Raw genomic sequence first — 72,089 nt, 5'->3', positions numbered from 1 at the left:
GTCGACCTCCTCTATCCACTTCACACAAGCAGAAACGGCTCCAGTGGGCCAAACATTACATGAAGACTGATTTCAAAACTGTTTTGTTCACGGATGAGTGCCGTGCAGCGCTCGATGGCCCAGATGGATGGAGTGGAGGATGGCTGGTTGATGGACACCCCACGCAAACATGGCTACAGTGCAAACAAGGAGGAGGTGGAGTAATGTTTTGGGCTGGAATCATGGGGAGAGAGATTGTCGGCCCCTTTAGGATCCCTGAAGGCGCTAAAGATGAACTCCATAATGTATGTGGATTTTCTCAAACAGCACTTCCTGCCATGGTTCAAGAAGAAGAACCGTGTATTTCACAGCAAGATCATTTTTCTGCATGATAATGCACCATCTCATGCTGCACATAAAACATCTGCATCTCTGGCTGATATGGGCATAAAAGGGGACAAACTTATGGTGTGACCCCCATGCTCCCCTGACCTCTACCCCATTCAGAACCTTTGGAGCATCATTAAAAGGAGTGTCTATGATGGCGGGAGGCAGTTCACATCTAAGCAACAGCTCTGGGAGGGTATTCTGTCCTCATGCAAAACAATTGAAGCAGAAACCATCCAAAACCTGACAAATTCAATGGACGAGAGAGTTCAGAAGCTCCTTTCGAACAAGGGGTCCTATGTGAAAATGTAACATCACCTACAATAAAGTTTTGAGTTGAAAACTGTTTGATTTCAGTTTCTAACAACCTGCTAATGCTTATAATTTCAAAAATGACCATTTTTTTGGTCTTTATTAAAATGAAAAGGTTGATCGAAAAGTTTGGGGGATCTAAGAGTGTGGCAACCCAGTAGTCATGATTACTTCGAATTCTGACAATATGAGGGTCATGCTGCAGGTAGTGCAGCAAGAAGGCACTTATGTGTCTTGCGCATCTCGGAGCCCCAAAATTATTTTCCGGGCTAGATGCAGCTAAAAATTATTATTCATTTTAAATCTGGTGGAGCTTAGTATAGATGGCCTAATAGGATCAGTGCTGCACACTGCTACAAAGCCCAAATTATTTTCCAGTCAAGATACAGATAAACATGATTAGTAATTTGAAAGCTTAAAACGGTTGGTAGGGTGATTTTAACCAATCATCAAGCTTTTACTCTCCCCAGGATGACACAGGGGTAGAAAAGTCGTTTCGGATCCATGATTTGTTCATCTTTATGAACGTGAGTCTGTCTACATTATCAGTGGAGAGCCGCGTGCGCTTATCTGTCAGCACACCACCAGCAGCGCTGAACACACGTTCAGACAGAACGCTGGCTGCGGGGCATGACAAGATCTCCAAGGCGTAAGTGGCTAGCTCCGGCCATTTATCCAGATTGGAAGCCCAAAAAGAGCAAGGGTCCAGTGACACAGTCGTGGCTTCAATGTTTACTTGGAGATACTCCTGTACCATCGTCTCTAGGCGTTGACTATGTGTCAGACTTCTTGTCTCCTGTGGCCTTGCAAAGGATGGGCTAAAAAAGTGGTGAAATGATTCCGCAAAATTGATGTTACCAGCAGATACTGTGGTTCTGTTACGGTTTGAGTGCTGAACACTTGACGGTCCCACGGTTGGCAAGTTGGAACTGTGAGATTCACTACGTGCACCACTGGTATTTTGTGGAAAAGCACATGTAAGATTATGCAACAGTCTCTGCTGATACTCCTGCATGCGTGCATCCCTTTCTATGGCAGGAATAATTTCTGCAAATTTACTTTTGTACCGGGGATCTAACAGTGTGGCAACCCAGTAGTCAGGATTATTTCTAATTCTCACAATTCGAGGGTCATGTTGCAGGTAGTGCAGCAAGAAGGCACTCATGTGTGTTGAGCATCCAGGAGCACCAAGTCCCTGTTGTGTTGGTAGCGAGGTAACAATCATGCTTCCTTCCTCTGTCCTCTCCCCCCAACCTCGCACAACAGAAATGTGATCAAGGTCTCCCTCATCTGATGAGTCTTCCATCAGTTCGTCCTCCACTTCTTCCTGGGCTCCTGCACCTTCCTCACTAGTTTGGCTGCTACCATGCGCCCTGGTAAAACCATCTCCCCCACCCTCACATGCCTGCCGCCTTGGTGCTGCCGACCGTCTGGACCTTGCAGATGTTAGCCCTTCCGCATACAACTCCTCCTCCTCTACTTCCTCCACCTCCTCTTGTGCCACCACCTGACTCCGAATTCTGTTTAACATGTGCTCCAGCATGTAAATCACCGGAATAGTCATGCTGATAATGGCATCGTCAGCACTAAACATCTTCGTCGCCATTTCAAAACTGTGCAGAAGGGTGCATAGGTCCCTGATCTGAGACCACTCCTCCAGCGTGATTTGCCCCACCTCTGAATCTCGTTAGCCCAGGCTATACGTCAGAACGTATTGCACCAGGGCTTGTCGGTGCTGCCACAGTCGCTGCAACATGTGCAGAGTTGAATTCCACCGGGTAGGCACATCGCATTTTAGCCGGTGAAGTGGCAGGCCCAACGACTTCTGTAGAGATGTAAGTCGCTGAGCTGCGGGATGCGAACGGCGGAAGTGAGCACACAGCGACCGTGCCCTCTGCAGAAGGCCATCTAGTCTGGGATAGTGGGCTAAAAATTGCTGGACAACCAGGTTCAACACGTGAGCCATACAAGGCACGTGTGTGACATTGCCCCGGCGAAGGGCCGCACCCAGGTTTGCAGCATTGTCGCACACGGCCTTCCCTGGTTTCAGGTCCAGTGGAGACAACCATTCATGAAATTGGTTCTCCAGAGCTGACCACAACTCCTCAGCTGTGTGACTCACATTTCCCAGACATTTCAAAGTAAAAACCGCCTGATGACGTTGAGCCCTACTGCCAGCATAGTAAGGAGGTGTGCAGGATCCCTTCTGCGCAGTTAGAAAGCTTGTGGCATGACCAGACAGGCTTTGGGTGCAGGTGGAAGACCGAGAGGAGGTTGAGGAGGCAGAAGCAGTGGAGGAACTTTGACATAAAGAGGATTGACGCACAACTCGTGGGGACGGCAAGACTTGGACAGCAGCCCCTTGTCCTGCTGTCACCATAGTTACCCAGTGCCCAGTCAGCGACATGTAACGCCCCTGTCCATGCCTACTCGTCCAAGTGTCTGTGGTGAAATGCACCCTGTCACACACAGAGTTTCTCAAAGAAGCGGTGATGTTGTGTGCGACATGCTGGTGGAGCGCAGGCACACCTTTCTTTGAGAAGTAGTGCCGACTGGGCATCTGGTACTGGGGCACTGCGACGGACATAAGGTCTCGAAAATCCTCTGTGTCCACCAGGCGGAAAGGCAGCATTTCTGTAGCCAAGAGCTTGCAGATGGTGAAATTCAACCTCTTAGCTTTCTCATGGCTAGGAGGAAATGGTCTTTTACTTGTCCACATCTGAGGGACCGAGGGCTGGCTATTGTGCTTAGACGGGGTTGATAAGGGTGTCCCCGGCAAACTGCCGGTCTGTGAGGAAGATGCAGGCGGACATGTTAGGTTGCCTTGATCCAAAGGTGGTGCTATCGATGTCGGACAGCGCTCAACACCAGCTGGTGTTACCACCTCCAAAGAAAATGATGACCTGCCAATCACGCTGGCTGTTGCGGGTAAAGAGGTGGCAGGTCTGCGCCCCAAAACAGGTGTGACTGCTGTCCCCCCAGTCACAGAGGATGAAGAGGCCGCGGATGCACAAGATATGGCAGACGGTGGTTGGCCCGGCCGGCTAGGCCGCATTGTAGCACACTGAGCTTCCCACTGCAACTTATGCTTCATGTCCATGTGCCGGTTCATGCATGAAGTACTCAAACTATGTATTTTTTGGCCTCTACTTAGCTTTTGCTGACAAATGTTACAGATAACACGAGTTGGGTCATCTTTATCGATCTGAAAAAATGCCCAGGCTATGCAAGGCTTAGCACCCATGCGACCTGAAGAGCCACCACGACTTGTGGTGAGAGGCAGAGTTGTGTTTGAGGATGCAGTTGTTGACGTGCTTCCAGTACTACGTCTCTGTCCAGGAAGGCGCAACCTGACCTCGTCGTCACTAGCATCTTCCTCCACCTCCTCTGCTGACCTCATCTCTTGGCTGACTGTGGGTTGACAGTAAGTGGGATCTCCAACCTCATCATCATCACCCTGTGCGTTATCACACCCGTCGTCCTCAGAGCCAACCTGTTCCTGCCCTGACAAAAAACTAAAGTTGTCGCTCCAATCAGGTATTTGAGTCTTATCATCGTCTTCCTCATTGTCTCCACCAACAGGAGTTACAGTTTGGGAATGAGGGTCTACATTATGGTCAGAACCTTCTGCGTCTGGTCCTGGATCCGACTCATAAAGATTCTGGGCATCAGTGCAGATCATTTCCTCGTCTGGATTCACAGAAGCGCTGGAGTCGACCTCTGATTCCCAGGCTATAGTATGAGTAAACAGCTCTGCAGACTCAACCATCTGTTCTACCTCATACTCAGACGGGCAGCTGGAGATTTGGGAGCTGTGAGGAAGCAAGTGCGATTTGGGTGACACCTTTGAGGACTGGAGTATTTGTGATGTTGAAGTTGATGTGGAGGAGAGCCCACTTAAAGGAGCACTTGATATCCGTTGAAGCACCTGCTGTTTTTGTGCCTCATCTGGAATTTGTAGCGATTGGCGTGGCCGTAAGAAAGGGATCTTATCACATTGTCCGCTAAAAGAAGTAGACATTTTAGTTTGGCTGGAAGATGGTCTTTCTTCTGCAGATGTTACTGTTGCTTTAACACCTACCCCACGGACACAACCTTTTTTCCCCTTCCCAAACACGCCTATTCCCCTTTCCACCAGCAGCAGGCCTTTTTCCACTCATTTTGGTGGTTAACTAATTCACAACTCTGGAGTTGTTTGCACAAAAAAACAATGGATGGCAACCGAGCAGAGCTGAGTGGCCAAACTGTGGTATTAGGCCAAAACTATTGGCTGGGTTAGATGCAGAAAAAAATTATATTCAATTTGCAACCTGATGGAGGTCAGTATAGATGGACTAATACAACAAGTCCCACACACAGCTAGAAGCCCAATATTTTTTCAGAGGTAGATGCAGAAAAAAATATATTCAGTTTGCAACCTGATGGAGGTCAGTATAGATGGACTAATACAACAAGTCCCACACACAGCTAGAAGCCCAAATATTTTTTCAGAGGTACTGTAGATGCAGAAAAAAATTATTTTGAATTTGCAACCTGATGGAGGTCAGTATAGATGGACTAATAGAGAAAGTCCGACACACTACTAGAAGGCCAAATATTTTTTCAGAGCTAGATGCAGAAAAAAATTATATTCAGTTTGCAACCTGATGGAGGTCTGTATAGATGGATTAATAGAACAAGACCCACACACAGCTAGAAGCCCAATATTTTTTCAGAGGTAGATGCAGAAAAGAATAGAATAGAATTAATAGAACAAGACCCACACACAGCTAGAAGCCCAATATTTTTTCAGAGGTAGATGCAGAAAAGACCACTGCATCTACTGACCTCAACGTTGCACATTTACTTGTGCTTCTTCATAAGTGCTTGAATGACACATCTTAAACCCTCAATCTGCTTTGAAAGTTGTGCCTTAGAGACCTTGCTGATGTAGTATAACTTCCTTGTGTATTCTTGCTCAGTCTTGCCATGGTGTATGACCAGACACCTGACTGTATTATTACAAAATCCCTGACTTTGCGCAGGTGTACCTGGAATAATTGATGCTGTTTTAAAGTGAAAAGTTGGTCACACCAAATATTGATTGGATCTAGATTTTTCGTTTGTTCATTCACTTGTATTTTGTTAATTGATTAAATAAATCATTAACATTTCTATTTTTGAAGCGTTCTTACTTTACAGCATTTTTTCTACACCTTTCTAAAAATTATTTTTATGTGATTGTGTCTTTTATTTGCTCATTAATAATCTGATATATCTTTTGGTATTTTGTGTATAGTTGTTTTTTTGCTGTTGGGGTAAATTGTAGGATATTGATTTCAGAGTGGTTTCCTGATCCTTTGATTGTAGGAATGAGTGGTATATATGTGCTAATAAATTAGGATAAAACATAGGAAATTTAGGAAAAAACTGAACATCTCAGCAGTAATAACATGCTGATTGTGATGTCATGAAGATGACTTGAATTTCCACCAATCAGAGATCAGCATGTTTCAGGTCACCCAGATAGAACAGTCCATGAAACATGAGTCACGGCCACTGTGAGGTCATAATGCTGATTAGAATTTCCACCAGTCAGAAAACAGAACCGCCCAGAAGAACCACCCAGGAGGTATGAGTCATCGCCACTGTGAGGTCATAATGCTGACCAATCACAGAGCAGCCACACCCAAATTTTCCACCAATCAGAGAGCAGCCACGCCCAGATTTTCCACCAATCAGAGATCAGCAGTGGGTATAAATAGCCGCTGCCGCCTGCCCGGCTTAGCCTTGCACTGGTTGGGTCTCTCTTTTTTTCTCTCTCTTGGTATCTCCCGGTTTCTCTCCCTCCCCTCTCTCTTCTCTCTCTCTCTGACCCAACGGCCCTCTTAAGGGCTACTCCAAATGGGTAAAAGATAGAACCAATATTTGTGTTGTTTGTCCGTTTTATGAGCCTGTGATTAACCCCTTCCCACTCTTTGCCATATATATATATTATATACATAGTATGTGCAGGTGGGCCTTAAATGGAATTTCCAGGACAAACATATTGATGGCCTATCCCCTGGTTAGCTCATTAATATCAGATTTGTGGGGTTCCGGCACATGGCACCTCCACTACTCAGTTGTTTGAAACTCTGGCAGAGGTCAGATGTAAACATTGTTGAGGAGCTGAACATCACAGCTCTGGTCACTGTGTAGTGGCTGCTACCTGGTGCTGCAGATCAGCTCCTATTACATGAATATTAGCTGACTTGCAGGACCTACAGTTCAGTGAATGGAGCAGTGATGTTCAGATCTTCAAACTATTTACATCTGAGCGTTGCAAACAACTGATGGGTAGAGTCAGTGCCGCGTGTCGGAGCCCACCGATCTGATATTGATAACCCATCCCCAGGATGGCAGATCGATAGCCACCATACCAGGATGGGGGATATTATGCAACAATGGGTACATTATACCAGAATGGGGACATTATGTCAGAATTAGGTCATTATGCCAGAATGTGAGACACTGTAACCGAATGGAGTGCATTGTACCAGGATGGGGGACATTAAACCAGGGCGAGGGACATTAAACCAGTATGATGGTCATTAAACCAGTATGATGGTCATTATACCAGGATGGGGACATTATACCAGAATGGGGACACTATACTAGTATGGCGACATTTTACCAAGATGAAGGACACTATATCAGAATGGGGACAATATATCAGAATGGGGACAATATACCAGGAAGGGGGGCATTAAATCAGAATGGGGACATTATATCAGAATGGGGAAATTATACCAGAATTTGGGACATTATACCAGAATAATGGACACTATACCAGAATGGGGTACACCATACCCGGATGGGTGACACTATATCAGAATTGGGACATTATATCACAATGATGATGTTATACCAGGATGGTGGAAATTATATCACAATGATGATATTATACCGGTATGGTGGATATTATAGCAGCATGGGGGACATTATGCCAGAACTGGAGATACTATAGCAGGATGTGGGGCATTATACCAGCTTTGGGGACATTATAGCAGAATTGGGAGCATTACACCAGCATGGGGGATATTATACCAGTTTAGAGACATTATACCATAATGGGGACATTATATCAGAATGGGGACACTATACCAGGATGGGGACATTAAACCAGAATGAAGGAAATTATGCCAGAATTGGGACATTACCAGACAGGGGCACAGGTGGGGGAAAATGTTATAGCATAAGGCCCTGTATGTGGGAGATTATTACAAGAAGGAGCCAGGATGGGGGACATTCCTACATAGGGAGAGAACACATATACTGTATCTTTTTAGGATCCAGAACGCTACAAGGGCCCATACATCTGACCAACATGCAGGTGGGGGCCTATCAGACTCTAGTTACTCCACTGGGTGGGACCAGATCATTTCCAGGACTCCTTGTTCTTTACATTGAAGATAATTCTTAATGACATTGGCTGTACGTTTGGGGTTGTTGTTCTGCTGAAGAAAACATTTGGATCCAATCAGACACCTCCCTGATTATATTGCATGATGGATAAGTATCTGCCTCTATATCTCAGCATTGAGGGAACCAATAATTCTAACCCAATTCCCACTTCCATTTGCTGAAATGCAGCCCCAAACTTACAGGACCCTCCACCGTGCTTATGGATCACTATTGCCCACAGACACTCATTATTGTACTGCTCTCCAGCCCTTTAGTGAACAAAATCTCTTCTGTAATAACAAAATTTTTCATATTTGGACTCAACCGTCCAGAGCACATCCTGCCAATTTTCTACACCCTGGTTCCTCTGTTTTAATGCATAGTTGAGTCACTTGGCCTTGTTTTGATGTGTAAGATATGGCTTTTTCACCACAATTCTGCTATGAAGAGAACTTCTGGCCAGTCTTCTCTGAACAGTAGATGAGTGAAGCTGAGTCCCACTGGTTGCTGCCAGTTCTGAGCTCATGGCACTGCTGGACATCTTCCGCTTTTGAAGGAAAGTAACCGTAATGTGTCATACATCTGCTGCACTAAGTTTCCTTGGCCGATCACTGCATCTACTGACCTCAACGTTGCACATTTTCTTGTGCTTCTTCATAAGTGCTTGAATGACACATCTTGAACCCTCAATCTGCATTGACATTTGTGCCTTAGAGACCTTGCTGATGTAGTATAACTTCCTTGTGTATTCTTGCTCAGTCTTGCCATGGTGTATGACCAGACACCTGACTGTATTATTACAAAATCCCTGACTTTGCGCAGGTGTACCTGGAATAATTGATGATGTTTTAAAGTGAAAAGTTGGTCACACCAAATATTGATTGGATCTAGATTTTTTGTTTGTTCATTCACTTGTATTTTGTTAATTGATTAAATAAATCATTAACATTTCTATTTTTGAAGCGTTCTTACTTTACACCATTTTTTTACACCTTTCTAGAAATTATTTTTACGTGATTGTGTCTTTTATTTGCTCATTAATAATCTGATATATATTTTGGTATTTTGTGTATAGTTGTTTTTTTGCTGTTGGGGTAAATTGTAGGATATTGATTTCAGAGTGGTTTCCTGATCCTTTGATTGTTGGAATGAGTGGTATATATGTGCTAATAAATTAGGACAAAACATAGGAAATTTAGGAAAAAACTGAACATCTCAGCAGTAATAACATGCTGATTGTGATGTCATGAAGATGACTTGAATTTCCACCAATCAGAGATCAGCATGTTTCAGGTCACCCAGATAGAACAGTCCATGAAACATGAGTCACGGCCACTGTGAGGTCATAATGCTGATTAGAATTTCCACCAGCCAGAAAACAGAACCACCCAGAAGAACCACCCAGGAGGTATGAGTCATCGCCACTGTGAGGTCATAATGCTGACCAATCACAGAGCAGCCACACTCAGATTTTCCACCAATCAGAGAGCAGCCACACCCAGATTTTCCACCAATCAGAGATCAGCAGTGGGTATAAATAGCCGCTGCCGCCTGCCCGGCTTAGCCTTGCACTGGTTGGGTCTCTCTTTTTTTCTCTCTCTTGGTATCTCCCGGTATCTCTCCCTCCCCTCTCTCTTCTCTCTCACTCTTTGACCCAACGGCCCTCTAAAGGGCTACCCCAAATGCGTAAAAGATAGAACCAATATTTGTGTTGTTTGTCCGTTTTATGAGCCTGTGATTAACCCCTTCCCACTCTTTGCCATATATATATTATATGCATAGTATGAGCAGGTGGGCCTTAAAGGGAATTTAAAGGACAAACATATTGATGGCCTATCCCCTGGTTAGCTCATTAATATCAGATTTGTGGGGGTCCGGCACGTGGCACCTCCACTACTCAGTTGTTTGAAACTCTGGCAGAGGTCAGATGTAAACATTGTTGAGGAGCTGAACATCACAGCTCTGGTCACTGTGTAGTGTCTGCTACCTGGTGCTGCAGATCAGCTCCTATTACATGAATATTAGCTGACTTGCAGGACCCACAGTACAGTGAATGGAGCAGTGATGTTCAGATCTTCAAACTATTTACATCTGAGCGTCGCAAACAAGTGATGGGTAGAGCCAGTGCCGCGTGTCGGAGCCCACCGTTCTGATATTGATAACCCATCCCCAGGATGGCAGCTCAGTAGATACCATACCAGGATGGGGGACATTATGCCAGAATGGATACATTATACCAGAATGGGGACATTATATCAGAATTAGGTCATTATGCCAGAATGTGAGACACTGTAACAGAATGGAGTACATTGTACCAGGATGGGGGACATTAAACCAGGGCGAGGGACATTAAACAGTATAATGGTCATTAAACCAGGATGGGGGGCATTATACCAGGATGGGGACATTATACCAGAATGGGGACACTATACTAGTATGGGGACATTTTACCAAGATGAAGGACACTATATCAGAATGGGGACAATATATCAGAATGGGGACAATATACCAGGAAGGGGGACATTAAATCAGAATTGGGACATTATATCAGAATGGGGAAATTATACCAGAATTGGGGACATTATACTAGAATAAGGGACACTATACCAGAATGGGGTACACCATACCCGGATGGGTGACACTATATCAGAATGGGAACATTATATCACAATGATGATGTTATACCAGGATGGGGGACATTATATCACAATGATGATATTATACCAGTATAAGGGATATTATAGCAGCATGGGGGACATTATGCCAGAACTGGAGATACTATACCAGGATGTGGGGCATTATATCAGCTTTGGTGACATTATAGCAGAATTGGGAGCATTACACCATCATGGGGGTATATTATACCAGATTAGAGATATTATACCAAAAGGGGGACATTATATCAGAATGGGGACACTATTCCAGGATGGGGACATTAAACCAGAATGAAGGAAATGATGCCAGAATGGGGACATTACCAGACAGGGGCACAGGTGGGGGAAAATGTTATAGCATAAGGCCCAGCATGTGGGAGATTATTACAAGAAAGAGCCAGGATGGGAGACATTGCTACATAGGGAGAGAACACATATACTGTATCTTTATAGGATCCAGAACGCTACAAGGGCAAATACATCTGACCAACATGCAGGTGGGGGCCTATCAGACTCTAGTTACTCCACTGGGTGGGACCATATCATTTCCAGGACTCCTTGTTCTTTACATTGAAGATAATTCTTAATGACATTGGCTGTACATTTGGGGTTGTTGTTCTGCTGAAGAAAACATTTGGATCCAATCAGACACCTCCATGATGATATTGCATGATGGATAAGTATCTGCCTCTATATCTCAGCATTGAGGGAACCAATAATTCTAACCCAATTCCCACTTCCATTTGCTGAAATGCAGCCCCAAACTTACAGGACCCTCCACCGTGCTTATGCATCACTATTGCCCACAGACACTCATTATTGTACTGCTCTCTAGCCCTTCAGTGAACAAAATCTCTTCTGTATTAACAACATTTTTCATATTTTGACTCAACCGTCCAGAGCACATCCTGCCAATTTTCTACACCCTGGTTCCTCTGTTTTAATGCATAGTTGAGTCACTTGGCCTTGTTTTGATGTGGAAGATATGGCTTTTTCGCCACAATTCTGCTATGAAGACCACTTCTGGCCAGTCTTCTCTGAACAGTAGATGAGTGAAGCTGAGTCCCACTGGTTGCTGCCAGTTCTGAGCTGATGGCACTGCTGGACATCTTCCGCTTTTGAAGGAAAGTAACCATAATGTGTCATACATCTGCTGCACTAAGTTTCCTTGGCCGACCACTGCATCTACTGACCCCAACGTTGCACATTTTCTTGCTTCTTCATAAGTGCTTGAATGACACATCTTGAACCCTCAATCTGCTTTGAAATTTGTGCCTTAGAGACCTTGCTGATGTAGTATAACTTCCTTGTGTATTCGCGCTCAGTCTTGCCATGGTGTATGACCGGACACCTGACTGTATTATTACAAAATCCCTGACCTTGCGCAGGTGTACCTGGAATAATTGATGCTGTTTTAAAGTGAAAAGTTGGTCACACCAAATATTAATTGGATCTAGATTTTTCGTTTGTTCATTCACTTTGTATCACTTTGTATTTTGTTAATTGATTAAATAAATCATTAACATTTCTATTTTTGAAGCGTTCTTACTTTACAGCATTTTTTCTACACCTTTCTAAAAATTATTTTTATGTGATTGTGTCTTTTATTTGCTCATTAATAGTGTTGAGCGATACCTTCCGATATCAAGAAATATCGTATCGGATTGGATCGGACCGATATCCAAAAAGTATCGGATATCGCTGATTCCGATACCGGAAACCAATGCAAGTCAATGGGACACAAATATCGGAATGAAAATAAACCCTTTCTTTCCTTGCAGGTTAATTCTACATGAAGTAAAACAACTAAGAATAATGTTGAATGTATAACGCGAAAAGCCGGCAATTCATCAGCGCATACACCGGTACCCGACAATTTACAACAGAAAAAATAGAGCTTCACACATAGATTAGATAGATAGAAACATGTCAGTGAAATATATATGAAGTACTGTGACAGTGTTGCTTACTGTACTTGTCATTTAGTGTAAAGGATTTATTAAAAAAAATAATAGTGTTTTCATGCACTGTCTCTTTAAAAAAGCCGGCCGGCAATTCAGCAGCGGTACCCGACAATTTAGAATAGAAGGAATAGAGAATCACACATAGATTAGATAAATAGAAACATGTCAGTCACATATATATGAAGTACAGTGACAGTGTTGATTACTGTACTTGTCATTTAGTGTTAAAATAAAGGATTTATTTAAAAAAAAATTGGCGTGGGGTTCCCCGTAATTTTAGGCTCTAGCGGAGGTTAAGCAGACGGCTGGGGCAGATGTTTAAAGCCTGGGAAGGGGGTAATACCCACGGAGCTTCCCAGGCTACTAATATCAGCCCCCAGCTGAATACCTAGCCTTTACTAGCTATTAAAATGGGGGGCCCCCCAAAAAAATGACGTGGGGTCCCCCCTAATTTAATAGCTAGCAAAGGCTAGGCAGACAGCTGGGGGCTGATATTAATAGCCCAGGAAGGGTGCCATGAATATTGGCCCCCTCCCAGGCTAGAAACACCAGCCGTCAGTCACCCCAGAAATGGCGCATCCATAGGATGTGCCAATTCTGGCATTTAGCCTCGCTCTTCCCACTGCCCTGTAGCGGTAGCAGTGGGGTAATAGGGTTGGGGTTGATGTCAGCTTATAATGCCAGCTGACATCAAACCCAGGTTAGTAATGGAGAGGCGTCTATAAGACACCCCCATTACTAACCCCATAGTCAAAGTTAAAAAAAAAAAACACAAACACCCAGAATAAAGTCCTTTAATTGAAATAAACACACAATTCTTTATTGTTCTAAATTAAACTCTACTTACCATCACGCCCATTCCAGCTGAAGCCAACGATCTCCTGCAATAAAAGAAAAATAATAAAGCAACATCATCCTTACCTTTCCATGGTTCCCATGACAGCTTCAGCTCTGCTACATCGAGATGACAGGCTGGACCGCAGCAGAACGCTGCCATCCAGCCTGTCATCCCGCGGACACTGAGAAGTGCAGGCTTGCTTGCGCTCCTCAGTGTCTCGCTGTGACGGCATAAAGATGAGCCGAGGTCATGTCCAATGAACTCGGCTCACCTCATGCACGTCACTGACAGCGTGGGAAAATTCTCCTGCACTCAGCACTTAGAATTCTCCCACGCTGTCAGTGATGTGCATGAGGTGAGCCGAGTTCATTGGACATGACCTCGGCTCATCTTTATGCCGTCACAGCGAGACACTGAGGAGCGCAAGCAAGCCTGCACTTCTCAGTGTCCGCGGGATGACAGGCTGGATGGCAGCGTTCTGCTGCGGTCCAGCCTGTCATCTCGATGTAGCAGAGCTGAAGCTGTCGTGGGAACCATGGAAAGGTAAGGATGAGGCTGCTTTATTTTTCTTTTATTGCAGGAGATCGTTGGCTTCAGCTGGAATGGGCGTGATGGTAAGTATGGTTTAATTTAGAACAATAAAGAATTGTGTGTTTATTTCAATTAAAGGACTTTTTTCTGGGTGTTGTGTTTTTTTTAAATACTTTACTAGAAATTCATGGTGGTCATGTCTAATATTGGCGTGACCCCATGAATTTCGGGCTTAGGGCCAGCTGATAATGCCAAGCTGGCCCTAACCCCTTTATTACCCAGTGAGCCACCGCACCAGGGCCCTGGATGAGTTGGGTACAGCGCCAGAAGATGGCACTTCTATGAACGCGCCATTTTGCGGGGTGGCTGCGGACTGCAATTTGCAGCGGGGGTGGCCCAGAAAGCTTGGGCCTCCCAGCGCTGTGGATTCCAGCCCCCAGCTGCCTAGTTGTACCTGGCTGGATACAAAAACAGGGCGAAGCCCCACGTCAATTTTTTTTAAATTATTTCATGAAATAATTTAAAAAAAAGGGCTTCCCTATATTGTTGTGTCCAGCCAGGTACAAATAGGCAGCTGGTGGTTGGGGGCAGCCCGTTCCTGCCTGCTGTACCTGGCTGGACACAAATATAGTGCGAAGCCCCACGTCAATTTTTTTTTAATTATTTCATGAAATAATTTAAAAAAAAGGGCTTCCCTATATTGTTGTGTTCGGCCAGGTACAAATAGGCAGCTGGGAGTTGGGGGCAGCCCGTCCCTGGTTGCTGTACCTGGCTGGCATACAAAAATACGGCAAAGCCCACGTCAGAATTTTTGGGAAAAATTAATTAAAAAATAAATATTAATTTAGGGACTGCATCTTTATTAACCCCTCAAGTGTCATTTAGTGTTAAAATAAAGGATTTATTAAAAATAAAATTGGCGTGGGATCCCCCATAATTTTAGTCTCTAGCGGAGGTTAAGCAGACGGCTGGGGCAGATGTTTGAAGCTTGGGAAGGGGGTAATACCCACGGAGCTTCCCAGGCTACTAATATCAGCCCCCAGCTGAATACCTAGCCTTTACTAGGTATTAAAATGGGAGACCCCCCCAAAAAATGATGTGGGGTCCCCCCTATTTTAATAGCTAGCAAAGGCTAGGCAGACAGCTGGGGGCTGATATTAATAGCCCAGGAAGGGTGCCATGAATATTGGCCCCCTCCCAGGCTAGAAACACCAGCCGTCAGCCGCCCCAGAAATGGCGCATCCATAGGATGCGCCAACTCTGGCACTTAGCCTCGCTCTTCCACGCTGCCCTGGTGCGGTGGCAGGGGGTAATAGTGGTGGGGTTCATGTCAGCGCCAGCTGCCACGAAGCCCAGGTTAGTAATGATGGGCGTCTATAAGACACCCCCATTACTAACCTACAAAGTGTTAAAAATAAAAAACACACACTACACCCAGAAAAAAAATAATTTATTTGAAATAAAACACACCATTTTATTTAATTCTTAGTTTACTAAAAAAAAAAATAGTTACCTGTCCACGTTCCTGCGCTGATCTCCCATGCACAGCTGTCACATCTGGAGATGGTAAGCTCACGCTGCCGGGAACACGTCCGCTCCCGGCAGCGGGAGCCACTGACTGAGGTCACCGGAGTGCATTCAGTCAGCGCAGCTCCGGTGACCTCCTTTACGGCACTGCTGTATCGTGGGAATTTCTCACGGTACAGCGGGGCCATAAAGCAGCTAACCGGAGCAGTGCTGCCTGAACTTCGGCGAACCCGCTTATGCAATGACGGGGCTGCTTTACGGCCCTGTCATTCTAGCGGCGGCGGCGGTTCAGAGCGGTCACATTCTATGTGGCTGCTATAAACTGGAGATCTTCGTGGGACACTCGTGGACTACTACGGAGGGGTAAGGATAAGGTTGTGGCTTATTATTTTAAATTTTATTACAGGAGATCGATGGCTTCGGGGAATTAGGTGTCTAGGTGAGTATAGGTGTAGGTTTTTATTTTTTACTTTATTTTAGGTGGCGATTGGCGGGGACAGGTAATGTATGAACTAATTTATTTTAGGCAACCACTGGCCACCAATGAAATGTATTTAAAATTTATTGGGGACTAAAAACAAAAAAAAGATAAAACATGTATAGGGCCAAAATAACATATGGGGTAGTTTAAATAGCAGGATCAGGCTGATGGGAACTACTGCTCCCATCAAGCTGATCCTGCTGGCACAAGTGGACGGGGGACAGACATAGGCCGATGGGAGTAGTAGTGTCACATCGGCCTATGTTTGCCTGCACGCACACACCCACAGACATCGCACAGACACCGCGCACACCCGCACATATCGCACAGACACCCCGCACACACCCGGAGACATCGCACACACACCACGCACACCCGCACACATCGCACAGACACCCCGCACACCCGCAGACATCGCACAGACACCGCGCACACACCTGCACAGACACCCCGCACACACCGCACACACACCGCACACACATCACGCACACCCGCACACATCGCACAGACACCCACACACACCAATCATGACCGGTCTGGGAGGTGAGGCTGACCTGTGCGACCGTGGGAAAGTTCATGTGAGTTCATGCAATGCAGTCAAGCATGAATTGTCATGAACCCTCTGAGGGCAGCGGCTACTTCAAATGAACAGCTGATCAGCATCACCTGATACCTCAGCTGTTCATTTGAAATAACTGGCGGGAAAGCGCAGCACAGAACGGGAAAGCCGGCGGTGAAGTCTTTTCACTGCCGGCTTCCCCGCCCGGGTCCTTCGCTCCCCGCTCCTTGGTGCTGCGCTCCCCGCCCGGTCCTAACTTACGATCGGGATGGGAGGTGGCGAGGGGAGCGGAGGATCGGGGTGGGAGGCTGCGGGGAAGCGAGTGTGGGGCTGTGTGATTGTTTAAAAGCCGGCGGCTTTTTACCGCCCGCCGGCTTTTAAACAATCAGGAGAATTCTCTCACGCTAGGATGGCATTCTGATGACAGGCTGGATCGCAGCTGAGCGCTGCCATCCAGCTTGTCATCCTTCAGAGACACTGCAGAGCGCAGGCATTATGGGAACTTCCGATTCCGGTATTCGATATTCTAAAAGTATCGGAATTAAGTATCAGAATTCCGATACCGCGAATATCGGCCGATACCCGATATTTCAGTATCGGAATGCTCAACACTAGTCATTAATAATCTGATATATCTTTTGGTATTTTGTGTATAGTTGTTATTTTGCTGTTGGGGTAAATTGTAGGATATTGATTTCAGAGTGGTTTCCTGATCCTTTGATTGTAGGAATGAGTGGTATATATGTGCTAATAAATTAGGACAAAACGTAGGAAATTTAGGAAAAAACTGAACATCTCAGCAGTAATAACATGCTGATTGTGATGTCATGAAGATGACTTGAATTTCCACCAATCAGAGATCAGCATGTTTCAGGTCACCCAGATAGAACAGTCCATGAAACATGAGTCACGGCCACTGTGAGGTCATAATGCTGATTAGAATTTCCACCAGTCAGAAAACAGAACCGCCCAGAAGAACCACCCAGGAGGTATGAGTCATCGCCACTGTGAGGTCATAATGCTGAGCAATCACAGAGCAGCCACACCCAGATTTTCCACCAATCAGAGATCAGCAGTGGGTATAAATAGCCGCTACCACCTGCCCGGCTTAGCCTTGCACTGGTTGGGTCTCTCTTTTTTTCTCTCTCTTGGTATCTCCCGGTATCTCTCCCTCCCCTCTCTCTTCTTTCTCTCTCTCTCTTTGACCCAACGGCCCTCTTAAGGGCTACCCCAAATGTGTAAAGATAGAACCAATATTTGTGTTGTTTGTCCGTTTTATGAGCCTGTGATTAACCCCTTCCCACTCTTTGCCATATATATATTATATACATAGTATGTGCAGGTGGGCCTTAAAGGGAATTTCCAGGACAAACTTATTGATGGCCTATCCCCTGGTTAGCTCATTAATATCAGATTTGTGGGGGTCCGGCACGTGGCACCTCAACTACTCAGTTGTTTGAAACTCTGGCAGAGGTCAGATGTAAACATTGTTGTGGAGCTGAACATCACAGCTCTGGTCACTGTGTAGTGGCCGCTCCCTGGTGCTGCAGATCAGCTCCTATTACATGAATATTAGCTGACTTGCAGGACCCACAGTACAGTGAATGGAGCAGTGATGTTCAGATCTTCAAACTATTTACATCTGAGCGTTGCAAACAACTGATGGGTAGAGCCAGTGCCGCGTGTCGGAGCCCACCAATCTGATATTGATAACCCACCCCCAGGATAAATCATCATTATTATACTACTGGAAACTCCATTAATGGATTGTCTGGGATTAATAACTCGAGCCCCTTCTTTAAGAAAAAACAGTCCCTAACTGGTCACAGGATGAATGTGGGATTTCAGGTCACCCATTTACTGCAATGTAGCTGGCAATGCCACGCAGCGGATCTAAGCAAGTCCCGGGGCCACAACAATATACAGCCAGTGCCCGAGTATAGGATGGAAGATTAAAAAAAAATCTTCAAAAATGTATTTAGTGTGAGGCATACATCAAAAATACATGCAATGCTTTTCCTGACAACTCTGAGTTTTATAATGTGGAAAAAAACATTTAAAAAAACACTGTGTGAACATAACCCTAACTGCATTGTGACTGTGTATATACATATATAAGCTGCCCCTCCCCCACCATGTGAGCATTCTCAGCGTGTACTGACCAATTCTGTCCACCAGGTGGCAACAGCAGGAAATTACAGCGATGAGACAAGCACTGCATGACATGATATATGTATACTGTATATGTGTGTATATGTATACTGTATATGTGTGTATATGTATGTATACTGTATATGTGTGTATATGTATGTATACTGTATATGTGTGTATATATATGTATACTGTATATGTGTGTGTGTATATGTATACTGTATATGTGTGTATATATATGTATACTGTATATGTATGTATATATATATATGTATACTGTATATGTGTGTATATATATATGTATACTGTATATGTGTGTATATATGTATACTGTATATGTGTGTATATATGTATACTGTATGTGTGTGTATATATATGTATACTGTATATGTGTGTATATGTATACTGTATATGGGTGTATATATGTATACTGTATGTGTATATATATGTATACTGTATGTGTGTATATATATATGTATACTGTATATGGGTGTGTATATGTATACTGTATATGTGTATATATATATATGTATACTGTATATGTGTGTGTATATATGTATACTGTATATGTGTGTATATATGTATACTGTATGTGTGTATATATGTATACTGTATATATGTGTATATATATGTATACTGTATATGGGTGTGTATATATATATATATATATATGTATACTGTATGTGTGTATATATATATGTATACTGTATATGTGTGTGTATATATATGTATACTGTATTTGTGTATATATATGTATACTGTATATGTGTGTATATATGTATACTGTATATGTGTGTGTATATGTATACTGTATATGTGTGTGTATATATATGTATACTGTATGTGTGTATATGTATACTGTATATATGTGTATATATATGTATACTGTATGTGTGTGTATATATATGTATACTGTATATGGGTGTGTATATATATGTATACTGTATATGTGTGTATATATGTATACTGTATATGTGTGTGTATATGTATACTGTATATGTGTGTATATATATGTATACTGTATATGTGTGTGTATATATATGTATACTGTATATGTGTATATATATATGTATACTGTATATGTGTGTGTATATATATGTATACTGTATATGTGTGTATATATGTATACTGTATATGTGTGTGTATATGTATACTGTATATGTGTGTATATATATGTATACTGTTTATGGGTGTATATATGTTTACTGTATATGTGTATATATGTATACTGTATATGTGTATATATGTATACTGTATATGTGTGTATATATGTATACTGTATGTGTGTATATATGTATACTGTATATGTGTGTATATGTATACTGTATATGTGTGTGTATATGTATACTGTATATGTGTGTATATATGTATACTGTATGTGTGTATATATGTATACTGTATATGTGTATATGTGTATACTGTATATGTGTGTGTATATGTATACTGTATATGGGTGTATATATGTATACTGTATATGTGTGTGTATATATGTATACTGTATGTGTGTATATATATATGTATACTGTATATGTGTGTATATATGTATACTGTATATGTGTGTGTATATGTACACTGTATATGTGTGTGTATATTTATACTGTATATATGTGTATATATATGTATACTGTATATGTGTGTGTATATGTATACTGTATATGGGTGTATATATGTATACTGTATATGTGTGTGTATATATGTATACTGTATGTGTGTATATATATATGTATACTGTATATGTGTGTATATATGTATACTGTATATGTGTGTGTATATGTACACTGTATATGTGTGTGTATATTTATACTGTATATGGGTGTATATATGTATACTGTATGTGTGTATATATATGTATACTGTATATGTGTATATATGTATACTGTATATGTGTGTATATATGTATACTGTATGTGTGTGTGTATATATGTATACTGTATGTGTGTATATATGTATACTGTATATGTGTATATGTGTATACTGTATATGTGTGTATATATGTATACTGTATGTGTGTGTGTATATATGTATACTGTATGTGTGTATATATGTATACTGTATATGTGTATATATGTATACTGTATATGTGTGTGTATATATGTATACTGTATATGTGTGTATATGTATACTGTATATGTGTGTATATATATGTATACTGTATATGTGTGTATATATATGTATACTGTATATGTGTGTGTATATATATGTATACTGTATATGGGTGTATATGTATACTGTATATGGGTGTATATATGTATACTGTATATGTGTGTGTATATATGTATACTGTATGTGTGTATATATGTATACTGTATATGGGTGTATATATGTATACTGTATATATGTATACTGTATGTGTGTATATATGTATACTGTATATGTGTATATGTGTATACTGTATATGTGTGTGTATATATATGTATACTGTATATGGGTGTGTGTATATATGTATACTGTATATGTGTGTATATATGTACACTGTATATGGGTATATATGTATACTGTATATGTGTGTGTATATGTATACTGTATATGTGTATATATGTATACTGTATATGTGTGTATATATGTACACTGTATATGGGTATATATGTATACTGTATATGTGTGTTTATATATGTATACTGTATGTGTGTATATATATGTATACTGTATATGTGTGTATATATGTATACTGTATATGTGTGTATATATGTATACTGTATGTGTGTATATATATGTATACTGTATATGGGTGTATATGTATACTGTATATGGGTGTATATATGTATACTGTATATGTGTGTGTATATATGTATACTGTATGTGTGTATATATGTATACTGTATATGTGTGTATATATGTATACTGTATATGTGTGTGTATATATGTATACTGTATATGCGTGTATATATATGTATACTGTATATATGTATACTGTATGTGTGTATATATGTATACTGTATATGTGTATATGTGTATACTGTATATGTGTGTGTATATATATGTATACTGTATATGGGTGTGTGTATATATGTATACTGTATATGTGTGTATATATGTACACTGTATATGGGTATATATGTATACTGTATATGTGTGTGTATATGTATACTGTATATGTGTGTATATATGTACACTGTATATGGGTATATATGTATACTGTATATGTGTGTGTATATGTATACTGTATATGTGTATATATGTATACTGTATATGTGTGTATATATGTATACTGTATATGTGTGTATATATGTATACTGTATGTGTGTGTATATGTATACTGTATATGTGTGTGTATATATATGTATACTGTATATGTGTGTATATATGTATACTGTATATGTGTGTATATGTGTATACTGTATATGTGTGTGTATATATGTATACTGTATATGGGTGTATATATGTATACTGTATATGTGTGTGTATATGTATACTGTATATGTGTATATATGTATACTGTATGTGTGTGTATATGTATACTGTATATGTGTGTATATGTATACTGTATGTGTATATATGTATACTGTATATGGGTGTGTATATATATGTTTACTGTATGTGTGTATATATATGTATACTGTATATGTGTGTGTATATGTGTACACTGTATATAGGTGTATATATGTATACTGTATATGTGTATATATGTATACTGTATATGTGTGTGTATATATATATATGTATACTGTATATGTGTGTATATATGTACACTGTATATGGGTGTATATATATATATATATATATGTATACTGTATGTGTATATATATACTGTATATGTGTGTATATGTATACTGTATATGTGTGTGTATATATGTATACTGTATATGGGTGTATATATATGTATACTGTATATGTGTGTATATGTGTACACTGTATATGGGTATATATATGTATACTGTATGTGTATATATGTATACTGTATATGTGTATATATATGTGTACTGTATATGGGTGTATATGTATACTGTATATGGGTGTATATGTGTACACTGTATATGGGTATATATATGTATACTGTATGTGTATATATGTATACTGTATATGTGTATATATATGTGTACTGTATATGGGTGTATATGTATACTGTATATGGGTGTATATGTGTACACTGTATATGGGTATATATATGTATACTGTATGTGTATATATGTATACTGTATATGTCTATATATATGTGTACTGTATATGGGTGTATATGTATACTGTATATGGGTGTATATATGTACACTGTATATGGGTATATATATGTATACTGTATATGTGTGTATATGTGTATACTGTATATGTGTGTATATGTGTATACTGTATATGTGTGTATATATGTATACTGTATATGTGTGTGTATATATGTATACTGTATATGTGTGTGTATATATATGTATACTGTATATGTGTGTGTATATATATGTATACTGTATATGTGTGTGTATATATATATGTATACTGTATATGTGTGTGTATATATATGTATACTGTATATGTGTGTGTATATATGTATACTGTATATGTGTGTGTATATATATATGTATACTGTATATGTGTGTGTATATATATGTATACTGTATATGTGTGTGTATATATATATGTATACTGTATGTGTGTATATATATGTATACTGTATATGTGTGTGTATATATATATGTATACTGTATGTGTGTATATATATGTATACTGTATATGTGTGTGTGTGTATATATATGTATACTGTATATGTGTGTGTGTGTATATATATGTATACTGTATATGTGTGTGTGTATATATATATGTATACTGTATATGTGTGTGTGTGTATATATATGTATACTGTATATGTGTGTGTGTGTATATATATGTATACTGTATATGTGTGTGTATATATATGTATACTGTATATGTGTGTGTATATATATATGTATACTGTATATGTGTGTGTATATATATGTATACTGTATATGTGTGTGTATATATGTATACTGTATATGTGTGTGTATATATATATGTATACTGTATATGTGTGTGTATATATATGTATACTGTTTATGGGTCATAGTCATAGTCATAGTTAGTAAAGCCGAATAAAGACTTGCGTCCATCAAGTTCGACCTGTTAGTTCTGTAATTGCTAAAGTTGATCCAGAGGAGGGCAAAAACCCCAAATGATTTGGCCAATCTTCACCTGAGGAAAAATTCCCTCCCGACTCTGAAACCAGCAGTCAGAATAAATCCCTGTATCAACTTACTATTTTATTCTATTTTTAAGTATATGCTGAAATCTGCCTGGTATCTAGAAATGCATCCAGTCCCCGCTTGAACTGGTGTAGTGAATCCGACATTACCGTCTCCTCACTCAGTGAATTCCATATTCTCACTGCTCTTACCGTAAAGAACCCCTTCCTATGCTGGTGCTGAAACCTTTTCTCTTCCAGTCTTAGTGAGTGCCCTCTTGTTACCGTAATATCCCTGCTTTTGAACAAATCCCGGGCAAGATCTCTATACTGTCCCCTAACATATTTGTACACATTTATTATGTCCCCCCTCAACCTTCTCTTTTCCAGGCTGAATAGTTCTAGTTTTGACAACCTCTCTGGGTATTGCAGTCCCTCCATTCCCTTTATTAATTTTGTTGCCCTCCTTTGTACCTTTTCAAGCTCATTTATATCCTTTCTATATATTGGGGCCCATAACTGAGCACAGTATTCCAAGTGTGGTCTGACCAGTGCTTTGTACAGTGGAAGAACAATGTTCTCATCCTTTGCAGCTATACCTCTTCTGATACATCCCATTACCCTGTTTGCCCTTACAGCAGCGGCCTGACTTTGGGCACTCCAATTTAGTTTGCTATCAATCAAGATGCCCAAGTCCTTCTCCATCTCTGAATTCCCCAATGATTTCCCATTCAGTGAGTACTGGTGACTTCCATTTTTCCTTCCCATATGTATGACCTTACATTTCTCCTCGTTAAACCTCATTTGCCATTTAATGCTCTACCTACCCAGCTTATCCAAATCCCTCTGTAGGTCTGCACTGTCCTCTTTTGTATTAATTGTTTTACATAACTTTGTGTCATCTGCAAATATTGATATTTTACTATTTATCCCGTTGACTATGTCGTTAATAAAGATATTAAATAACATTGGGCCTAGTACAGACCCCTGTGGTACCCCACTAGTGACGCTTACCCACTCTGAGTATATTCCATTTATAACCACCCTCTGCCTTCTATCCTTTAGCCAGTTAGCTACCCACTTGCAGACATTTTCCCCCAGCCCCATCATTCTCATTTTGTATACCAACCTATTATGTGGCACGCTATCGAACGCTTTTGAGAAGTCGAGATACACGACATCCACTGGTTCCCCCTGATCTACTCGAGAGCTAACCTCCTCGTAGAAGTCAATCAGGTTTGTTTGGCAGGAGCGATTCCTCATGAATCCATGTTGGTTCGGGATTAAAAGATTATTAGCATCAAGATGCTCCGTAATTGCCTCTTTAATGAAGCTTTCAAAAATTTTGCCCACAACGGACGTCAGACTCACCGGCCGATAGTTTCCGGCGTCACTTTTCGCTCCCTTTTTGAATATTGGCACTACATTCGCCTGTCGCCAATCAAGTGGCACAGACCCAGTCTCAACAGAGTCCTTAAATATAAGATATAACGGTCTGTCTATCACATTACTTAGTTCCCTTAGTACCCGTGGGTGTATGCCATCAGGTCCTGGTGATTTGTTTATTTTAATGTGTATACAGTATACAGTATATGTATACTGTATATGTATATATATGTATACTGTATATGTGTATATATGTATACTGTATATGTGTGTATATGTATACTGTATGTGTGTATATATATGTATACTGTATATGTGTGTGTGTATATGTATACTGTATATGGGTGTATATATGTATACTGTATATGTGTGTGTGTATATATATACTGTATATGTGTATATATGTATACTGTATATGTGTATATATGTATACTGTATATGTGTGTGTATATATATATGTTTACTGTATATGTGTGTGTATATATATGTATACTGTATATGTGTGTATATATGTATACTGTATGTGTGTGTATATATATGTATACTGTATATGTGTGTGTATATATATACTGTATATGTGTATATATGTATACTGTATATGTGTATATATGTATACTGTATATGTGTGTGTATATATGTATACAGTATATGTGTGTATATATGTATACTGTATGTGTGTGTATATATATGTATACTGTATATGTGTGTATATATATGTATACTGTATATGTGTGTATATGTATACTGTATATGTGTATATATATGTATACTGTATATGTGTGTATATGTATACTGTTTATGTGTGTATATATATGTATACTGTATGTGTGTATGTATATGTATACTGTATATGTGTGTATATGTATACTGTATATGTGTGTATATATATGTATACTGTATGTGTGTATGTATATGTATACTGTATATGGGTGTGTATATATATGTATACTGTATATGTGTATATATGTATACTGTATATGTGTATATATGTATACTGTATATGTGTGTGTATATATACTGTATATGTGTATATATGTATACTGTATATGTGTATATATGTATACTGTATATGTGTGTATATATATGTATACTGTATATGTGTGTATATGTATACTGTATATGTGTGTGTATATGTATACTGTATATGTGTATATATGTATACTGTATATGGGTGTATATATATATGTTTACTGTATATGTGTGTGTATATATATGTATACTGTATATGTGTGTGTATATGTATACTGTATATGTGTGTGTATATGTATACTGTATGTGTGTATATATATGTATATTGTATATGTGTGTATATATATGTATACTGTATATGTGTGTGTATATATATGTATACTGTATATGTGTGTGTATATGTATACTGTATATGTGTGTGTATATGTATACTGTATGTGTGTATATATATGTATATTGTATATGTGTGTATATATATGTATACTGTATGTGTGTATATATGTATACTGTATATGTGTGTGGATATATGTATACTGTATATGTGTATATATATGTATACTGTATATGTGTGTATATGTATACTGTATATGTGTGTGTGTATATATATACTGTATATGTGTATATATGTATACTGTATATGTGTATATATGTATACTGTATATGTGTGTGTATATATGTATACTGTATATGTGTATATATGTATACTGTATGTGTGTGTATATATATGTATACTGTATATGTGTGTATATATATATATGTATACTGTATATGGGTGTGTATATGTGTATATATATGTATACTGTATATGTGTGTATATGTATACTGTTTATGTGTATATATATATGTATACTGTATGTGTGTATGTATATGTATACTGTATATGTGTGTATATGTATACTGTATATGTGTGTATATATATGTATACTGTATGTGTGTATGTATATGTATACTGTATATGGGTGTGTATATATATGTATACTGTATATGGGTGTGTATATATATGTATACTGTATATGTGTGTGTATATATACTGTATATGTGTTTATATATATGTACACTGTATATGTGTGTATATATATGTATACTGTATGTGTGTGTATATATACTGTATATGTGTTTATATATATGTATACTGTATATGTGTGTATATGTGTATACTGTATATGTGTGTGTATATATGTATACTGAATATGTGTGTGTATATGTATACTGTATATGTGTGTATATATGTATACTGTATATGTGTGTGTGTGTATATGTATACTGTATATGTGTATGTATATATGTATACTGTATATGTGTGTATATATGTATACTGTATATGTGTGTATATATATGTATACTGTATATGTGTGTATATGTGTATACTGTATGTGTGTATATATATGTATACTGTATATGTGTGTGTATATGTATACTGTATATGTGTGTATATATGTATACTGTATATGTGTGTATATATATGTATACTGTATATATGTGTATATATATATATGTATACTGTATGTGTGTATATATTTATACTGTATGTGTGTATATATATGTATACTGTATATGTGTGTATATATATACTGTATATGTGTGTGTATATGTATACTGTATATGGGTGTATATATGTACACTGTATATGTGTGTGTATATATGTATACTGTATATGTGTGTATAAATGTATACTGTTTATGGGTGTATATATGTATACTGTATATGTGTATATATGTATACTGTATATGTATACAGTATACATATATACACACACACACATATACAGTATACACATATACACACATATACAGTATACATATATACACATACATATACAGTATACACATATACACACATATACAGTATACATATATACACACATATACAGTATACATATACACACATATACAGTATACATATATATACACACATATACAGTATACATATATACACCCATATACAGTATACATATATATACACACATATACAGTATACATATATACACACACATATACAGTATACATATACACACATATACAGTATACACATATATACACACATATACAGTATACATATATACACACACATATACAGTATACATATACACACACATATACAGTATACATATATATATACACACATATACAGTATACATATATATACACACATATACAGTATACATATACACACACACACATATACAGTATACATATATACACACATATACAGTATACATATATACACACACATATACAGTATACACATATACACACATATACAGTATACATATATACACATACAGTATACACATATACACACATATACAGTATTCATATATACACCCATATACAGTATACATATATACGCACACATATACAGTATACATATACACACATATACAGTATACACATATATACACACATATACAGTATACATACAGTTATATGAAAAAGTTTGGGCACCCCTATTAATCTTAAGCTTAATGTTTTATAAAAATTGGTGTTTTTGCAGCAGCTATTTCAGTTTGATATATGTAATAACTGTTGGACACAGTAATGTTTCTGCCTTGAAATGAGGTTTATTGTACTAACAGAAAATGTGCAATCTGCATTCAAACAAAATTTGACAGGTGCATAAGTATGGGCACCCTTATCATTTTCTTGTTTTAAATACTCCTACCTACTTTTTACTGACTTACTAAAGCACTTTTTTTGGTTTTGTAACCTCATTGAGCTTTGAACTTCATAGCCAGGTGTATGCAATCATGAGAAAAGCTACTTAAAGTGGCCACTTGCAAGTTGTTCTCCTGTTTGAATCTCCTCTGAAGAGTGGTATCATGGGCTCCTCAAAACAACTGTCAAATGATCTGAAAACAAAGAATATTCAACATAGTTGTTCAGGGGAAGGATACAAAAAGCTGTCTCAGAGATTTAACCTGTCAGCTTCCACTGTGAGGAACATAGTAAGGAAATGGAAGAACACAGGGACAGTTCTTGTTAAGGCCAGAAGTGGCAGGCCAAGAAAAACATCAGAAAGGCAGAGAAGAAGAATGGTGAGATCAGTCAAGGACAATCCTCAGACCACCTCCATAGAGCAGCAGCATCAACTTGCTGCAGATGGTGTCACTGTGCATCGGTCAACTATACAACGCACTTTGCACAAGGAGAAGCTGTATGGGAGAGTGATGCGAAAGAAGCCGTTTCTGCAAGCACGCCACAAACAGAGTCGGCTGAGGTATGCAAAAGCACATTTGGGGAAGCCAATTTCTTTTTGGAAGAAGGTCCTGTGGACTGATGAAACCAATATTGAGTTGTTTGGTCATACAAAAAGGTGTTATGCATGGCGGCAAAAAAACAGAGCATTCCAAGAAAAACACTTGCTACCCACAGTAAAATTTGGTGGAGGTTCCATCATGCTTTGGGGCTGTGTGGCCAATGCCGGCACCGGGAATCTTGTTAAAGTTGAGGGACGCATGGATTCCACTCAGTATCAGCAGATTCTTGACAATAATGTTCAAGAATCAGTGATAAAGTTGAAGTTACGCAGGGGATGGATCTTTCAGCAAGACAATGATCCAAAACACCGCTCCAAATCTACTCAGGCATTCATGCAGAGGAACAATTACAATGTTCTGGAATGGCCATCCCAGTCACAAGACCTGAATATCATTGAACATCTGTGGGATCATTTGAAGAGGGCTGTCCATGCTCGGCAACCATCAAACTTAACTGAACTGGAATTGTTTTGTAAAGAGGAATGGTCAAAAATACCTTCATCCAGGATCCAGGAACTCATTAAAAGCTACAGGAAGCGACTAGAGGCTGTTATTTTTGCAAAAGGAGGATCTACTAAATATTAATGTCACTTTTCTGGTGAGGTGCCCATACTTATGCACCTGTCAAATTTTGTTTGAATGCAGATTGCACATTTTCTGTTAGTACAATAAACCTCATTTCAAGGCAGAAACATTACTGTGTCCAACAGTTATTACATAGATCAAACTGAAACAGCTGTTGCAAAAACACCAATTTTTATAAAACATTAAGCTTAAGATTAATAGGGGTGCCCAAACTTTTTCATATAACTGTATATATACACACATATACAGTATACATATACACACACATATACAGTATACATATACACACACATATACAGTATACATATACACACACATATACAGTATACATATATACACCCATATACAGTATACATATACACTCATATACAGTATACACACATATACAGTATACATATATACACATATACAGTATACATATATATACACACATATACAGTATACATATATACACACATATACAGTATACATATATATACACACATATACAGTATACATATACACACACATATACAGTATACACATATACACACATATACAGTATACATATATATACACACATATACAGTATACATATATACACACACATATACAGTATACATATACACACATATACAGTATACATATATCCACACACATATACAGTATACACATATACACACATATACAGTATACATATATATACACACATATACAGTATACATATATACACCCATATACAGTATACATATACACACACATATACAGTATACATATATACACACATATACAGTATACATATACACACACATATACAGTATACATATACACACACATATACAGTATACATATATATACACACATATACAGTATACATATATACACCCATATACAGTATACATATACACACACATATACAGTATACATATATACACACATATACAGTATACATATACACACACATATACAGTATACATATACACACACATATACAGTATACATATATATATACACACATATACAGTATACATATACACACACATATACAGTATACACATATACACACATATACAGTATACATATATATACACACATATACAGTATACATATATACACACACATATACAGTATACATATACACACATATACAGTATACATATATACACCCATATACAGTATACATATACACACACATATACAGTATACATATACACACACATATACAGTATACATATATACACACATATACAGTATACATATAAACACACATATACAGTATACATATACACACACATATACAGTATACATATACACACACATATACAGTATACATATATACACACATATACAGTATACATATACACACATATACAGTATACACATATACACACATATACAGTATACATATACACACACATATACAGTATACATATACACACACATATACAGTATACATATATACACACATATACAGTATACATATACACACACATATACAGTATACATATATATACACATACATATACAGTATACATATATACACATATACAGTATACATATATATACACACACATATACAGTATACATATATACACACATATACAGTATACATATATACACATACAGTATACATATATATACACACATATACAGTATACATATATATATATACACACATATACAGTATACATACATATATACACACCCATATACAGTATACATATATATATACACACCCATATACAGTATACATATATACACACACATATACAGTATACATATACACACCCATATACAGTATACATATATACACGCATATATACAGTAATACAGCATATACACACACATATACAGTATACATATACACACACACATATACATTATACATATATATACACACATACAGTATACATATATATACACACATATACAGCATACATATATACACACATATACAGTATACATATACACACCCATACACAGTATACATATATACACACACATATACAGTATACATATATATACACACATACAGTATACACATATACACACATATACAGTATACATATATACACACACATATACAGTATACATATATACACATATACAGTATACATATATACACACACATATACAGTATACATATATACACCCATATACAGTATACATATACACACCCATATACAGTATACATATATACACACACATATACAGTATACATATATATACACACATACAGTATACACATATACACACATATACAGTATACATATATACACATACATATACAGTATACATATATACACCCATATACAGTATACATATATACACACATACAGTATACATATATACACACACATATACAGTATACATATATACACCCATATACAGTATACATATACACACATATACAGTATACATATATACACACATATACAGTATACATATATATACACACATATACAGTATACATATATATATACACACTCATATATACACACATATACAGTATACATATATATATACACACACATATATACACACATATACAGTATACATATATACACATACAGTATACATATATATATACACACCCATATACAGTATACATATATATACACACCCATATACAGTATACATATATACACACATACGGTATACATATATACACACATATATACAGTATACATATACACACCCATATACAGTATACATATATACACGCATATATACAGTAATACAGCATATACACACACATATACAGTATACATATACACACACATATACAGTATACATATATATACACACATACAGTATACATTATACACACATATACAGTATACATATACACACATATACAGTATACATATATACACACACATATACAGTATACATATATATACACATATACAGTATACGTATATATACACACATATACAGTATACATATATACACGCATATATACAGTAATACAGCATATACACACACATATACTGTATATATATACACACATATACAGTATACATATATATATACACATATACAGTATACATATATATACACACCCATATACAGTATACATATACACACACATACAGTATACATATATATATATACACATATACAGTATACATATACACACCCATATACAGTATACATATATACACATATACAGTATACATATATATATACACACACATATACAGTATACATATATACACACACATATACAGTATACATATATATACACACATATACAGTATACATATATACACATATACAGTATACATATACACACACATATACAGTATACATATACACACATATACAGTATACATATACACACCCATATACAGTATACATATATACACGCATATATACAGTAATACAGCATATACACACACACATATACTGTATATATACACACACACATATACAGTATACATATATACACACATATACAGTATACATATATACACACATATACAGTTTACATATATATACACACATATACAGTATACATATATATACACATATACAGTATACATATATATACACACACATACAGTAATACAGCATATACACACACATATATACAGTATATATATATACACACATATACAGTATACATATACACACCCATATACAGTATACATATATACACACATATACAGTATACATATATATACACACACATATACAGTAAACATATATACACATATACAGTATACTTATATACACATACATATACAGTATACATATACACACACATATACAGTATACATATATATACACACACATATACAGTATACATATATATACACACATATACAGTATACATATATACACACACACATATACAGTATACATATATATACACACATATACAGTATACATATATACACCCATAAACAGTATACATATATATACACATATACAGTATACATATACACACACATATACAGTATACATATATATACACACACATACAGTAATACAGCATATACACACACACATATACAGTATATATATATACACACATATACAGTATACATATACACACCCATATACAGTATACATATATACACACATATACAGTATACATATATATACACACACATATACAGTATACATATATACACATACATATACAGTATACATATACACACACATATACAGTATACATATACACACACATATACAGTATACATATATATACACACACATATACAGTATACATATATATACACACATATACAGTATACATATATATACACACATATACAGTATACATATATACACACACATATACAGTATACATATACACACACATATACAGTATACATATATATACACACACATATACAGTATACATATATACACACACACATATACAGTATACATATATATACACACATATACAGTATACATATATACACCCATAAACAGTATACATATATATACACACATATACAGTATACATATATACACACCCATATACAGTATACATATATACACACATATACAGTATACATATATATACACACACATATACAGTAAACATATATACACATATACAGTATACATATATATACACACACATATACATAATACATATATATACACACATATACAGTATACATATATACACACACACACATATACAGTATACATATATATACACACACATATACAGTATACATATATACACCCATAAACAGTATACATATATATACACCCATATACAGTATACATATATACACACATATACAGTATACATATATACACCCATATACAGTATACATATATATACACCCATAAACAGTATACATATATATACACACATATACAGTATACATATATACACATATACAGTATACATATATACACCCATATACAGTATACATATACACACACACATATACAGTATACATATACACACCCATAAACAGTATACATATATATACACACATATACAGTATACATATATACACACATATACAGTATACACATATACACACCCATAAACAGTATACATATATATACACACATATACAGTATACATATATACACACATATACAGTATACATATATACACCCATATACAGTATACATATATACACACACATATACAGTATACATATATACACATATATACAGTATACATATACACACCCATAAACAGTATACATATATATACACACATATACAGTATACATATATACATACATATACAGTATACATATATATATATACACACATATACAGTATACATATATATACACACACATATACAGTATACATATATACACATATACAGTATACATATATATACACACACATATACAGTATTCATATATATACACACATACAGTATACATTATACACACATATACAGTATACATATATACACACACATATACAGTATACATATATATACACATATACAGTATACATATATATACACACATATACAGTATACATATATACACGCATATATACAGTAATACAGCATATACACACACATATACTGTATATATATACACACATATACAGTATACATATATATATACACATATACAGTATACATATACACACCCATATACAGTATACATATATACACATATACAGTATACATATATATATACACACACACATATACAGTATACATATATACACACATATACAGTATACATATATACACACATATACAGTTTACATATATATACACACATATACAGTATACATATATATACACATATACAGTATACATATATATACACACACATACAGTAATACAGCATATACACACACACACATATACAGTATATATATATACACACATATACAGTATACATATACACACCCATATACAGTATACATATATACACACATATACAGTATACATATATATACACACACATATACAGTAAACATATATACACATATACAGTATACATATATATACACACACATATACAGTATACATATATATACACACATATACAGTATACATATATACACACACACACATATACAGTATACATATATATACACACATATACAGTATACATATATACACCCATAAACAGTATACATATATATACACACATATACAGTATACATATATACACACATATACAGTATACATATATATACACACACATATACAGTATACATATATACACCCATATACAGTATACATATACACACACACATATACAGTATACATATACACACCCATAAACAGTATACATATATATACACACATATACAGTATACATATATACACACATATACAGTATACACATATACACACCCATAAACAGTATACATATATATACACACATATACAGTATACATATATACACACATATACAGTATACATATATACACCCATATACAGTATACATATACACACCCATAAACAGTATACATATATATACACACATATACAGTATACATATATACATACATATACAGTATACATATATATATACACACATATACAGTATACATATATATACACACACATATACAGTATACATATATACACATATACAGTATACATATATATACACACACATATACAGTATTCATATATATACACACATATACAGTATACATATATATACACACATATACAGTATACATATACACACCCATAAACAGTATACATATATATACACACATATACAGTATACATATACACACACATATACAGTATACATATATACACCCATATACAGTATACATATACACACCAATAAACAGTATACATATATATACACACATATACAGTATACATATATATACACACATATACAGTATACATATATACACCCATATACAGTATACATATACACACCCATAAACAGTATACATATATATACACACATATACAGTATACATATATACACACATATACAGTATACATATACACACACATATACAGTATACATATATACACACCCATATACAGTATACATATACACACACATATACAGTATACATATATACACACCCATATACAGTATACATATACACACATATACAGTATACATATATACACATATACAGTATACATATATACACACACATATACAGTATACATATACACACACATATACAGTATACATATATACACACATATACAGTATACATATACACACACATATACAGTATACATATATACACACCCATATACAGTATACATATACACACACATATACAGTATACATATATACACACCCATATACAGTATACATATACACACACATATACAGTATACATATACACACACATATACAGTAAACATATTTATACACACATACAGTATACATATATATACACACACATATACAGTATACATATATATACACACATACAGTATACATATATATACACACACATACAGTATACATATATATACACACACATATACAGTATACATATACAGTGATATTGGCGCCAAATTTAAACACCGCTATGCTGATTGGTCACGGTTACCGGTCGCAAATAATCAGCATTATTGGCGCCAAATTTAAACACCGCTCTGCTGATTGGTCCCGGCCGTGACCAATCACCATTATTGGCGCCAAATTTAAACAACGCTGTGCTGATTGGTCGCGACCGCCGGCCGCAACCAATCAGCATTATTGGCGCCAAATTTAAACCCCGCTCTGCTGATTGGTCGCGTTCGCTGCCCACGACCAATCAGCATTATTGGCGCCAAATTTAAACCCCGCTCTTCTGATTGGTCGTGTTCGCTGCCCGCGACCAATCAGCATTATTGGCGCCAAATTTAAACCCCGCTCTGCTGATTGGTCGTGTTCGCTGCCCGCGACCAATCAGCATTATTGGCGCCAAATTTAAACCCCGCTCTGCTGATTAGTCGCGACCGCCGGCCGTGACCAATCTGCGATATAGCCGCCAAGTTTTAACACCGCTTTGGTGATTGGTCACGGTTGCCGGCCTCGACCAATCAGCGATTTTGGCGCCAAATTTAAACACCGCTCTGCTGATTGCGCCCTGTCGGCCGCATACATATTCTAGAATACCCGATGCATTAGAATCGGGCCACCATCTAGTGGGTGTATATATGTATACTGTATATATGTGTATATATATTTATACTGTGTGTGTGTATATATATGTATACTGTATATGTGTATATATATATACTGTATATGTGTGTATATATATGTATACTGTATAAGTGTGTATATATGTATACTGTATATGTGTGTATGTATGTATACTGTATATGTGTGTGTATATGTATACTGTATGTGTGTGTGTATATATATGTATACTGTATATGGGTGTATATATGTATACTGTATATATGTGTATATATATATTTATACGGTATGTGTGTATATATATGTATACTGTATATGTGTGTGTATATATATGTATACTGTATATGTGTGTATATGTATACTGTATATGCGTGTATATATATGTATACTGTATATGTGTGTATATATGTATACTGTATGTGTGTGTATATATATGTATACTGTATATGGGTGTATATATGTATACTGTATATATGTGTATATATATATTTATACGGTATGTGTGTATATATATGTATACTGTATATATGTATACTGTATATGTGTGTATATATGTATACTGTATATGTGTGTATATGTGTATACTGTATATGTGTGTATATATGTATACTGTATATGTGTGTGTATATATATGTATACTGTATGTGTGTATTTATATGTATACTGTATATGTGTGTGTATATATATGTATACTGTATATGGGTGTATATATGTATATACTGTATATATGTGTGTGTGTATATATGTATACTGTATATGTGTATATATGTATACTGTATGTGTATATATGTATACTGTATATATGTGTATATATATTTATACTGTATGTCTGTATATATATGTATACTGTATATGTGTGTATATATGTATACTGTATATATGTGTATATATATGTATACTGTATATGTGTGTGTATATATATGTATACTGTATATGTGTATGTATAATGTATATGGGTGTATATATATGTATACTGTATATGTGTGTATATATATATGTATACTGTATATGTGTATGTATAATGTATATGGGTGTATATATATGTATACTGTATATGGGTGTATATATATGTATACTGTATATGTGTGTATATATGTATACTGTATATGTGTATGTATAATGTATATGGGTGTATATATATGTATACTGTATAAGTGTGTATTTTCATGACTATGAATTAACACATGTGGAATTATATACTTAACAAAAAAGTGTGAAACAACTGAAAATATGTCTTATATTCTAGGTTCTTCAGAGTAGCCACCTTTTGCTTTGATGACTGCTTTGCACACTCTTGGCATTCTCTTGATGAGCTTCTAGAGGTAGTCACCGGAAATGGTCTTCACTTCACAGGTGTGCCCTCTCAGGTTTAATATGATAAAGTGCTTTATTCTTTGTCGGGTCCAGGGGTCCTGTAGAATGTGAATCCCTGAGGAACAGCGGATCCTTGGCTTGTGCCAAGACAGAAGAAAAGTTGCTGAACACTTGGTACCCCAACGTGATCAATCTATTTGCCAATCAAGATGCCCTGCAGTTGATTAATGCGGACAAATTGGATTCCTTTTATAACTGCGTCTCGACACTTATGTCCAACCAGGTAAAGGCGGCTGCGAGATCCGTGATATATAAGGATTCATGTTCATTATTGTATCTCTGGATCAAACATAGAGTCAGAGTGGTATTCCCATCTCATATATGTATGGCACTTCCACAGTCTGAGGACGCACATCCGGCTGAAGTATATTGCTGCGCAGGAACATGCCGGGTCCCTGAGCTGCAATGCATGCCGCCAGCCAAAGGCCGGTAGCTGATGTCGGTGTGCCAGTCACGAGCGACGCATGGAAGTGACGTCATGCGCTGCCTCTACCGGCACACTGAAATCAGCTACAGAAGAAGGCACCGCATGTCGTGGGAGCGGAGGAAGGTAAGAAGAATCATTTATTTTTGTTTATTTAATGTATTGGAAAAGAACGACAGAACATTATACCAGGAAAGGGCCAAGGATGGGGAGCATTAGACAAGGAAGGGGCTCAGGGTGGGGAGAATTAGACAAGGAAGGGGCCCAGGATGGGGAGCATTATATAATGAAGGGGCCCAGGATGGGGAGCATTATACAAGGAAAGGGCCCAGGATGGGGGGAATTAGACAAGGAAGGGTTCCAGGATGGGGAGCATTATACAAGGAAGGTGCCCAGGATGGGGGGAATTAGACAAGGAAGGGTCCCAGGATGGGGAGCATTATACAAGGAAGTAGCTTAGGATGAGAAGCATTATACAAGGAAGGGTCCCAGGATGGGGAGAATTAGACAAGGAAGGGTCCCAAGATGGGGAACATTATACAAGGAAGTAGCCTAGGATGAGGAGCATTACACAAGGAAGGGGAGCAAGATGGAGAGCATTATACAAGGAAAGGTCGCAGGATGGGGAGCATTACACAAGGAAGGGGAGCATGATGGGGAGCATTACACAAGGAAGGCGCGCAGGATGGGGAGCATTACACAAGGAAGGGGTGCAAGATGGGGAGCATTATACAAGGAAGTAGCCTAGGATGAGGTGCATTACACAAGGAAGGAACGCAGGATGGGGAGCATTACACAAGGAAGGGGCGCAAGATGGGGAGCATTATACAAGGAAGGGGCGCAAGATGGGGAGCATTACACAAGGAAGGGGCGCAGGATGGGGAGCACTATACAAGGAAGGGGCGCATGATGGGGAGCATTATACAAGGAAGGGGTGCATGATGGGGAGCATTTTACAAGGAAGAGGCCAAGGATGGGGAGCATTATACCAGGCAGGGGTTCAGAATGGGGGGCTTTGTACAAGGAAGCGGCCCAGGATAGGGAGCATTATACCAGAATGGGGGTCATTATATCATGACATGGGCCAGGATGAAGGACATTACACCAGGAAGGGCACAAGGATGGAGGTCATTATACCAGAATGGGGCCTAGGATGGGGGACAGGATACCAGGATGGAAGACATTGTTATAGGATGAGGGACATTGTACCAGGATGGGGGACATTGTTATAGGATGTGGGACATTATACCAGGATGGGGGACATTGTTGCAGGAAGGGGCCAGGATGGGGGACATTATTACAGTAAGAGGCCCAGGACAAAGGACATTATACCAGGAAGGAGCCCAGGATTGGGACGTTATTGCTGAAAGGGGGCTCAGGATGGGGGGTATTATACACAGAAGGTGGATATTATAACAGGAAGAGGCCCAGGATAGGGGATATTATAACAGGAAGGGGTGCAGGATGGGGAACATTATACCAGGAAGGGGCCTAGAATGAGAGACATTATTATAGGATGGGGCTAGGGCTACGATGGGGGAGATTATTACAGGAAACATCCAAGGCAAGGGCGAACACGCGCATCATTATCGGATCTAGAATGCTACAAGGGCCCATAGGCATTATACAAGGAAGGTGCCCAGGATAGGGGGAATTAGACAAGGAAGGGTCCCAGGATGGGGAGCATTATACAAGGAAGTAGCCTAGGATGAGAAGCATTATACAAGGAAGGGTCCCAGGATGGGGAGAATTAGACAAGGAAGGGTCCCAAGATGGGGAGCATTATACAAGGAAGTAGCCTAGGATGAAGAGCATTATACAAGGAAGGGGTGCAGGATAGGGAGCATTACACAAGGAAGGGGAGCAAGATGGAGAGCATTATACAAGGAAGGGGCGCAGGATGGGGAGCATTACACAAGGAAGGGGCGCAGGATGGGGAGCATTATACAAGGAAGGGGCGCATGATGGGGAGCATTATACAAGAAAGGGGCGCAGGATGGGGAGCATTACACAAGGCAGGGGTGCCAGATGGGGAGCATTATACAAGGAAGTAGCCTAGGATGAGATGCATTACACAAGGAAGGCGCGCAGGATGGGGAGCATTACACAAGGAAGGGGCGCAAGATGGGGAGCATTATACAAGGAAGGGGCGCAAGATGGGGAGCATTACACAAGGAAGGGGCGCAGGATGGGGAGCACTATACAAGGAAGGGGCGCATGATGGGGAGCATTATACAAGGAAGGGGCGCATGATGGGGAGCATTTTACAAGGAAGGGGCCAAGGATGGGGAGCATTATACAAGGCAGGGGTTCAGGATGGGGGGCATTGTACAAGGAAGCAGCCCAGGATAGGGAGCATTATACCAGAATGGGGATCATTATACCATGACATGGGCCAGGATGAAGGACATTACACCAGGAAGGGCACAATGATGGAGGTCATTATACCAGAATGGGGCCTAGGATGGGGGACAGGATACCAGGATGGAAGACATTGTTATAGGATGTGGGATATTATACTAGGATAGGGGACATTGTTACAGGAAGGGGCCAGGATGGGGGACATTATTACAGTAAGAGGCCCTGGACCAAGGACATTATACCAGGAAGGAGCCCAGGATTGGGACGTTATTGCTGAAAGGGGCTCAGGATGGGGGGTATTATACACAGAAGGTGGATATTATAACAGGAAGAGGCCCAGGATAGGGGATATTATAACAGGAAGGGGCGCAGGAAGGGGATCATTATACCAGGAAGGGGCCTAGAATGAGAGACATTATTATAGGATGGGGCTAGAGCTACGATGGGGGAGATTATTACAGGAAACATCCAAGGCAAGGGCGAACACGCGCATCATTATCGGATCTAGAATGCTATAAGGGCCCATACATCTGACCAACATGCTGGTGGGGGCCCAGGTCCAAATTTTGCACATCTACAGGAACATGGCATTACAATATGTCATATGTTGGGAAGGGTTTAAGCTACAGCACATTACATAGCCTCTTGCAGCTATATCAATGGAAAAATGAAAAATGTATGGCTTTTTGAAGACGGAAAGGAAAAAATGCAAAACAAAAAATGATCCGGTCCTGAAGGGATTAAGGATTTCCCACCCACAGTAAATGTTGTCACTCAGCTTTCTTCTCTTATGGCCCAGTCCGTCTCCCTGTTTTCTGCACCACTCTCGTAGTCATGTATTTTTTCTCCTTATAAACACTAATATATACTTGCTGATTTCTCCCCCCCACAGGTGAGAGACCTTCTGCAGAAAACTGTAGAAACTTTTGTCCGTTTATTTGATCTGATAGACGGGCAATTTTTACCAATCTCCAAAATGCAACTTACATTTGATGACGAGAAAATGGATTTCTATCCAAGCTTCCAGGACGTAGAAGAAGTTGTACTATTTATATTAACTCGGATCTCCAAGACCCTTCAGGTATCAGGATTTTTTTTTCAATGCTGACAACTTACTTTTTATAGTAGGTACATGTGTGGCTCACAGGTAAAAACTGCAGTAAAAAAAATTGGAAATTTGCTGCCACCATTTTGGAATATCACAGCAAAAAAAAAATATAGTACTGGCTGATTTACAATTCCTATTGGCTGTCACCTAGTATATGAGCGTCCGCAGCAGTATCCTCCGGTGGGCCCCCATGCAGGGATAGGACAACGAGTATATTGACTTTGTAATACACATTGCAAAAATATATGAGAATTATAAGTAGAAGAGTTGGGTAGCATAAACACTTTTACAGGCTCGGACTGGCCAACAGGAGAAATGGAGAATCCTCCGGTGGGCCCCAATGAAGGGATGGCTCTCCACTCCAGTCCCCTATTAAAGTGCACCTGTCAGCAGGAGTGTGCTCAGTAAACCACATACACTGTCAGGAGGGCGACATTACACAGAGTAAAATGATACCTTAGTTGATGAAATTCGTCCTGTGGTTCTTGTGTAATCTTTACTTTCAGTTTGGAAATAATGATATGCTTATGCTCCGGGGCGGCGTGTGGGGGCACTCTATCTGGTGCTCTGCTTACATATTCATGTGTATGCTCTTATGACAGCTCACTGATCGTCCACTGACCTGCCTCCTATTTTACCTAGCCCCGCACTACTAGATGCATTATGTAAAAGAGGAGGCAGGTCAGTGAAGGCACAGTGAGCTGTCATAAGAGCATACAGATGAATATGTAAGCAGAGCACCAGATAGAGCGCCCCCCACAGGCCGCCCCGGAGCACGAGCGTATCATTATCTCCAAACTGAAAGTAAATGTTACACAAGAACCACAGGACGGATTTAATCAACTAAGTTATCATTTTAATCAGTGTAGTGGCACCCACCTAACAATGTATGTGTTTTACTGAGCTCAATCCTGCTGACAGGTGCGCTTTAAATGTATAAGTGGTTAAATCTGAATTTTTGGGGTGACAGATGCCCTTTAAGCTCCCTTTAGTGGCCACTGAGGATACACAGCATGGCAGCTTTTATTTCATGTCTATGCTGAGGATATGGAGCTTTGTATGGAGTTTTTGATTTATTTATATCAAAATAGGTGGATGTTCAGGGGGTTTATATTAGAGACTTCTGCAGTATTCATGTCACTTTATAGAACGTTCTTCTTTGTCCAGAATATTCAGACGGTGCAGCCGTGGCTTTCTGGTAGTAACACGGTTCAGATCATCGAGGCCAAACTCCCTGATTACATCTTTGATTCTGCCGCGCTGAAGCTGAAGGAGGCCGTCAGCCACAATTTACACCAGCCATTCAGGCATTTCCAAACCTACGGTAAGCGGGACGTGAATCATTAAAAGGATGATACATACGGTAAGCTGGACGTGAATAATTAAAGGGATGGTACATACGGTAAGCTGGACGTGAATCATTAAAGGGATGGTACATATGGTAAGCTGGACGTGAATCATTAAAGGGATGGTACATACGGTAAGCTTGACGTGAGTCATTAAAGGGATGGTACATACTGTAAGCTGGACGTGAATCATTATAGGGATGGTACATACAGTAAGCAGGATGTGAGTCATTAAAGGGATGGTACATACGGTAAGCTGGACGTGAATCATTATAGGGATGATACATACAGTAAGCAGGACGTGAGTCTTTAAAGGGATGGTACATACGGTAAGCTGGCTGCGAATCATTAAAGGCATGGTACATACGGTAAGCTGGACATGAGTCATTACAGGGATGGTACATAGGGTAAGCTGGACGTGAGTCATTAAAGGGATGGTACATATGGTAAGCTGGCCGCGAATAATTAAAAGAATGGTACATACAGTAAGCTGGACGTGAATCGTAAGTATTAAAGCGATGGAACATATGGGAAGCTGGACGTGAATCTAGTATTAAAGGGATGGAACAATCACAATCAGAAATCTCCTGCCGGCGCTTGCAGCGTGATATTCCTGTGGACGCTTTGATCCTGATACCTTTCCAAAAGCCATTGAACTCAGTGTTAGGGGTTCCCAGAGGTGTGATCCTCATCTATCAGACATTATCATGCAGAAATACTATATATCATTGGTCTAACAAGCACTGCAAAGAGGATCTGTCTCTAGATTTCACCATATAAATGTAGATTATCAAATTGATCTCTTAGACCTGATGAAGCCAGAGAACTCGCTTTCAAAAATCCATGTCCGATCAGCTGTATAATCCTCTTTGAAAGTTTTCTCCGCCCGATATTAAGATGAGTCTAGATACAACTATAAATTCTGTGTTATATTATTTGATAGTTGAAAGCTTCAGCTGGCTGGTGGATGGTTCAGCCGCGGAGAAAGTAGAAACTGTGTGCAAAGCAGTCATCAAAGCAAAAGGTGGCTACTTTGAAGAACCTAGAATATAAGACATATTTTCAGTTGTTTCACACTTTTTTTGTTAAGTATATAATTCCACATGTGGTAATTCATAGTTTTGATGCCTTCAATGTGAATGTACAATTTTCATAGTCATGAAAATACAGAAAAATCTTTAAATGAGAAGGTGTGTCCAAACTTTTGGTCTGTACTGTATGTGTGATCATAATGTGTTTTTTTTTTTTTTACATATTGGACCTTCTTGCATATTATCTCGAACCGTCATTAAATTGACTCATCCCTGCACAGCAACACTGGCTTTGATGTTTCTAGTAAAAATCGACTGCTTATGCGCCGTTCATCATATGCAAGTTATCTAGGACTAGTCCAGCGGGACGTCACTTCCCACAAACAAATCTGACCTCAGATGCTGTGATCTCACCCAAATCATGGCATCTTAGTCTCACCTGGCGAGGTGGATCTTCTAAGCCTCGGGTCTGGGTGGGCACACGGACCCCGGGTGTTGGTGTGGCAAGCAGGAAGGCACATGAGCAGCAAGGAATTGGCACTCAGGAATCTTGGGAGCTGCAGGATGGATGTAGCGTAACCCAGTAGGAATGGAAGAAAGTTAACGCAGAAGGTGGAGCACACCAAACAAAAGTCTAAAAACTCAATCCTAAGACCCAGGTGTGTGTCCTAATGGTCCATAAATAGGATTTAGGAGATTATGTCACTGAGCTACACAGGACAACCTGTAAAACCTGACGTGGAGCACAGCACGGGGCAGCAGACCGAAGTGAAGGAAGCAGAGCTCGGATACCCAAGACAGGTGTATAATACTTAATTTCACATGCCCAATTTGCATATGACAGCCGGCACATAAAAAGTTTAGTCTTTTAAGGTAGAAACATTTTTGCCAGATATATACCGTGAATGTCAATGCAGGAATTTGGCATGCCTGAAGGACCTGACAGGTTCACTTTACGGGGACCCTCTTCGGTTCGTTTGAAGGGTCCCTTGACAATAAGCTGATCACAGCTGTAGTCGGGTGGACGCAGCAACGAGGACTAAGTTGCAGGAATCATTTTCTTACCATTCCCATTAGAATCAATACTGTCCTAAGTCCTACAGAGCGAGGGGTGCAACGTGTCCGATAATAATTGAGGGTCAAATCAGAAATCTCAAGGGTAAACGAGACTGATTTATATTTGTATTCCAGTTTATAGAAGAATTTCACACCCTGGCCAGAGATATCATGGGACTGCCCACCCGCGCTTACTTCACCATGGTACACCTCGACTGCGATGACTTAAAGCAAGGCCTGGCTGACAAAGCAAAAAGTTTTGCAAATATATTACTAGATAGACTGGTGACAAATCACAGATTGGAGAATGAAGAGTGAGTAAAATCCTGGATTCAAGGAGGTTTCACAATAGAAAAAAATAATCTGTAATGGGCCTCTACCTGCCATGTGCCGTTCAGGGGCCCTTGGGGTCAAGGTCAAGTGCTACTTCTGCTATGATTTCATACAGTGAGTTATAGATGCTGATGCTACAGTAAAAGTTAAGAATCTCACATTACTTTACTTATGATACCATAAAATATCATCACATTCCAGTATATAATATACAGGTGCATCTCACTAAATTAGAATATCATCAAAAAGTTAATTTTTTTCATTTCTTCAGTACAAAAATTTAAATTCATATATTATATAGAGTCATTACAAACAGAGTGATATATTTCAAGTGTTTATTTCTGTTAATGTTGTTGATTATGGCTTACAGCCAATGGAAACACAAAAGTCATTATCTCAGTAAATTAAAATAATTAACAAATACACCTGCAAAGGCTTCCTAAGCTTTTAAAAAGGTCCCTTAGTCTGTTTCAGTAGGCTCCACAATCATTGGGAAGACTGCTGACTTGACAGATGTCCAGAAGGCAGTCATTGACACACTCCACAAGGTCCCAGAGTTCCAATTTTCATTTGGAAATCAAGGTCCCAGAGTCTGGAGGAAGAGTGGAGAGGCCACAATCCAAGCTGCTTGAGGTCTTGTGTGAAGTTTCCACAATCAGTGATGGTTTGGGGAGCCATGTCATCTGCTGGTGTAGGTCCACTGTGTTTTATCAAGACCAAAGTCAGCGCAGCCGTCTACCAGGACATTTTACAGCACTTCATGCTTCCCTCTGCTGACAAGCTTTTTGGAGATGGAAACGTCATTCTCCAGCAGGACTTGGCCCCTGTCCACACGGCCAAAAGTACCAATACCTGGTTTACAAACAACAGTATCACTGTGCTTGATTGGCAGAAAACTCGCCTGACCTAATCCCCATAGAGAATCTATTATAGAGAATCTATAGGGTATTGTCAAGAGGAAGATGAGAGACATCAGACCCAACAATGCAGACGAGCTGAAGGCTGCTATCAAAGCAACCTGGGCTTCCATAACACCTCAGCAGGGCCACAGGCTGATCGCCTCCATGCCACATTGCCGCATTGATGCAGTAATTGATGCAAAAGGATCCCAGACCAAGTACTGAGTGCATTTACTGACTATACATTTCAGTAGGACATTTCAGATTTTAAAAACATTTTTCAATCTGTTGTTATAAAGTATTCTAATTTACTGAGATAATGACTGTTGTGTTTTCATCGGCTGTAAGCCATAATCATCAACATTAAAAGAAATAAACACTTGAAATAGATCCCTCTGTGTGTAATGACTCTATATAATATATGAGTTTCAATTTTTGTACTGAAAACTGAAATAAAGTAACTTTTTGATGATATTCTAATTTAGTGAGATGCCCCTGTATGTAATAATCTTTGCTTCGCTTAGGATCTTCATGTAATTTGAGAAAATCAAGGAACAAGCGTTAAAGACTCCTGAAACTAATGAAGATGTAATAGAGGAGATTGCGCTTGTGGAGCAGGCGAAGAATAAAAGCCTGGTAGAGCTAAAGTCCCGAATTGCTGTACTTACGTCCCTGGGTATAATTAGTGTAAAACATAATATATAGGATTATTCCGATATTTCTTGTGTCCTGGTTAATATGTATTTTTCCATATATAGGTCATGTCATACTAGCTATACTTACCAGTCCCCCTCCAGGTTTCAGTGATGAGATCCCCAACATGATCATGTGATTGCTGCAGCCTATCAGTGACTACGGTGGTAACCTGCTACAGCCAGTGATTGGCTACAGAAATCACATGTCCACATAGAGCAGGAAGAACACAAACTGATGGAGGGAACTGTAGTTGTGGAGCATCAGTATAATTTTATAACCTAAGTTTTTGGAAAAAATATAATTGGTGCAACCCCTGTGATTGTAGATGCTAGATACATTAATACAGAGTGAGTTTCATTTTTTTAATTTTAGGAGTGTCAGCGGAGGATGAGTTATCTTCTAGATGTTCATTTATTTGTACCTGAAGATATCATCCTGAACTCAACAGTGTTACTGTGGCCAAAAAATATCAACCCAGTGTTTGATGAAAATGTCCAGGTATGTGGGCTCATTTCTGAAAATGGGGTCTCGGGTGCCAGCCCCAATGAAGCAGCAGCCCCCTGCAGTGTCCAGGTAATTAAACGGGGCGCTCTGGGAGCGTTTTTTGATAACTGTTCCTTTCTAAAAGCTGATTGAAAACGGCAAGTGTAAAGGAGAGGGCGAGCTGCTGGGAAAAGAGAGACGCTTATGCTGGAACTGGAGAAACTTTTGCGTCGGATGGAAGAATTTGCAGAGTACTCTGAGCTGGATATGATGCAGCAGGTATGATAGTCACAGGCTGTGTTATAGTTTTCCCTCTTCTTATTTTCATTACTTTAAGACTCTTTTCATATTTGTACAGATCCTTTTTACCCAAAACGCATCATGGTTGTCGTGAACGATAATTTTTTTGTGCAATACAAAAGATCATTTCACCCGACGATCAAGTGTTTGGCCATTCGTCGGTGATTGGCAGCCTATTTATACTGCACAATTATCCTTAAACGAGCGTTCCTGGGAAGTAGTTATAAAATGCTCCCTAACTCCGGTTTGGAGTTGCATTAGGCTTTTTTTATGTTGTTTCTTTTGGGGGGGTTCTATCCCTTTTTAAAGGCAAGAATCAAGAATATTGAGACTACAGCCAATAGTGTAACCTGAAGCTTCAATGCAAAATCTCCATTAGGGCCCCCAACTATTGCAGGTCTTTAATAGTAGTGATCTTCTCATATGAGTCAAAGAGACCTTTTGAGCCCCCCTTAGCTCCAGATGCGACTGCAATCCCTGCACGCACTGTAGTTACGCCCTTGACTGCAGCATTATTTTTGCTATGCAAAAAAAAACTATGAAAAAAACATAAACCCGACTGACCACGATTATCAGCCAGAACAGTCTTTATAGAGGCAGTCCCTAGTGCTTAACCTGAAGTGCAGTCAAACAAAGGCAGGTCAGAGGCAGTCGTCACACCTGAGCACTGGCGTATGAAAGCGTCCACTAGGCCTGAAACGCGTTGCATCCAATAGGCCTGAAACGCATTGCGTCCAATAGGCCTGAAACACGTTGCGTCCAATAGGCCTGAAACGCATTGCGTCCAATAGGCCTGAAACGAGTTGTTCCAATAGGCCTGAAACGCGTTGCGTCCAATAGGCCTAAAAATCGTTGCGTCCAATAGGCCTGAAAATCGTTGCGTCCAATAGGCCTGAAATGCATTGCGTCCAATAGTCCTGAAATGCATTGCGTCCAATAGGCCTGAAATGCATTGCGTCCAATAGGCCTGAAATGCGTTGATTCCAATAGGCCTGAAACGCATTGCGTCCAGTAGGCCTGAAACGCGTTGCGTCCAATAGGCCTGAAACGATTTGTGTCCAATAGACCTGAAAGGCCTGAAAGTTACACCTCTGACATCAGCTGTCTATAAAGTGGAGCATATAGGAGTCTGTATTCTGCAAATGAGAAGTAAAGTTCACCGGTGAGAAGTCAGTCTCATACTGTAACTTGTGACTGTCTAACTCATTTTCTTTAACGGAGGCAGTCCGGTTAACCCTTTACTTATCTGTGTTTATTGTGCCTGGTTTCAGTAAGTGACAGATGTGAGGACTGTACAGAAGCGAATAGCAGACGCAGAGGAGGCGGTGGCTTATATTAACAAAGAAGAAGCACTGTATAAATGGGACCTTACAACATACCCTGAGCTGGATTCTTCAAAAGTCAACATCGAACCTTACCAGAAACTTTTTGCACTGATTTACAAATGGCAAAAAACTGAAAAAAAGTATGTGCACCCCATTGGGGAATTCTGAGTTAACTCTTGGCATGCCGTTATTTATTAACACCAGACGTGATCTGAAGTGGAGAGTAAATGGTACATTTAAACAAGCTGATGATCATTCCCAATTATCAGCCCATGTAAATGTGCCTGTAATCACCCGATGAACAAGCAAAACACTAATTCGTTGGGAACGAATCATTTATGGCAGCAAAAATCATCTTTATCTACAGCACTTCGCCCCTTGTAACCTTATAGGGACAAAGTATATCTAATAACCAATCGTTCTGTCCCCATCACTGTTCTTCGGTCCTGGAAATAACCAAGCGCCAAAAGTCTTGCATATATTACAAGGGGATTATGTGTTATTAAAGGGCTGTCCGGCCTTGGGGCACAAGTCTGCAGTCACTCCATGTGACTGCAGTCATGTGAATCCTCACAGCATGTGTACTGTGCGCGTAATAAGGATTCTCCAGCATCGGGAGCACAGGCATGTGACAGCAAGTATGTGATTTGCATATATACGGTCACATCCCAACTAGACATATCCGGCCTTGCTCAATGCAAGCACATTGAGTGGAGCCAGACACGTCTAGTCGGAATGTGGTCTGAAGTATGCAAATCACATACTTGTGGTCACATAACAGCCCGTTCCCGGCACCGGAAAATCCTCGCAGTGCGTGCAATTTGAGAATTTAAAAGTCTGCAGTTACATAGACTGTAGACTTGTACCCCAAGGCCGGACAATCCCTTCTGCAAAATAGGAGATAAATGTATGATCGGTAGGGGTGCTCTAATACTGAGGACAGAGGTTCCAAAGTCTGCTGTGTGAATGGAGTGATCGTGCGCATGCATAGCCAGTGCTCCATTCATGTCTGTGGGAGCAGTCATGCGCATGCATAGCCATCACTCCCATAGATGCACACATGCTTCATTCACAAAGCTGTATCTAGGACCACCGCTTTCAAAACTGCTGGGGGCTGCAGCAGTCAGACTCCCAGTGATCAGACATTTATCAACAACCTTGTGGATAGGTGATTAAACATTATTTATGGGACAACCATAGCCATAGATGTAGAAGAGAAAAAAAGCAGAATAAACAGTAATAGATGAGCTAAAAACATGAAATTTATCAAAATATGTCTTGAAAAATCTCACGCTTCCAGGTGGATCGACGGCGCTTTCCTTGACCTGAACGGAGAAAGCATGGAAGCCGAGGTGGACGAATTCCTCCGAGAGGTCTACAAGATGATGAAACTGTTTCAGCAGAAGCAGAAGACGTTAGAAGAGGAGAAGAAAAAGGCGTCTCAACACCGGACACTGTCTGAAGATAAGGATTCGGTGGACGAGGAAAAGAAGGAAAGCCGCATAGTTCTCATGTGTTCTGCCATCACCGAGCAAATCAAGGCTTTTAAGGTAGATGCATCAAATAATGGATATATCAGTAATCTGGGCCCGGTTTGCTGGAGCGCGCTGTTACCTCCCAATCCCAGCCAACTTTAGCACAGTGGTTACTATCGAGACAGCAGCGGTGGTCGGTCTCCTAGGCAACGATCTGTAAACAAAAGAAAAGTCTTAATATCTCAAGAACGGCTGCAAATGTCAAGAAGCAGTAAATTGCAAAAGTGCAGGTTTTTACAATATCTATGAAGATGGGAATAACCCTTTAATTCATTTTTGTAGCCGTAATCCCGGGACACTGATTATGATTGACTCCTTTTCAGGAATATATCCCTCTGGTGAGCATCCTTTGCAACCCATGCCCCTCCTATATATCCATCCTGGCCTCCATGTGTCCAGCCTGCCCCCCTTCATATATCCATTCTGTCCCATATATCTATATATATCTATATCTATATCATATATATATAACAGTTTTGATTTATATATATCCATCCTAGCCCCCCCATATATGCATCCCACCCCACCCCATATATCTATCCAGGTCCCCACGTGTCCAGCTTGCCCCCCTTCACCTCCATGCGTCCATCCAGGTCCCCACGTGTCCAGCTTGCCCCCCTTCACCTCCATGCGTCCATCCAGGTCCCCACGTGTCCAGCCTGCCCCCCCTTCAGCCCCATGCGTCCATCCAGGTCCCACGTGTCCAGTCTGCCCCCCCTTCAGCCCCATGCGTCCATCCAGGTCCCACGTGTCCAGTCTGCCCCCCCTTCAGCCTCATGCGTCCATCCAGGTTGCCACGTGTCCAGCCTGCCCCGCTTCAGCCCCATGCGTCCATCCAGGTCCCCACGTGTCCAGCCTGCCCCCCCTTCAGCCTCATGCGTCCATCCAGGTCGCCACGTGTCCAGCCTGCCCCCCCTTCAGCCCCATGCATCCATCCAGGTACCCACGTGTCCAGCCTGCCCCCCCTTCAGCCCCATGCATCCATCCAGGTCCCCACATGTCCAGCCTGCCCCCCCTTCAGTCCCATGCATCCATCCATGTCCCCACATGTCCAGCCTGCCCCCCCTTCAGCTCCATGCGTCCATCCATGTCCCCACATGTCCAGCCTGCCCCCCCTTCAGCCCCATGCGTCCATCCATGTCCCCATGTGTCCAGCCTGACCCCCCTTCAGCCCCATGCGTCCATCCATGCATCCTGGGTAGGTGTAAATGCCCCTCCAGCCATCCATCCTGGGTAGATGTATATGCTTTTCCATTCATCCATCCATCCTGGGTAGGTGTATATGCCCCTCCATCCATCCATCCATCCATCCATCCAATCTATCTATCTTTCTATCCCTTCCTTTCTGAGATAAGCTGCAATAATGCATTTGTCCTTTGCTACACCTTTGCACATACGCCATATACCTAATCAGTGGCCTTGTTATCAGCTGCTACTCTTTTAATTCAACTGTCCCATCAGGTGGGTGTTGCTGAGTACCACGCATTTAAAAAAAATGTGGGGCCGTTGCGATTTCTTTAGTGAAATGCTGGCTCCCTCTGAAAGAGCACTGACTTCTTTAATTTTCTATCTATGGATGAAAAAAAGATAAAAAAAAGTTTGGTCTGAGATGTTGTTTTGAAGTGCTACCTATGTCTGTCAATCAGAGCATCCTATTGGTTTTCACCCAGGCAGATAGATTGCTTGCAATAGATGTAATGAGTGAATGGAACAATGGAATAATGCAAGAGAATGGGACAATGGAACAATGGAATAATGCTAGAATGGAAGAATGGAACATCATTGCACATGTCATAATGGGCTCCTAGCCTTTATCTGGCTGTGCTTCGGCAGTCAGCTACAGTCTGCAGGGAGCCTGCAGACTAGGAAGAAGGTGGACCGCCGCTTGTTTGTTCACTAATTAGTTATCCTCTCCCCATCCCCTTGTCTGCAGGTACATGGGACATTGGGGGGGAGGGGAGAATGTTTGAAAATAGGCAGACTCATGCAGATTAAAAATGCATGCGTGGGCTGCAGCTGCAACAAGCAGTAAAGTTGTGGGTTTTAAGATGTCTATTGATGAACAACATGTCCTCCTAAGGGGAGTCTTTGTCCCTATCCCTACAATGGGTGCATTCTTGAAGCCAGGGTGCAGTCATAGGCCAAAACCAATTCAGGTTATCGCTTCTCGGCCTTTTGGCTAACATCAAGTGTAGTATCTGTTCTCATTTAGTATATGTGCTTAGCTTTTACCAATATATTGCATTGCAATGTTATCTATCTATCTATCTTCCCGGCTGCTTGTTTTCCCTCTATCCACACCCTCCTCTTCTTTGATTGACAGCTCTGGCTTCATAGAACCAGAGAAGGAAGGAGACAGAGGTAAAACAAGCAGGTGGGAAGGTGTATATAAAGGATTGGCCCACGCCGTGATCCACGGAGCGCTTGTACTTGGTTTCAACAGTCATTCTGTGCTGACAGTCCCTTTAAAATCAGTGTTTCCCAAACTCCAGTCCTCACGGCCCCCCACAGGTCATGTCTTCAGGATTTCCATAGTATTGCACAGGTGAGAGAATTCCGGATTCCTTGATGATACTTTCATCACATGTGTAACACTGAGGAAATCCTGAAAACCTGACCTGTTGGGGGCCATGAGGACTGGAGTTTGGGAAACACTGCTTTAAATGGAGCGGTGCTGCAGTTTTATTATTCAGCAATTAGCAGGATCCCCCAACAATTTCTTAAGCAATGAGAAAATGCAGTCCCTAATGATGTCCTCTGACAATAAGCGGATGACGGACAGCAGATGCATTGGGTTCTGCATTTCTTGGAGAATGGGATGGGGCAGCTTCTGTCTTCTCAGTGATACAATCAGGAAGGAGATGCAGCGTGAGACAATCCCTGTCTACATCTTTGATCTGATCATCAATACAGAGGGCTGATTGGTGAAGACAGAGGGAAAGGCTAATAAAATTATTAAAAAAAACTTCGTTTTTCGGCTGCCACTTCCTCTGGGGTCAGTATGCCAACCTCATTGACTTCATAGCACTTGCCAGAGTGGGCAGACACGATTTATTGCCTTTACACACGTCACCTCCACACAGGGCGATGCTGCTACGACGCCTCTGTAGTGATCAAACGTTGAGTCAAACAGCAGGGCTTTAAGAGGGCTGCCCTTTTCAATCTTGGGACTAAAACACAAAAATAAGACATCCTGTTAAAGGGGATAAAGGTAAGTAAACCGCGTTCAGTCCAGAGTGATGAATTCCAAAAGATAAAGTTTATTCCGCCATCACATAACGTTTCGACCTGTTATAGGTCTTTATCAAGTATATACAAAGACATAGAGGGATACTGATCCCCTTTAAGGAAAATCAGTGGCCAGAACCCTTTAAATTCCCCTTAAATGGTCCAAAACTGAAACTGTGGGAACAATATAATCCACTTAGGGTTCAAACTTACAGTCAAGGGTTTGATAAAATTATCTACACCCTTGTGTCTCCAGAAAGCATAGCGTACGTTCACGTGCTGAAAATGCCGACCAGTGCTGGAGTGAGCAGAGGTCCGCAGCTTGTGACACTCCTGCTGTAGTGAAACTACAGATCCCAGCAGACTGACGGTCTCTCATCAAGTTATGCTGGGAGCCGCAGTTTCACAAATAGTGCTAGAGGATCCATGTCAGAAATATGAGGCTGCCACTAGGGTTTCTCCCACAAATATGTAATCGGACGTGGAGCAGATCTGCACGTGGATGAGCCATATTCTCTATCTGTGAACATACTACTCCTTCACTCAGATTCTAAGTGGTTCTGCAGCGCATCTGTGCAGAGCAAGCTGTCAATCAAAATCCGGGCCGGGTTTACAGCCGTCACCCCTGATATAGCGAGAGGTGCTGTGATCCAAGACTGTAGCCGCTCCGTGCACAACGATGAGTGAAGGCCGGCGGCTGCAGGGAGGAAAGAAGTTAATTTTCTCCCGGTACCTACACTATCAATAAGGCGGCCGGGCAGCATTGTAACAATATTTATCTGCAGATTAACCCTATACCTGCAGGTACATAGCATTTTCCAAGGTGACAGGTTCCCTTTAATAAAGAGAAGATGGATAGAGCCGCATTAGTCCGTACTCACGGTGGAAGCCTCCTGACTAGTGTTGAGCATTCCGATACTGAAATATCGGGTATCGGCCGATATTCGCGGTATCGGAATTCCGATACTTAATTCCGATACTATTGCAATATCGTATACCGGAATCGGAAGTTCCCATAATGCAATGAGACATTTTCATTTTATTCAGCCAATGAGGATCCTAAGAAGTGTGGGCACATCCTGTTAGGCATGTAGGCATCTTAACTAATGGCATGGCTGTGATTGGCTGCTGAAATGATGTCATGATGCACTATAAAAGCCACCGCCGCCATTTTGAGCTCACTCTGCTGTGAATTCAGTTAGGGATAGGACGCTGTTGTTCTGAGGGACAGTTTTAGCTACCTATTTGCTCTATACTGCTTTACCCAAGCTACTTTCTAAATCACTGTGCCTTGCAGTGCTAGTGCACAGTTCCCTGTGCTGTTCACCGCTATCTGCAAGGTCTGTGTGTGTGAGTGCAGCTCACCCTGTAGTGTGTGCTTCAGCCAAGTCTGGTTGTAGTGCACTCAGTGTGTGTCACTGCCTCATACATTGTCCTTTTTTGCCAATTCATAATTTTTCCTGATATCTCCTATTAGTGTGGTGGTTCCATCTGTATTCAGCTAAATTGGTTCCAAACACACTATATAGGAGTAGATAGAGAAATTTTTTTCCGTCTTGCAGCACTAGTGCACAGTGCTCTGCATCTGTACTGTTCACCGCTGTCTGCAAGGTCTGGTGTGTGAGTGCAGCTCACCCTGTAGTGTGTGCTTCAACCCCGTCTGGTTGTAGTGCACTCAGTGTGTGTCACTGCCTCATACATTGTCCTTTATTGCCAATTCATAATTTTTCCTGATATCTCCTATTAGTGTGGTGGTTCCATCTGTATTCAGCTAAATTGGTTCCAAACACACTATATAGGAGTAGATAGAGAATTTTTTTTCCGTCTTGCAGCACTAGTGCACAGTGCTCTGCATCTGTACTGTTCACCGCTGTCTGCAAGGTCTGGTGTGTGAGTGCAGCTCACCCTGTAGTGTGTGCTTCAACCCCGTCTGGTTGTAGTGCACTCAGTGTGTGTCACTGCCTCATACATTGTCCTTTATTGCCAATTCATAATTTTTCCTGATATCTCCTATTATTGTGGTGGTTCCATCCATATTCAGCTAAATTGATTCCAAACACACTATATAGGAGTAGATAGAGGAGCCTTTCTGCAGCATTGGGCCCTGCAGCCCCAGCCAGATTAGTATTAGCCTATTTTTTGCAGCCTCATCTATTGCATTGTAGGTTACCTTCCTACATTGTAATAGCTACAAAAAGTTTGTGATACTATCGTTATTACATCTTTAGGCACATCCAGTGTCTTTTTGTGACAAAAAAAACCTAAATAAAGTTCACCAAACACTCCACTTTACAGTTGTGTAGGCCACATTAGCTCATATTAAAGTCTAGTCCACACTTTATAAAATTAGTGTTTCTTATACCTGTTAGCAGCTGTTCAGGAATAAGCACACTAAGCCCTTAGTACTTTTCTGCCTATCTTTATCAGTCTACCAAGATGAAGAAGGCAGGGAGTAAGGCATGTGGTCGTGGTCGTGGGCGTGGGCGTGGAGTTTCTGCAGGGAGAGGACGTGAGGATTCTGTGCCTGCAGGGAGAGGACGTGGGGATTCTGTGCCTGCTGCGGGCACCAGTGACTCAGCATCCCCCAGTTTTACCAGGGAACAGTCCTTTATGCGCAGCTTTGTAGGAGCTAGCCGTACCCCACTGCTGCGCGAGGACCAAATTGAAGCCGTTGTCGGATGGATGGCAGCTAACGCATCGACTTCAATTAGTTCCAGATCCTCTCAGGTCCTGAGCACTGAAGAGCACCCATCTGTCTCTTCACCACCTGCCAAATTGCCCAGGCAGTCAGAGAGCCCTGGACAGGAGCCATCTCTACTTCTGTTCTCTGAATCTCTTGGCTTGGAAAGAGGGGGCCAGCCAAGCAGAATTCGAGAATTTGAAGAAGAGGTAGTATGCAGTGATGCGCAACCGTTTTGTCTCTCTGAATCTGAAGAGGCGGGTGGGCCAGTGCCTATGGTCAGCAGCACACCTCAGTACGCATCTGATGATGAGACTCAGGTGCCACTTTCTGGTGCGTACTGTGCTGTCGAGACTACCCAGGAGAAGCAGTTGTTTGAAGAGGGTGGTGTAGATGATGAGGTCCTTGACCCATCATGGCGTGAGGGACAGGAAGGTGGTGGGAGCAGCTCTGAGGAAGAGATTCCCCGAACGGCCCAAAAAGGAGGGAGAGGGAGGGGGCAGACTTGGTTGCCTGTAGCCTCCACTTCGGCACCCATTAGGAGCATGGCTCTTCCAAAATCCAAAGCGGGCGCTCCCAAGACTTGCAGTGCCTGGTCCTTTTTTGACACAGTTGCAGATGACATTTGCTTTGTCAAATGCAAGCTGTGTAATCAGAAGGTGAAAAGAGGGAAAAGTGTCAGCAACCTCAATACCACAAATATGTGGAAACATGTGCGGACCAAGCACGTGGTGGAGTTACACAAACACACTGAAGACCTAGGCCAACCTACAGCGCCACCTACCACCTCTTCAGCTCGTGTTGTAGCCTCTTCCTCCAGCTCACACACAGCTGGTTCGGCTTCCTCACAGGATCGCCATGGAAGAATCTCTGGCACTGTTGTACAGAGACACAGTGTAATTCCACCCACAGCACCACTTTCCCAGTCATCCTCACACTCCCAGGCCAGTCTACAGCCATCGTTAGCACAGGCATGGGAGAAAAGGCGCCCATACTCGGCAAACCACCCCCGAGCACAGGCTCTGAATGCTGGCATTGCTAAACTACTGGCCCTTGAAATGCTATCATTCAGGCTGGTGGAGACTGACACATTCCGTAACTTTATGGCATTGGCAGTCCCACAATACAACGTGCCCAGCCGCTTTTATTTCAGCAGGCAAGCCGTCCCTGCCCTGCAACATCATGTGGAGGGAAAAATTAAACATGCGCTACAAAACGCCGTCAGTAGCAAGGTCCACCTGACCACTGATGCGTGAACCAGTAAGCATGGACAGGGACGATACCTTTCCCTCACTGCCCATTGGGTAAATGTTGTGGAGCCGGGTACAGATCTTGAGAGTGGCGCTGTACGTGTTCTGCCAACTCCAAGGATTGCAGGAATCCAGTCTGTACACATTGACTCCTCCTCATACTCCAGTTCCTCTGAATCAGCGCTGCAGGAGCCGTCACGGTCTACCTCCACATCGACCCGTGAACGGTTACCTGTTATGATGACCGATATGAGCACAGCCGTGGCCAAACGTCAACAGGCCGTATTAAAATTAATTTCTTTGGGGAATCGAAGCCACACAGCGCAGGAGCTCTGGAATGCCATCAAGCAGCAGAGTGACGTGTGGTTTGTGCCAGCGAATCTCCAGCCAGGCATGGTAGTGTGTGACAATGGCCGAAATCTGGTGGCAGCTCTGGGCCTAGGCAACCTCACTCACATCCCATGTCTGGCACATGTGCTCAACTTGGTCGTGCAGAGTTTTTTGAGGGACTATCCGGATCTTGATGCACTGCTTCACAAGGTCCGCATAGAGTGCGCTCACTTGCGGCGTTCCAGCAATGCAAGATCACGCATTGCAGCTCTGCAGCGCCGATTATGTCTTCCGGAACATCGCATCATATGTGACCTACCCACCAGGTGGAATTCAACGTTACATATGTTGGAGAGGTTGTGTGAGCAGCAGGCAGCAGTAATGGAGTACCAGCTGCAGCAGGCGCAAACAAGTCGCAGTGCGCGCCGTTCACACTTCACCACCACTGAGTGGGCCTCTATGAAGGACATTTGCCACGTTTTGCGTGCCTTCGATTATTCCACGCGGATGGCGAGTGCAGATGATGCACTAGTCAGCATGACTATCCCCCTTATCTGCCTGCTTGAAAAAACACTGCAAGCACTAAGGGACGAGGTTTTGGAAGAGGTGGAGGATGAGGAGTCACAAATGCCATCTGCTTCTCTACAGTCTGCGCAATGTGGTTCCTCACAAAGGCCTAGGCAGGGGACACTTTGTGAGGAGGATGAGGAGGAGTCAATGGATGAGGAAGACATCTGTCCAGAGGAGGGAGGTACACAATGCTCTAGTAGTCAGTATCTAGAGCGAGGGTGGGGTGATGCAGAGCAGGCAGAGATCACGCCTCAAGCAGGGGACAGCGTTTCTTGGCCAGTTGGCAGTCTGCAGCACATGGTTGATTTCATGCTGCAGTGCCTCAGAAACGACCGCCGCATCGCCCACATTCTCAACACGGCTGATTATTGGGTGTCCACCCTCCTAGATCCTCGCTACCGGGACAACTTACAAAGCCTCATAACACCATTGAACCGGGAGCGTAAAATGCGGGAGTACCAAGACGCACTGGTGCATTCCATCATGTTCTCCATTCCAACCGAGAGCAGTGCTGCTAGTGCTTTACAAAGCAGCTCAGTGCGTCGAGGCAGTGGAGGAAGCTCTGCACAAAGAGGGAGCAGAAGCAGCGCCTCAGCACAAGGCAAGACCAGTATGGCCGAAATGTGGCAAAGTTTTGTGTCCCCGCCGCCACAAATGTCTACACCATCACAGACAGCTCCAGTCAGCAGGAGGCAACGTTTCCGTCAGATGGTGACAGACTACATGTCTTGCCCTCTTAGTGTACTCCCAGACGGCTCTTCTCCCTTCAAGTTTTGGGTCTGTAAGCTGGATACATGGCCAGAGCTTAGTCAGTATGCACTGGAGGTGCTAGCTTGCCCTGCTGCTAGTGTATTATCGGAACGCGTCTTTAGTGCCGCAGGTGGTGTACTAACAGACCGTCGCATGCGACTATCCTCCGATAACGTTGACCGGCTTACTTTTCTCAAAATGAACAAGGCCTGGATCTCTCATGAATTTGCCAGTCCTCTTCCAGAATAAATAATTGGTTGGCAACAGTATCCAGGTCTCCTGTTCTGTTCATGTTTCTACCACCTGAACTGTAATCCCTGAGCTCCAACACCGCCAGTTGGCGCTCGGAAGTGCCGTCTGCACAGTCAACACTTGCTGCCGTGTTATTGGGGTTCAGTAACGTCAGCTGTTCTCCTGCTGTGCGGACGGCAATTTCTCCTGATTTGTCCACATCCACTGTACTACACATTTTAAAGTTGCTCCAATTACTCCTCTGGCTCCTCTGTTTTCATTCTTATCCCTGGGCTCCAGCACCGCCAGTTGGCGCTCGGAAGTGCTGTCTGCACAGTCAACACTTGCTACCATGTTATTGGGGTTCAGTAACGTCAGCTGTTCCCCTGCTGTGCGGACGGCAATTTCTCCTGCTCTGTCCACATTCTCACTACTACAGATTTTAAAGTTGCTCCAATTACACCTCTGGCTCCTCTGTTTTCAGTATTATCCCTGAGCTCCAACACCGCCAGTTGGCGCACGGAAGTGCCGTCTGCACAGTCAACACTTGCTGCCGTGTTATTGGGGTTCAGTAACGTCAGCTGTTCTCCTGCTGTGCGGACGGCAATTTCTCCTGCTTTGTCCAAATCCACTGTGCTACACATTTTAAAGTTGCTCGAATTACACCTCTGGCTCCTCTGTTTTCATTCTTATCCCTGGGCTCCAGCACCGCCAGTTGGCGCTCGGAAGTGCCGTCTGCACAGTCAACACTTGCTGCCGTGTTATTGGGGTTCAGTAACGTCAGCTGTTCCCCTGCTGTGCGGACGGCAATTTCTCCTGCTCTGTCCACATTCTCACTACTACAGATTTTAAAGTTGCTCCAATTACACCTCTGGCTCCTCTGTTTTCATTCTTATCCCTGGGCTCCAGCACCGCCAGTTGGCGCTCGGAAGTGCTGTCTGCACAGTCAACACTTGCTACCATGTTATTGGGGTTCAGTAACGTCAGCTGTTCCCCTGCTGTGCGGACGGCAATTTCTCCTGCTCTGTCCACATTCTCACTACTACAGATTTTAAAGTTGCTCCAATTACACCTCTGGCTCCTCTGTTTTCAGTATTATCCCTGAGCTCCAACACCGCCAGTTGGCGCACGGAAGTGCCGTCTGCACAGTCAACACTTGCTGCCGTGTTATTGGGGTTCAGTAACGTCAGCTGTTCTCCTGCTGTGCGGACGGCAATTTCTCCTGCTTTGTCCACATCCACTGTACTACACATTTTAAAGTTGCTCGAATTACACCTCTGGCTCCTCTGTTTTCATTCTTATCCCTGGGCTCCAGCACCGCCAGTTGGCGCTCGGAAGTGCCGTCTGCACAGTCAACACTTGCTACCATGTTATTGGGGTTCAGTAACGTCAGCTGTTCCCCTGCTGTGTTCACGGCAATTTCTCCTGCTCTGTCCATATTCACTGTGCTACTTATTTAAAACTTGCTCCAATTACACCTCTGGCTCCTCCGTTTTTAGTATTTACCCTGGGCTCCAACACCGCCAGTTGGCGCTCGGAAGTGCCGTCTGCACAGTCAACACTTGCTGCCGTGTTATTGGGGTTCAGTAACGTCAGCTGTTCTCCTGCTGTGCGGACGGCAATTTCTCCTGCTTTGTCCAAATCCACTGTACTACACATTTTAAAGTTGCTCGAATTACACCTCTGGCTCCTCTGTTTTCATTCTTATCCCTGGGCTCCAGCACCGCCAGTTGGCGCTCGGAAGTGCCGTCTGCACAGTCAACACTTGCTGCCGTGTTATTGGGGTTCAGTAACGTCAGCTGTTCCCCTGCTGTGCGGACGGCAATTTCTCCTGCTCTGTCCACATTCTCACTACTACAGATTTTAAAGTTGCTCCAATTACACCTCTGGCTCCTCTGTTTTCATTCTTATCCCTGGGCTCCAGCACCGCCAGTTGGCGCTCGGAAGTGCTGTCTGCACAGTCAACACTTGCTACCATGTTATTGGGGTTCAGTAACGTCAGCTGTTCCCCTGCTGTGCGGACGGCAATTTCTCCTGCTCTGTCCACATTCTCACTACTACAGATTTTAAAGTTGCTCCAATTACACCTCTGGCTCCTCTGTTTTCAGTATTATCCCTGAGCTCCAACACCGCCAGTTGGCGCACGGAAGTGCCGTCTGCACAGTCAACACTTGCTGCCGTGTTATTGGGGTTCAGTAACGTCAGCTGTTCTCCTGCTGTGCGGACGGCAATTTCTCCTGCTTTGTCCACATCCACTGTACTACACATTTTAAAGTTGCTCGAATTACACCTCTGGCTCCTCTGTTTTCATTCTTATCCCTGGGCTCCAGCACCGCCAGTTGGCGCTCGGAAGTGCCGTCTGCACAGTCAACACTTGCTACCATGTTATTGGGGTTCAGTAACGTCAGCTGTTCCCCTGCTGTGTTCACGGCAATTTCTCCTGCTCTGTCCATATTCACTGTGCTACTTATTTAAAACTTGCTCCAATTACACCTCTGGCTCCTCCGTTTTTAGTATTTACCCTGGGCTCCAACACCGCCAGTTGGCGCTCGGAAGTGCTGTCTGCACAGTCAACACTTGCTGCCGTGTTATTGGGGTTCAGTAACGTCAGCTGTTCCCCTGCTGTGCGGACGGCAATTTCTCCTGCTCTGTCCACATTCTCACTACTACAGATTTTAAAGTTGCTCGAATTACACCTCTGGCTCCTCTGTTTTCATTCTTATCCCTGGGCTCCAGCACCGCCAGTTGGCGCTCGGAAGTGCTGTCTGCACAGTCAACACTTGCTACCATGTTATTGGGGTTCAGTAACGTCAGCTGTTCCCCTGCTGTGCGGACGGCAATTTCTCCTGCTCTGTCCACATTCTCACTACTACAGATTTTAAAGTTGCTCCAATTACACCTCTGGCTCCTCTGTTTTCATTCTTATCCCTGGGCTCCAGCACCGCCAGTTGGCGCTCGGAAGTGCCGTCTGCACAGTCAACACTTGCTGCGGTGTTATTGGGGTTCGGTAACGTCAGCTGTTCCCCTGCTGTGTTCACGGCAATTTCTCCTGCTCTGTCCATATTCACTGTGCTACTTATTTAAAACTTGCTCCAATTACACCTCTGGCTCCTCCGTTTTTAGTATTTACCCTGGGCTCCAATACCGCTAGTTGCTGCTCAGAAGTGCCGTCTGCACAGTCAACGCTTGCTCCAGTGTTATTGGGATTCAGTAACGTCAGCTGATCCCCAGCTGTGTGTCCGGCAAATTCTCCTGCTTTGTCCACATCCACTGTAGTACGGATTTAAAACCTCCTCCAAATACACCTCTGGCTCTTCTGTTTTTAGTATTTACCCTGGGCTCCAGCACCGCCAGCTGGTTCTCGGCAGTTCCATTGGCTCTTGTACCTTCTGCTACCCATCCGGGTTCCAGTACCGTCAGCTGGTTCTCGGCAGTGTCTTTGGCACGGGTACTCCCTCCTGCCCAGCCTGGTTCCAGCACGCCAGCTGTTTCCGGGTAGTGTCAACGTCACTTTGCCTCCAATGCGTTGTCCTGTCGTGTTGCGGTCGGGTTAGCCGACTCTATGGTGCCTGCAGTTTAGGTGACTCCTATGTGGGCTGCGGGATCTGGCAATGAAGGCTGGTTCCATAGTGCCAATAGGACAAGCACCCTCTGTAGGACTGTGGGTTTTGGTAACTGCGGCCGGCTCGCGGCCTTGAACTTTTTTTTTACATGGGTACCTTCTGCTACCCATCCGGGTTCCAGTACCGTCAGCTGGTTCTCGGCAGTGCCTTTGGATTAGGTGCCTCCTTCTCGGTATCCAAGTTCCACCAACGTCTGCTGGTCCTTGGTAGTGCTTTCTGGCACAGGTACCTCCTGCTTAGTAACCGAGTTCCAGTAACATCAGCTGGTCCTCGGTAGTTCCATTGGCTCTTGTACCTTCTGCTACCCATCCGGGTTCCAGTACCGTCAGCTGGTCCTCGGTAGTTCCATTTGCTCTTGTATCTTCTGCTACCCATCCGGGTTCCAGTACCGTCAGCTGGTTCTCGGCAGTGCCTTTGGATTAGGTGCCTCCTTCTCGGTATCCAAGTTCCACCAACGTCTGCTGGTCCTTGGTAGTGCTTTCTGGCACAGGTACCTCCTGCTTAGTAACCGAGTTCCAGTAACATCAGCTGGTCCTCGGTAGTTCCATTGGCTCTTGTACCTTCTGCTACCCATCCGGGTTCCAGTACCGTCAGCTGGTCCTCGGTAGTTCCATTTGCTCTTGTATCTTCTGCTACCCATCCGGGTTCCAGTACCGTCAGCTGGTTCTCGGCAGTGTCTTTGGCACGGGTACTCCCTCCTGCCCAGCCTGGTTCCAGCACGCCAGCTGTTTCCGGGTAGTGTCAACGTCACTTTGCCTCCAATGCGTTGTCCTGTCGTGTTGCGGTCGGGTTAGCCGACTCTATGGTGCCTGCAGTTTAGGTGACTCCTATGTGGGCTGCGGGATCTGGCAATGAAGGCTGGTTCCATAGTGCCAATAGGACAAGCACCCTCTGTAGGACTGTGGGTTTTGGTAACTGCGGCCGGCTCGCGGCCTTGAACTTTTTTTTTACATGGGTACCTTCTGCTACCCATCCGGGTTCCAGTACCGTCAGCTGGTTCTCGGCAGTGCCTTTGGATTAGGTGCCTCCTTCTCGGTATCCAAGTTCCACCAACGTCTGCTGGTCCTTGGTAGTGCTTTCTGGCACAGGTACCTCCTGCTTAGTAACCGAGTTCCAGTAACATCAGCTGGTCCTCGGTAGTTCCATTGGCTCTTGTACCTTCTGCTACCCATCCGGGTTCCAGTACCGTCAGCTGGTCCTCGGTAGTTCCATTTGCTCTTGTATCTTCTGCTACCCATCCGGGTTCCAGTACCGTCAGCTGGTCCTCGGTAGTTCCATTTGCTCTTGTATCTTCTGCTACCCATCCGGGTTCCAGTACCGTCAGCTGGTTCTCGGCAGTGCCTTTGGATTAGGTGCCTCCTTCTCGGTATCCAAGTTCCACCAACGTCTGCTGGTCCTTGGTAGTGCTTTCTGGCACAGGTACCTCCTGCTTAGTAACCGAGTTCCAGTAACATCAGCTGGTCCTCGGTAGTTCCATTGGCTCTTGTACCTTCTGCTACCCATCCGGGTTCCAGTACCGTCAGCTGGTCCTCGGTAGTTCCATTTGCTCTTGTATCTTCTGCTACCCATCCGGGTTCCAGTACCGTCAGCTGGTTCTCGGCAGTGCCTTTGGATTAGGTGCCTCCTTCTCGGTATCCAAGTTCCACCAACGTCTGCTGGTCCTTGGTAGTGCTTTCTGGCACAGGTACCTCCTGCTTAGTAACCGAGTTCCAGTAACATCAGCTGGTCCTCGGTAGTTCCATTGGCTCTTGTACCTTCTGCTATCCATCCGGGTTCCAGTACCGTCAGCTGGTCCTCGGTAGTTCCTCAGCTTTCTTGTACCTTCTGCTACATTTCCAAGTTCAAGCTTTTTGAAATGGTTCTTGGTAATCACTCTGGATCTCCCTGACGAGGACCCTGAAGACGAGGACCCTGAAGACCAACCCTAAGAAGACGAGGACCCCGAAGACAATGACCCTGAAGACGAGGACCCTGAAGACCACCCCGAAGAAGACGAGGACCCTGAAGACCACCCCGAAGAAGACGAGGACCCTGAAGACCACCCCGAAGAAGACGAGGACCCCGAAGACGAGGACCCAGAAGACCAACCCGAAGAAGACGAGGACCCCGAAGACGAGGACCCCCGAAGACGACGACCCTGAAGACCACCCCGAAGAAGACCAAGAAGATGACCCTGAAGAAGTTGACCAAGAAGACAAAGAAGAGAAGACAAGCACCAAGATACAGAAAAACAAGAGACAGAAAACCAAGAAGCAGAAATACAAGAAGCTGCAGAACAAAAAGCGGAAGAACATTAAGCATAAGACTAAAAATCAGAGCAAAAGATAATATCTAAATTATAAGCAGAAGATGACTAAGCAGTGTATGGGGGTGAGTCCGTTCCTCCTCGTGGTGCCCCTGGAAAAGACCTGCTGCTGCAGGCCAAACTGAACGCGGACAAATCCTGTTGTAAATCTTTTGTGACGGGCAGAACGAAAGGTGTAATGTCCAACCTTTTATAGATAACAACTACAGGAATGCCTGTCACAAATAAGAATATGATGAAGAAGAAGAATATGAAGAAGATGAAGAAGTAGAATATGAAGAATGTAAAAAAAAGAATAATACGAAGAAGGTGAAGAAGAAGAAGGTGAAGAAGAAGTGGATGAAAAAGATGCTGAGGATGATGAAGGAGAAAGTGTGGGAGAAGTAAAAAAGAAGGTGAAGAGCATGGAAGTAGTGAAACATAAATATCTGACAAAATATAAAAATACTTAACATAGTTAATATTTCCGTAACTCAGAACATAATAAAAAAATATTAATTCCTGCTATTCCATTTGACTGGGCTAAACCTCTATGCCTTTATTGTCTCCCCCACCTCCCCCAATACATTCTACATTATTCTTAGTTGTTTTCCTTCATGTAGAAATAACCTACAAGGAAAGAAAGGGTTTATTTTAATTCCGATATTTATGTCCCATTGACTTGCATTGGTTTCCGGTATCGGAATCGGCGATATCCGATACTTTTTCGGTATCGGTCCGATCCAATCCGATCCGATATTTCCCGATATCGGAAGGTATCGCTCAACACTACTCCTGACTAGTGTTGAGCGATACCTTCCGATATCGGGAAATATCGGATCGGATTGGATCGGACCGATACCGAAAAAGTATCGGATATCGCCGATTCCGATACCGGAAACCAATGCAAGTCAATGGGACATAAATATCGGAATTAAAATAAACCCTTTCTTTCCTTGTAGGTTATTTCTACATGAAGGAAAACAACTAAGAATAATGTAGAATGTATTGGGGGAGGTGGGGGAGACAATAAAGGCATAGAGGTTTAGCCCAGTCAAATGGAATAGCAGGAATTAATATTTTTTTATTATGTTCTGAGTTACGGAAATATTAACTATGTTAAGTATTTTTATATTTTGTCAGATATTTATGTTTCACTACTTCCATGCTCTTCACCTTCTTTTTTACTTCTCCCACACTTTCTCCTTCATCATCCTCAGCATCTTTTTCATCCACTTCTTCTTCACCTTCTTCTTCTTCACCTTCTTCGTATTATTCTTTTTTTTACATTCTTCATATTCTACTTCTTCATCTTCTTCATATTCTTCTTCTTCATCATATTCTTATTTGTGACAGGCATTCCTGTAGTTGTTATCTATAAAAGGTTGGACATTACACCTTTCGTTCTGCCCGTCACAAAAGATTTACAACAGGATTTGTCCGCGTTCAGTTTGGCCTGCAGCAGCAGGTCTTTTCCAGGGGCACCACGAGGAGGAACGGACTCACCCCCATACACTGCTTAGTCATCTTCTGCTTATAATTTAGATATTATCTTTTGCTCTGATTTTTAGTCTTATGCTTAATGTTCTTCCGCTTTTTGTTCTGCAGCTTCTTGTATTTCTGCTTCTTGGTTTTCTGTCTCTTGTTTTTCTGTATCTTGGTGCTTGTCTTCTCTTCTTTGTCTTCTTGGTCAACTTCTTCAGGGTCATCTTCTTGGTCTTCTTCGGGGTGGTCTTCAGGGTCGTCGTCTTCGGGGGTCCTCGTCTTCGGGGTCCTCGTCTTCTTCGGGTTGGTCTTCTGGGTCCTCGTCTTCGGGGTCCTCGTCTTCTTCGGGGTGGTCTTCAGGGTCCTCGTCTTCTTCGGGGTGGTCTTCAGGGTCCTCGTCTTCTTCGGGGTGGTCTTCAGGGTCCTTGTCTTCAGGGTCATTGTCTTCGGGGTCCTCGTCTTCTTAGGGTTGGTCTTCAGGGTCCTCGTCTTCAGGGTCCTCGTCAGGGAGATCCAGAGTGATTACCAAGAACCATTTCAAAAAGCTTGAACTTGGAAATGTAGCAGAAGGTACAAGAAAGCTGAGGAACTACCGAGGACCAGCTGACGGTACTGGAACCCGGATGGATAGCAGAAGGTACAAGAGCCAATGGAACTACCGAGGACCAGCTGATGTTACTGGAACTCGGTTACTAAGCAGGAGGTACCTGTGCCAGAAAGCACTACCAAGGACCAGCAGACGTTGGTGGAACTTGGATACCGAGAAGGAGGCACCTAATCCAAAGGCACTGCCGAGAACCAGCTGACGGTACTGGAACCCGGATGGGTAGCAGAAGATACAAGAGCAAATGGAACTACCGAGGACCAGCTGACGGTACTGGAACCCGGATGGGTAGCAGAAGGTACAAGAGCCAATGGAACTACCGAGGACCAGCTGATGTTACTGGAACTCGGTTACTAAGCAGGAGGTACCTGTGCCAGAAAGCACTACCAAGGACCAGCAGACGTTGGTGGAACTTGGATACCGAGAAGGAGGCACCTAATCCAAAGGCACTGCCGAGAACCAGCTGACGGTACTGGAACCCGGATGGGTAGCAGAAGATACAAGAGCAAATGGAACTACCGAGGACCAGCTGACGGTACTGGAACCCGGATGGGTAGCAGAAGATACAAGAGCAAATGGAACTACCGAGGACCAGCTGACGGTACTGGAACCCGGATGGGTAGCAGAAGGTACAAGAGCCAATGGAACTACCGAGGACCAGCTGATGTTACTGGAACTCGGTTACTAAGCAGGAGGTACCTGTGCCAGAAAGCACTACCAAGGACCAGCAGACGTTGGTGGAACTTGGATACCGAGAAGGAGGCACCTAATCCAAAGGCACTGCCGAGAACCAGCTGACGGTACTGGAACCCGGATGGGTAGCAGAAGGTACCCATGTAAAAAAAAAGTTCAAGGCCGCGAGCCGGCCGCAGTTACCAAAACCCACAGTCCTACAGAGGGTGCTTGTCCTATTGGCACTATGGAACCAGCCTTCATTGCCAGATCCCGCAGCCCACATAGGAGTCACCTAAACTGCAGGCACCATAGAGTCGGCTAACCCGACCGCAACACGACAGGACAACGCATTGGAGGCAAAGTGACGTTGACACTACCCGGAAACAGCTGGCGTGCTGGAACCAGGCTGGGCAGGAGGGAGTACCCGTGCCAAAGACACTGCCGAGAACCAGCTGACGGTACTGGAACCCGGATGGGTAGCAGAAGATACAAGAGCAAATGGAACTACCGAGGACCAGCTGACGGTACTGGAACCCGGATGGGTAGCAGAAGGTACAAGAGCCAATGGAACTACCGAGGACCAGCTGATGTTACTGGAACTCGGTTACTAAGCAGGAGGTACCTGTGCCAGAAAGCACTACCAAGGACCAGCAGACGTTGGTGGAACTTGGATACCGAGAAGGAGGCACCTAATCCAAAGGCACTGCCGAGAACCAGCTGACGGTACTGGAACCCGGATGGGTAGCAGAAGATACAAGAGCAAATGGAACTACCGAGGACCAGCTGACGGTACTGGAACCCGGATGGGTAGCAGAAGGTACAAGAGCCAATGGAACTACCGAGGACCAGCTGATGTTACTGGAACTCGGTTACTAAGCAGGAGGTACCTGTGCCAGAAAGCACTACCAAGGACCAGCAGACGTTGGTGGAACTTGGATACCGAGAAGGAGGCACCTAATCCAAAGGCACTGCCGAGAACCAGCTGACGGTACTGGAACCCGGATGGGTAGCAGAAGGTACCCATGTAAAAAAAAAGTTCAAGGCCGCGAGCCGGCCGCAGTTACCAAAACCCACAGTCCTACAGAGGGTGCTTGTCCTATTGGCACTATGGAACCAGCCTTCATTGCCAGATCCCGCAGCCCACATAGGAGTCACCTAAACTGCAGGCACCATAGAGTCGGCTAACCCGACCGCAACACGACAGGACAACGCATTGGAGGCAAAGTGACGTTGACACTACCCGGAAACAGCTGGCGTGCTGGAACCAGGCTGGGCAGGAGGGAGTACCCGTGCCAAAGACACTGCCGAGAACCAGCTGACGGTACTGGAACCCGGATGGGTAGCAGAAGGTACAAGAGCCAATGGAACTGCCGAGAACCAGCTGGCGGTGCTGGAGCCCAGGGTAAATACTAAAAACAGAAGAGCCAGAGGTGTATTTGGAGGAGGTTTTAAATCCGTACTACAGTGGATGTGGACAAAGCAGGAGAATTTGCCGGACACACAGCTGGGGATCAGCTGACGTTACTGAATCCCAATAACACTGGAGCAAGCGTTGACTGTGCAGACGGCACTTCTGAGCAGCAACTAGCGGTATTGGAGCCCAGGGTAAATACTAAAAACGGAGGAGCCAGAGGTGTAATTGGAGCAAGTTTTAAATAAGTAGCACAGTGAATATGGACAGAGCAGGAGAAATTGCCGTGAACACAGCAGGGGAACAGCTGACGTTACCGAACCCCAATAACACCGCAGCAAGTGTTGACTGTGCAGACGGCACTTCCGAGCGCCAACTGGCGGTGCTGGAGCCCAGGGATAAGAATGAAAACAGAGGAGCCAGAGGTGTAATTGGAGCAACTTTAAAATCTGTAGTAGTGAGAATGTGGACAGAGCAGGAGAAATTGCCGTCCGCACAGCAGGGGAAC

At 41.5% G+C, this 72,089-nt stretch overlaps 1 pseudogene; it reads left to right on the top strand.

Moving 5' to 3' along the window:
- Nucleotides 1-54,619: 54,619 nt before the first annotated feature.
- LOC141242295 (U2 spliceosomal RNA) lies at nt 54,620-54,733 on the top strand (annotated as a pseudogene).
- The last annotated feature ends 17,356 nt before the right edge of the window (nt 54,734-72,089 follow it).

This window comes from Phyllobates terribilis, unplaced genomic scaffold (assembly GCF_046119375.1).
Source record: "Phyllobates terribilis strain yellow unplaced genomic scaffold, ASM4611937v1 Scaffold_1033__1_contigs__length_460475, whole genome shotgun sequence".
In the NCBI taxonomy this organism is placed as follows: domain Eukaryota; kingdom Metazoa; phylum Chordata; class Amphibia; order Anura; family Dendrobatidae; genus Phyllobates; species Phyllobates terribilis.
This window is presented reverse-complemented; position numbering and strand designations above follow the sequence as displayed.